Raw genomic sequence first — 72,089 nt, 5'->3', positions numbered from 1 at the left:
CCCAAACACCCCCTAAGAGGAAGATGAGATTAATTGTTTTTGTTCAAATTTGGAGAAGGTGTAAAGACAAGTGTGTCGAGGCACTGCCATATAGTGTATCGAAGGCGAAGGTGGAAAGTTTAGGTGTTGAGTTTACTCCATTGAAGGTAAGCCTAAAGGATACCATTGAAAGCCTTAAAGAGAAGAAATTTATGAACCTATAATTAAGTTCTTCACAAGTTTGTTTGAGAGAAATGGGAGAAATCCTAAATTGTGTGTGTAGTGTTAAATAAGCAATATTAATGTATAAAAGAATGTTAAGAAAAAACCTTTCCAATTCATTATACTTTGTGTGTTCTCAAATATGATCACAATTTATCACAATCAGTACCCTATTCACCCATAACAGGAGTTTTGTTTGTCTATCCATTAATGTTCGCTGGTATCCATTAGTATCCATTTACTTCTAACTAATAAAGTTCATTGGTGTCCGTTTGCGCTCATTTACAATATTATGAACATGAACAAGTTCAATTCCTTAATGAACGAACACGGACACGAATTTTCGTTTGTAGAGTGTCCGTTAACCGTTAGTTTGTCTGACAAAAGCTTAACGAAGAAATATCAACAAGGTCTCATCCGGTCCTGTACGGTTCAGTTCCTCTAAGGCTCTAAGTCCTACGCATTCTTCTCGTCTAAAATGGATATTAATCTAGTAATGTTTGTAATAGGATTGTTGGTTGTATTAAGAGTCGGTCGGAATTATCACATGTCGTCTTTACCGACCGAACTCACGTCAGTTCGCCGCTGCAACGCGCAAATTTTTTTCAATATGATAATTTGTTATATTAAGGCATTGATGAGTTCATTTTTGGTGTTGTTTCGGCACAGTAATCCAATACCAACCGAATTCGTGTCGGTTCGCCGTCGCAATGCGCACATTTTGTTTTATTAAATATGTTCAATTGTTGTATTTAGACATTGATGAATTAATTTTTTTGGTTTTGGTTTCGTAACCATATATCAACCGAATTAGCGTCGACACTACTAGAAAATGGTTGTTTTTGCTACAAACATTTTCTACCATTTTCCCACAACTCAAATTTTTTGACAAATTTTCCACACCTTTTCAACAATAATCAATTAAATAAAACGTCCTAAAATTTTACACAAGTTTCCTACAACACAGCGACATTAAATAGTATTGTCGCAATTTCTTTGAAAATATAAATCCATTTTCGAAAAACTACCGACATCTTTAATCATTTATAAATATTTTACCTTCAGAATAAAAAAACCAGCATACAAGTAAAATAACACACTTTTGTAGCAAAATGGTTAGAACAGTGGCAAATTTTGCCACAATTTGCTACAAATGTGTAATTTATTGGAACCCATACTTTTGTGGCAAAACTTGTAAAGTTTGTTGTAAGTTTCTGGCAACTGTGTTAATTATTGAATATTTAAACTAATTATAATGAAACCACACTTTTGTGGCAAAATGGTGGAAACGCTTGCAAATTTGGTTACAAATTTACTACAGATTAGTAAAATATTATAAGACCACACGTTCGTGGCAAATATGTGACAAATGTTGCATAGTTTGCTATAAGTTTTCGGAAACTGTATGTATGTATGTATGTATCCCGTATACGATAAGCCACAAACAAGAAATATGTATACCTATACACGACACGAAAAGTTAGCGTGTACTTGCATCTGATACTCGAACACATACCAGTTAATACCAGGTATACACGATAAGACACGAACTTGAAGGAGATCGGAGAAGGGTTCGGTTGTTCAATGGCCGGCGGCGCGACTGCAACTCTGAAGAGGTCGGACTACCGGAGAATCGAAGATGTGGAAAGGTATACCGGAAAATCGAAGGGTTACAAGATGTGGAGGGAAACCACTGGGCTACCGGAGATCCGGAGAGGGGGAATCGGATAAGGGTTTGTGCCTCATCTGCTTGATGATGGATTGGAATGATATGTGCCCGTGTTACATTGTTTGGTATCAAAATTCAGGGTTAACTATTTAGGGTATATAACATATTACAATATTATATATATTTATTTATAAAAAATCTAATCAGGTATTAACGAGTACTTAATAGGTAAATGGGTATTTGCTAAAGATTTTTGTAGGTTGTATACGTTATGACGAATGCTAAGGATAGCCTTAGTGGTGGTCATGGTGTTGGTAATGGTCTTAGTGGTGGGAAGACAAAGCAAGTTGGTCATGCTGGTAGTTGTCTTCATGGTGGGAAGACAAAGCAAGTTGGTCATGCTAGTAGTGGGCTTAGCAGAGGTGCTGGTTTTAGTAGTGGTCCCTGTGTTGGTAGTGATCGTGGTGTTGATGGTGGTCTTAGAAGAGGTGCTGGTGTTAGTAGTGGTCGCGGTGTTGATAGTGATCGTGGTGTTGTCGTGTTGATGGTGGTCTTGGCAGAGGTGCTGGTAATGCCGCTTTCAGGAGAGGAATCTCCCAGAATTCGAATCCAAAAAATGCTAAAGGGAATACAACTATGGATAAAACTATTGTATGGAGGCATGGGTCATATGTAAAGTTACGACCCCCAAAAGGACCCGTAAATACATTTTGTACTAGAGACAGAGCTGGAAGTCATAGTCTTGTGGGTTGGGGTGATTCAATGGCTGATTTAGATGGGTTGATAGATACCACTATGGCGTTACATGATGCATCAAAGGATATGCCTAATGATGATGATTTAGATAAGGATTTTGAGGATAGGGGCGATAATGATGAATATGATTTTGGTAGCGATGGTGATTATGACGGGAATGGTAGTGAAGGCGGTGGAGATGATGGTGGTGGTGGCGGTGGTGACAATGGTGGTGGCGACGGCGGTGGTGACAGTGGTGTTGCTGACGGAAGGGAATTGATACTACATCAAGGAAAAACGTATGTTTCTGTTACATGTTTAAGTTATATTGTTTATTTATGTTACAAATATACTCATCTGCTTATTTCATTATGGTAGGTTTGAAAATAGAATTAATTGAAGTATAGAAGGCATTTTAGATCAGTGTCTTGATGGAGATTGGATCACGTTCAAAATGGTCCCAGTTGTGAAACAGGAGAGCATGTTTAAACGCTTTAAGGTAATCGACCATACCAAAAGTTTTTAGTTTAATGGTTAACTGACCGAACCAAACTGAATTAACTGTCAATAATTGATTAACTGAAACCGTGCGGTTATGGGTTTCTTTATATACAAAACCGATTGGTTAGGGTCGGGTTTCGGGTTAAGCCGAATTACCCGATTAAAGGGTTTTGTTATTGAGATGGGCTTAAAAACTCCACTTGGTAGACAACTTTTGGGACCTAAATGTTTCGAAGCGCTTCATACCTTTTAAACCAAGTTTGTAAAATGGCAACTTAATTTTGTTGTGTTTTAGTGTAGCTAGTTTATATCATACTTTACATTTACTTTGATATAATAATACAACCTAAAACATGTAAAATTGTATATGGACGTTATTCATGGTGTGAATAAAAAGTGAAGATATTGCAATCACCGTTTTATATCTAAATCTAATATGTAAAACCTGAACTAGTAAAGAGCAACTTCACAACTCTAGTGTCATAGTAAAAACCGGGCATTCAAGAAATATTGAATCATGAGTAGGGATGTCATAACATGTCGGACACGACACGATAAAACACGATGACCTGTTGTACTAAACACGGACACGACACGATAAAAAATTGTGTCATTTTTTCCAAACACGAACACAAACCTGTTTAGTAACAGGTTAACCTGTTTAGTAACAAGTTAACCTGTTAAGACCTGTTAAAGGGCATGTTTAAAGATACAATGAATAATACATGTGTAATGAAAACAAAATTTTCAAAACGAGCATAAAAGTCTTAATTAATAGATAATCCATAACATATTTGAAACAAAAAACCACAAATCCATAACATACTAGAAACAAAAGACGAGAAATACATAACATACTTGAAACAAAAAACCATAGATGTAAAGCATAACATCCATAAAAAATATAATATAGAGTTTTGACGGGCATTAGTAAACTGTCGTTTTTAAGTATGACTTTAGGTTTAAGATTGTGTGTGTGTGTGTGTTTATATATATATATATATGGTTCATGCGAGAAGTGATTTTATAGCGAGAAGTTCGATAAGTCGATCTTAACCATTGATTATGAGTAATCAACGATGAAAATCATAAATGGCATACTTGTAATTACTAATACATTATTATAGCATATTTAAAGTAAAAAGGATATAATGGTCAAATGGTATGGACATAATTAAATCATTAACAGCCTCTTCATCAATTTTTCGTTTTTTTAGCCTTAGTCAATATAACATTAAATATGAAAATGTAGGAAAGGAATTATGTATTGTTCATTAAATGAATTATAATTTATATTTAGCACGTTCAGTTTTGTTTTTTTAGTAAACCAAATTGTTTGATGTGTATTATATATTTTTCGATGTGTAGGACATTTTTATTAATTTATAATTGTTTATTGTTGTATAGTATATAATATTGGATTTGTAGCATATTATATTTGTTGCAGAAGGTTATTTGTTATTGGGTATTACACATATTCATATATGTACTAGGTAGGTGGATTTCGAATTATGTATGGTTAATATATATCGTGTGTAGGTTCATTTTATGTATTGTGAATTTTGTCGGCACAATTGAATTTAAGAACTACTATCTAGAATAAGGTTTGAAAATTCAAATGACATGTATGTACTTTAATATAAACACAAAGTAATTATTATTTTGTATTATTAGTTTCGTATAAATATTGTGTACGTGCTATTTCAAATTGTGTACACGTATTTATTTTTTATTGTGTGTAGGTTAATTTATGTACTGTGTAGGTTCATATGTTTACTGTGTATATGGTATTTCGAATTGTGTGTGTATAATTTTTATCATGCGTAGGTTTATTTATGTATTGTGTAATTTTATCGGCATGACTGAATTTAAGAACTATAATATAGATAAATGTATGAAATTAAAATTACAAAAATAAAACAAGGTAATATGGATAAATTTAGGTAGAGGAGACGATGATATCAACTTGTGTTGGGTGGGTAAAGTACTTAAGTTTATATAATTATAGATTATATAATTATAGATGAAATAATAAAAATTAATGAATTGTAACTTACTATTAATTGTGATTAGTTACCAAAAAATAATAACTAGCATTTTACTAAAACACCCATATATTTAAATAATCTAAAAATAAAAAGAAAATTTATGATTGGTCTATTGACTTCTCGCACTTCTCTCTACAAGAATACTTCTGAAATGATCCTAATCCTATATTATATAGGATATATATATATACGTGTGTGTGTATTAAAATATATATCCACACATGTTACTAATAGGTTAACAGGTCTTTAACCTGTTAGGACACGAGTTAAAACATGTCTTAAACATGTTGACCTGTTTAAGAAACGAAACCCGTTAAAGCTCAAATCAAAACCTATTAAAAACTGTGTCGTGTCGTGTTAACAGGTCTGTGTCATAAATTGACAACCCTAATCACGAGCAACCTGATAACCCAAACCTTAATAGGGTCAGGTTACGGGTTTGATTAATTTTTTTCAAAACCCGACTAACCCGACCTGATTAACCCGAAACCCGATCGGGTTGACACGATGAACACCCCTACCCCGAGTTATGATTATTTGTTTTAATTATTGCATTTTTACCTCTCTTTTTTCATAGGAAATACCGATGGGATCCAGAACTGAGCAAATATATATGATATATTTATCAATGTGGGCGTCGATTCCGGGACAACATGAAAAGTTTGAGAAAAAATCCAAGAAGAAAGCTAGGGATGTAAGCGATGGAGATAATTTTGATATAATGTGCAAATATTCACCAAATGACTCAATGTCTATTGAGAAATGGCAACGCATGTGCGATGTAAAGGAGTTGATAAATTATTGTTTTTCCTTAAATTTTATTTCCTTTCATATATTTTACATATATTTTTACTATTACAGCAATGAAATACTGAACAATGGAAAAATAGGTCCAAATCCGGGAGAGCCAACCGCAAGAATGACTTGTGTCTTCATAGACGGGTCAATAGGAATTGATGAGCACTGTATCCGCATGGTAAATTGGCCATAACCATAATTTTTGTTAACTATTTTTATATTTAACACTTATTAAGTAGGTTACTCATTCTTATGTAGGAAAAAAGGGTGATAAGTAGGGGTGAGCAAGATAAAGGTCGGAACCTTGAACCCGGTTACCCGACTCGTAAAACCCTTAATTAGACCCGAATATATAATAAGGGTCGGGTTAAGGGTATTTAAATTTCACCTTAAAGGGTAAAAGGGTTTCAAGGGTCCGACCCTTTTTCAAACCCTTGACCTGTTTACTAGTTTTCTAGATAGATATACATCATATTGGTGATTAATTTGAAATATAGGAGATATTTGTATCTCATATATGATTCATCCGAAAATTTTCAACTACTAAGAAAAATAAAAAATAAAGGGTCATACTACTTATTGGAAACATATATATAAGGGTAAAGGGGTTGGACCCTTGAAACCTATATTTATACCTGACCCTTTTATTGTTTAGAGGGTAGGGTCTCGGGTCAACATTTTTTCCTAAAAGGGTAAAGGGTCCGGGTAGGGTATTAGGTAAAAGGGTAGGGTCTTACCCTTTGAACAGTCCTAGTGATAAGGTTGGATATAGGTCGTGGTTATCGAGACCCATGCCACCAAAGAGTGCAAAAAGAGATTGCGAGATGGGGAGATCATATAAAAAGATTTGGACAACCTAAAGTTTGTTACCCGACGTTCATATGTGAGTTATCTTTTATTATTTGTATATAATTATTGTATCAAATTTTAGTACAATATCAAACGTTCTTTTTTGATACATTGACGTGTGGGAGAGTTTGCATCCCGAGTGTAAGGGTCGCCAGTTGTTCGGGGTAGGATCTGCCGATCCACTTTTTGTGGTGATGGGGACACCATCCTCCTCAGCTTGCAGGTCATATGGTGATGCTCGACAATCACAAGAGGTATTATTATTATTATTATTATTTTAGTATTGTTTTGGCATTGTTGTTGTCAGTCTAGTCGGACCGGTTACAGGGGAGTGTGAATTGGGTATGTTAGTATGATTTCGGGTTATTCATGTTTTTTTGTACAGGTAACATCGGGTTGGGCACGTAAAATATTATGTTACTATTATACACTGTTAGTTGATTTTTATATGATATTTTAGACATTGGAATGATCTATTAGATTAACTCGTTAATTAATATGTGTGGATTAACATGCACAAATATGACTCTTAACATTTTTTAAGTTAATCATAAGAGATCATTTTGTTATGTATATGTGTTAGAATGTTAACAAAAGTAACATTCTTTAAAGTTTAATCATGAGAGTCCATTTTTGTAAGGCCCCGTTACCGGTAACCCTACTTTGGTGTTGGATTTACTCATAAACACAGTTCTACAAATCAGAGTTAATTAAAACTTTACGCGGAATATAAAACTTCAACCATAATATCTTACATAACCTTCAAATCTTGTTTTATAAAACATTCATAGTCATTTAAAACAAAACATAGTCTTTTAAAACATCACAACATTTCTTCGAGATGCCAGTATCTTCGATTCCATGCCATGTGTCTTCAATCACACGAGCTGCCTCAACCTATTTACCTGCGTGCATACTAAAAGTCAGCTACGCTGAGTGAGTTTTAGTTAATCACATAACTTACTTTACATACACATGTACGTGCCCGAAGGTACGCATTACATACTTAACCCGTCCATTATTCATCGTACACAATCATAACTAGCCTTACGTTATAAAGAGCATTCGCCCTACATAACTCGGATATTATTAGGGTCCGGTACCCTCCATCCTCGGATATTATTAGGGTCCGGTCACCCTTCATCCTCGGATATTATTAGGGTCCGGTCACCCTGTTGGTACATGATGTCAGTAATTCAGTATCTAGTGTTATACTTGTGTCTGTAATCGTGTTAGTTTGTTTTGGTTTGATTTAGATAGGTTGTCTCACAAGTTCGCCTGATATAAGCGAACTTGTGGACAAGCGAAGTTATTGACAACTTCGCCTAGTCTGTTAGGCGAAGTTGTCATAACAGATAAATACATATGTTACGGGTTGTATAGGAGAGTTTTTTCCAGTACGTGTAATTGTGATTGAACATCACGTGTTAAGTGTTGCAATACAACGTGTCTTTTGAGTATTGTAACGTGTGTTCGTGTTCGGTATTAACGTAGTTTACATCTTACGCTCGTATCGTCTTACGTAGGGATTCCACACCTACGTACTACGAGATACTTCCGTATAGATCCGGCTGGGAACCTACAATTGGTATCAGAGCTTTTGCTCGTGATTGTGTGGTTCGGGATTATCACACGAGTGTAGAAATCGTTCCGTTCGACTATTCGCGGGACGAGTTTACGTTGAAATACCGAGTTTTTGTGTCCTACCCATCTCCCACTATCAAATATAACCCATTACACCTTCGCATACCTCGCAATACATCAAATTAAAACCTGCAAAAACCTTGGGTTCATCAGGCGAAGTTGCCGTCACTGTTCGTAGGGTTTAGGCGAAGTTATAAGTTTAAGCGAAGTTATTAACCAAGCGAAGTTGATATCAGGCGAAGTTGTCATTGGAATCAAGCGAAGTTAAGCTTAAGCGAAGTTAAGAATAACTTCGCCTACTGATCATTGTTCAAATTAATAATTTTTTTTTTTTGTTTTGTGTGTTTTCAAGTCGTGTTTCTTTCAGCGATGACTTCGATAAATATTACGGAACTGGTGAAAATGGAAGTTGAGGCCGGTTCAGCAACTAAGGCTCCGAAAATGCTTAAGGGTACCGATTTCGTTGCTTGGAAAGATCGGTTTGAACAGTATGTTAAATATCAAGATGCTAAGATGTGGGTGTGCATACAAGATGGATACATTCCACCAACGGCATTGTTTGAGGGTCGTGATCAAATAAAGAAGTACAGTAAGATGGATGAGGAGGAGAGGAAAATGTATGAGGCAGAGAGTAAAGCTCATGCGGCGATCACCATGGCTCTTCCACAAGAGATTCTTCACACCTTCAGGAAATACAAGACCGCTAGAGAGCTATGGGAAGCGCTAGAAAATCGATATGAAGGTAATGTGGGGATACGTGCATCCAAAATTAAGCTACTAAAAACCCAATTCTCGGTGTTCAAATATTTGAAAAATGAATCACTTGATGATATCATCACAAGATACTATCACCTGATGACCAAACTCAGCAATTACTCCATTGTATACAAAGAAGAGGAGATAGTCGAGAAACTTCTTGATGCTCTTCCACCGAAATGGGAAATGTACACGATTTTGATGAGAGAAGATAAAGAGTTTGCCAATATCGATTTGGAAACAGCAGTCAATAAATTACGAACTTTTGAACTTAACATGGTTCGGAAAGAGACACCAACTGATCAGGTTCAGGATCCGGGAATGTATGGTGCGAAAGTTACTTCAAGTTCAAGTTCAAAGTCAGAATCCTCTGCTTATTACTCAAAGGGAGACTTAAACTCAAATTCAACTCAGGATGGTCATGTGACTCTCAACATGGATGGTGATGTATGTTTCGTAGCTGCAGGAAGTAATTCTTCAAAACCTTAAGCCACAACTGGTAACTTTTCATCAAATGTTCTAACCAACAACTACTCACAGATTCCCATGAGTGTTAAATCAGCTGAATAGCAGTTTGCTCTCTATGCATCTTTCATGCATCTTATGAGAATTACATCAAAGGTAAAATAGTCGATCCCACAACTTTGGATGAAGACTATGATCAAATTGATGCTGATGATCTAGAAGAGATGGACCTGCAGTGGCAGATGGCTATGATAGTAAGACGGGTTAAACGATTCATGAAGAAAACAGGTAGAAAGTTTGATAAGTCAAAGGTTCGATGTTATAACTGTCAACAGAATGGTCACTTTGCTAAGGAATGTACAAATGAAAGAGTCGAACGTAGTCAGAACAGGCCGGCACACCAGAATGGGGGAGGTAGTGAGAATAGGGCTATGGTATCTGGACACAATGGTGGGTACAACTGGAATCTACAGGTTGAGGAAGTCTTCGAACAGGCAAATTTGGTGAACATCGAAACTGCAGTAAGTGAGAAAGAGACGGGAGAAAATCAAGCTTATATGGCAGAAGTGAATGATCAGCTCTCTGAGGTAAGTTCTGAACTTCATTGTATGCAATGTGAAAATCTGTCTGAACAATTGAAAACAATAACTGATCAGTTTGTTAGTTTGGACGCTCAATTTAAAACGCTAAAAGAAGATCATCATTACACTAAAACTAGAGAAAACAATTACTCGGTAAAAATAAAAGCTAGTGAAAAAGATATTAGAAGTCTTAAAGCCAGTCTAGCTTAAAAATACAGGTAATTGATCTTAGTTATAAAGTGTTAGAAGAAAAAACCAAACTAATTGCTGAAAGGGATAAACAGATAGCTGATTACCAGGTAAAAGTGGTGGAATTAAACAGAAAAATTGAACAGTTTAGAAATTCCTCAGCAATGCTTGATCACATCGTTAGTGTTCAACGTTCCCCAGTTAACAAATGGGGAATTGGATTTTCTGAAGTTCCACCACCATATAACCATAACTATACGTATGATCCTAGTAATCAGAAATCTGTTGATGTTGAGATTAGTCAGACAGTTCCTGTCAAAGTTTCGATTAAAGAACCTGAAGTTAGTAAAAACGAAATATGTAAGCCTGTTTCGAATGTTAAGATTTCTGTTACTAGTTCTGTCTCATCAAATTCGGACAAGACATCCGAATCTAGTGAGATAAAAGAAGAAGTAGTGTTACTAAAACGTGGGGAGGAATATAAGCCAACTGAAAAGACCTCTCCCCTAAACCCGTTTGTCCCACCATATGTTAGACAAACGAATAGTAATGCAACCTCAACATCTGAAACAACTGTTGAGACGAAAGTTGAACACAGGAGTTGTTTCAGATGCAATCAAATAGGACACCTGATTGCAGATTGTCCTCTGAATCAGAGATTCAGAGGTATGAGGCCTTCGAAAACTGAGAATAAAGGGAATAGTAATTACTATAATAGTAAGAATACTTACTCACCAAAGTTCAGATATTGGACTAATCCAAGATTTCAAAGAAATCGATCTCAGTTTTTCCCAGTTAACAACCAAACCAACAATTATAACTCAGTTAATCCACTAAGGTTTGTATGGCCTCATAGTCAATTCTCAAGAAGGTATCCTTTCAGAACTTACAGAAATCACTCTCAAACTGCCTTTGGGCAATCAAAGTTCGGGATGCCATTTAACAGATTTAATCGACCCAAGACTAATAGGTCTTGGGTCCCCAGATTTTAATCTTTTCTTTAACTGTACAGGAACAGTTGAACAGGACTGTAAACAATCTGTGGGTTGTGGACAGTGGCTGTTCCCGGCACATGACAGGTAACAAGAATTTGTTACACGAATGAAAACCTGTTCAAGGAGGTAGGGTAAGTTTTGCTGGAGAGAGTGGTGGCAGAATTACTGGTATTGGAACTGTGACAAATGGTAAAATGAAGTTAGAGAAGGTGAATTTTGTTGAGGAGTTGAAGCATAATTTGTTGAGCGTGTCTCAGATTTGTGACAAAGAGTACACAGTGCACTTTACTAAAAACGAAGCAATTGTTCTGTACCCTGGTTTCAAGATACCAGAAGCATGGGTAGTGATGAAAGCTCCAAGAGAAAAGAACACATATGTAATGGATATGAGGTCAACTGAGATGGCAACAGAAGAGTCATGTCTTCTGACAAAGGCAACTGAATCTGAGTCCGAGTTATGGCATCGAAGAATGGAACATACACATCTTCGAAAAATGAACTACATTGTCAAGAATGGGCTTGTTCTTGGTGTTCCCTTGAAAAATTTTAACTTTGAAGACCAATGCTTATCGTGCAAGAAGGGAAAGCAACACAAAAAACCTCATCTCTCCAAGAAGGTTAATTCAATAGTCAGTACCCTAGACTTACTTCACATGGATCTCTTCGGTCCCGTGAGCGTAAAAAGTCTAGGTGGAACATCAACTGCTTGGTAATAACTGATGATTACTCTCGATACTCTTGGGTATACTTTATGAAGGCAAAAGATGAGACGGTTCAGTTGGTAATTAGCCTTATTACCAAGGTTGAAAATATTGTGGGGAGAAAGGTTAAGTACATCATGAGTGATAATGGGACAGAGTTCAAGAACTACCAGATGGAGCTGTTCTGCTTACAGAAAGGGATAGACCACCAGTACAGCGCCCCGTATACTCTGCAACAAAATGGAGTGGTTGAAAGGAAGAACATGACGTTAATTGAAGGAGCCAGAACTATGCTGGCTAATGCTAAACTTCCCGTGGTGTTCTGGGCTGAAGCTGTCGCCACAGCCTGTTATATCCTTAATCGTGTTTTAACCGTTAAAAGATTGAATAAAACTTGTTATGAACTTATGCATGGTCGAAAGCCAAACTTGAATGGTCTCGAACCATTCGGGTCCCCATGTACGATATTAAAGACAAACTCAAAATTTGGTGAGAAAGCCGACGAAGGTATTTTAGTCGGATATGTAGTTGGGACACCCAATAGAAGAGTCTTTAATTTATCGAACAGCAAGGTTGAAGTGGTATGTAACACCGACATCACGAGTTACAAACCACCAAAGCCTAGCACGGGACCCGCTGAAGCTTTTGACTATGATAAACTGTTCAAATCCTTTAATATGCCTTACTTGGATTTTGCAGAAGTTGATGAGAAAATTGCTTCACAGATTCTGTATGATGAGGAAGAAAATATTGTGCAACGTCCGCGATACGATGAGTGTCATCCTTCCTCGTCAAGAACCCCTGATATTCCTGCTGCCTCTACTGAGGAAGAATTCTACAATCCATTTCACTCTCAACACCAATCACCCATTGATGAACTCTCTTCGAACTTGGAAAACAATCTGAAAGTCAGTACGGTTCCGACTACTGGAGTTCACAAAAATCATCCTTTGGAGAATGTGATAGGTGATCTGTCTGATGGTGTACAAACAAGACGAAGCTTGAATGAGCACACCTGTGTTTACGCAAGCATTAAGGAAACGGGTATCATTAATGAATGCTTGTACACCTGCTTCATCAGCCAGATTGAACCAAAGAACTATCAAATGGCTCTCAAGGATAGCTCGTGGGTCGAAGCCATGCAAGAAGAGTTAGCTCAGTTCGAGAAGATGGAAGTATGGAAATTAGTTGCAAAACCAAAAGATGTACATGCTATTGGAACAAAGTGGGTCTTTAAGTGTAAGAGAGATGAGAAAGGGATAATCATAAGGAACAAGGCGAGGCTGGTAGTAAAAGGGTTTAATCAGCAAGAAGGAATCGACTACAATGAAGTGTTTGCTCCTGTGGCAAGATTGGAAGCAATTCGACTATTTTTGGCATTTGCTGCACACAATGAAATGAAGGTGTTCCAACTAGACGTGAAAAGTGCCTTTCTGAATGGTAAAGTCGATGAGGTAGTATACGTTGAGCAGCCTCCGGGTTTTCCTGACCCTGACTTTCCTGATCATGTGTACAAGCTGAGTAAAGCGCTATATGGACTACATCAGGCCCCTCGTGCCTGGTACGCAACCTTATCAGATTACTTACTTGAGAATGGGTTCGAAAGAGGAAAGATCGACAGCACGCTGTTTGTCAAGAGAGAAGGGCGAGATTTTCTACTAGTTCAAGTCTACGTGGACGACATCATATTTGCTGCATCAAAAGTCGTCATGTGTCAGGAGTTTGAAGAAGTCATGAAAAAGATGTTTGAAATGAGTGCAATGGGTGAATTAACTTTCTTTTTAGGATTGCAGGTTGATCAGAAGAAAGATGGGATGTTCATCCATCAAACTAAATATGTCCAAGACGTTCTCAAACGCTTCAAGATGGAGGACAGCACTCCATTTGATACTCCGGTTTGCGTCAATCACAAACTGGGTGCTGATTCGGACAGTGATGAAGACGTGGACCCCACCTAATATCGAGCAATCATAGGTTCTTTAATGTATTTAACTGCATCTAGACCTGATATTATGTTTGCAGTTTGTCTCTGTGCTCGATTTCAGGCAAGCCCAAAGGAATCTCACATAAAGGGAGTGAAGAGAATACTGCGGTATCTCAAAGGCAAGCCTAAGCTGGGACTGTGGTACACGAAAGGGGGAGACTTGGATTTGGTCGCTTACACAGATTCTGACTATGGAGGTTGCAATCAGAACAGGAAGTCGACAACCGGTGGATGTCAGTTTCTGGGAGGAAGATTGGTTTCGTGGCAGTGCAAGAAGCAGACCTCTGTAGCCATTTCCACCTGAGAAGCAGAGTACTTGGCAGCATCGAACTGCTGCTCCCAGGTTCTTTGGATACAACAGCAATTGCGCGATTACGGTCTGAATTTCACTCAAACTCCTATTTGCATTGATAACACTGCTGCAATCTCATTAACTAACAATCCCGTAAAACATAGCAAAACTAAACACATTGACATTCGTCATCATTTTATACGGGATTGTGCTGAGAAGAAATTAATAGTGCTCGAAAAGGTTGATTCGTTAGATAATTTCGCTGATCTTTTTACTAAAGCGTTTGAGCGAACTCGTTTTCAAAATCTTATTGAGTTTAATGGGATGATCAATCCTGAGTAACCGTGTTTCTCGTTTCTATTAAAAAAAACCATCACTATTGCTTAGAATTATGTCGGTTGCTTCAGTTTGAAGGACACATCTTCGGATATGTTTGGTCCTTACTTCTACTAGTAGATTATGAGGATAGCCATTGACCAGATGACTGAAAGTGACCGGGGCGGTTTATGATGGGTTTTGTTCTTTCGCTAAAAAATAGTCGTTCATACTTAGTTAGAAGGACACATACTCGTATGTGGTCGGTCCGGCTGATCCCTTGGATCTTCAGGATAGCCGTTTACCTGATGACTTTGACTTGATTGGGGCGATAGAATTTAAAATTTTTTTTTGGGAGATGATATAATTTTTCAAGTCTATAACTTCGTAAGAAGTTTCAATACAATGTTTCTAAGAAAATTGATCCAACCTTGGAAAGTGATACACAAACTAAGTCTGTGTGCTTAACTAGTGAAGTTATTAGGCCTAAAAGACTCTAGAACAGTCATTGTATGTTATGGTAGCTTTTTATGGTACGTAAAAGTTAAAGTGATACTAACTAAATCTTCTCGATTTAAAGGGAAGACTCATTAAGAGTTGTGTATGTCTCCATATACATCTTTCCGAATGATAGGCAGAAAAGCGATTACCCAGTCATACAGGAGCCCGTGAGTGTTCTGATGTCCGAGAAGATAGTGTGTCAAGTACCTGCAGTGATCCAGATTCGGGACTTGCAGTAGTCTACTGTTTGAAGCTATGTAAATCTTTATTAAAAAAAAAATGATTTTAAGCCTTCTGAAGCCTATTATGTTCTACTTATCAATCAAGAGGCAAGAAAGAGAGCGGGATGAAGACTCTAAATATCAGATGTACTTACGGTTTAAGCAGACACTCCGGGTCAAGGTCAACTCGGGGTGACTCGGGGAAAGTCAAATAAGCTTTGAGAATAGATGGGAGGCATCACAATCTCTGATGTGTTGTCCGTTTAAATTTTGAGCTTAATTGAACCTAATCCGTATCAAAGAAGCGATGAAAACCATACTAAGTTGTTTACCTGCTTACAACCTGTTTCTTTATGTCATAATGCCGCTGAACATGGATCTATGTGACAGCCACTTAATTAGTATGATTCCTGTTCGGATTTTTCTAAAACATGCTGGTCCCCGACAAGACTGAAATTTGATCCCGTTTACTTAATTTCTAAAATTTTCATTGCATATTTTGTTTTATGGTTGAAAACTTGGTTACTTGGTCTTTGATCGTAACATTTAATCTTTAAAGGAAGTTTTAAAAGACAAATGCATAATGTTCAAATTTATAAGGGTCTGTAGTGTAAATTTTAATACTAAGATAACTTGTTAACAGGCGAAGTTAAGGGGTAAGCGAAGTTAACCCTAACTTCGCCTGTATAATTTAAACCCTATATAAGGAGGTTTTCTGGTCAAACTCTTTATTCTTTTTTAAAAAACCCAGCGAAGTTATCTCTCAGCGAAGTTATCATATCAAACCCTCGGCGAAGTTACTACTCGATACAAACCTTGATATTACTTAATTTCAATCCGTGTTAAAGGTGTGTAGGGTCAGGTTGACTTATAATTCGTGTCAATGGTGTTAATCAAATGCCGTTTCGGTCCGATTTGTGACCTCCTTTCTTGCAAACCTTTAAACACCCGCTGACCAAACTCTTTCAAATGTGTTCGTACCTAATTTGATCGTCTAGATCGTTATTATAACATGCTTTTATGTGATCAACCAACAATTCACCATTTAAACCTTGTTTGGACGTCTGCAATTCGCCGTTTCAGATTCAGGCGAACTTATGTTTAGGCGAAGTTGTTCACAACTTCGCCTATGGCATAACTTCGCCTAATCAATTTTAAATTAATTATGTTGTCTGGATAGTCTCAGGCGAAGTTAGGATTAGACGAATTTATTCTCAGGCAAAGTTGTACTTAACTTCGCCATTTCCCTAACTTCGCCTGCACACCAGAAGTTATCATAACTTGGCTCTTGGTAATAGGCAAAGTTATGATCTGATTTGACATTGCCCTAACTTAGACCGTTGTTATGCAGATATGGCTGCTGTAGCGGGAGCCGGTGGTGCTGGTGGTGACGAAGGTGGTGATAACAACCGTTAATTCTTTTCGGGTCACAATATGTACATCACACCGGATCCGGATGCCAGTGGTATCGATGATTTTCGTGAGATCATCTCATTCCTTGTTCGCTCGCGCATCTTCCACGCTATTACTACAACTCTACCCATATCTTTACCGAACATTGAAGATTTCTGGAGGATGGTAGAATATGACTGTAGAGTTGAGCCCCCAGTCATGCGCGCCACAGTTAACAATCAGGAGGTGCAGTTCTCATCTGAGCAGATAAGGGTCGCCTAGCAGTTCGGGAATGAAACTAGAGATGATCCTACAGACTTTACTGCTCCATTCAGAGATGGTGCATTTTTACGAATGGGCTATTCTGGTCCATTGGGTGACACTCAGAGGCGCAAGGGATTTTTGTTGGATCAATGGCGTTTCCTCATGCATGTGATGATCATGTGTATGTCGGGTCGTAAGGCTGGTACGGACGGGATGGGTGCGTCGATGCAATCGGCAATGACAGCACTGACTTACAACAAGCGCTACAGCTTCAGTCAGATGGTGTTTTATGAAATAGACCGTCAGAGACGTGCGGTAGCTCGTGAAAGATTCTTGATGTATCCAAGATTCTTACAAATGATCTTCAATCATGTGGCTCCTACGCTACCTCAGCGCCGTCCAATTCGATATGTAGAGAGTGTCAGCAAGAGGATATTCGCACAATGCAGATCGTCGAGTGCTCGAAGTAAACCAGAGCTTCGTCCTCGGCTTACTCCGTTATTTGGGTATTTGATAAACCTGGCGTATGTTGCTCCTTGTGGAGACGAGTTTCGGGATCTGGCACCACAATAGGCAGTTGTTTCTCAACCACAACCTGTGGTACAGCAAGCATTTCCTGCTGCTCCTGTTGTGGCACCGGAGGAACAAGTAGACCTTGAAGCTGCTTTTGGTGGCCAAGGATTCTTTGATATGGAACGAGTTGATCCTGAGGCAGAGGTTCAGGTCTCAGTAGCAGAGGTTTCTGGTGTTGATGTGTCGACGGTAGCTACGTCTGTAGCTGATTCTGAAAGAACCGACTCTGACTCCTCAGCTGATGATGTTGCTGAAGCAAGACAGATACTGGTCGCCCAAGAAAGGATTCATGGAAAAAGAAAGAAAGATGCATATGACAGTGAATCTGATTTTGAGGAGGAGTTAGATCGGTTGATTCGTCGATCTAAAAGGGTTAGAACTGGTGAAGGATCGGGAGCTGGTGAAAGCTCGAGGGTGGTTCGTTTCTCTCCACCCGCCTTATCTGGTATGACTATGGTCCCTGCATCGATGACTGTGACAGGACCGATCACCTCGGATGTTCCCGTGATAACTACATCATCTTCCTTTGGCATTCCACCCACTACTTTTCAGTTTTCGACTCCAGAAATTGTTTCCTTGCCACCTCCTACACTTACTCCATCAGAGGTTGTTGCAAGATTCGTTGAGTCGACACTGGTTGCCACTGTAGGGTTATCTGTTACAATACCACCTGCGGTTACTTTTCAGCCTGTTTCTGATGTTCCGGCTACCTTGGGAATTCCTCCACCGTATGCTCAAGACACTTCTCATATGAGGTTTGATTTTGATGCAACTTTATCAGACTCAGACATGATAGAAGCTCTTGAAAGGGTCGTGGCAGAACAGTCAAGAATCAACCTGATCCAGACTCACGCTATCCAGCGCCTTGTTGCAGAAAATCAAATTCAGTCGTCCCTCCTGATTGAGCACGGTAAACTTTTTGATGCTTTACAACAGTTCTTAGCATCTTAGAGGGAGACGAGCTGCAAGGGCGATGAGTTGAGGACGAAGAAGAGTAACGATAGAGACGATAATCCCAATGCATCAAAAGGTGCAGGTGGTGAGTTGCCAAGAACTGAACAAACTCTTGGGACTTCCACATCTCAGGGGGAGTCAGCTGGTGCAACAGGTGGATCAGGGGGTGATGATGTGGTGGTAGTGGATGATGAGGAGATGTTGGATGATGATACTATGGGTGACGACGATGTGTTACCGGTTGAAGAGATTGAGAAAATAAGAGCTGAGATTGTGATTGATAGTGAGGTTGAAGAGGGAGAGATTGTGGAGGATAATGTTGAGCATGAAATTCCAGAAGTTGATAAGTCAAATGTGGGTCAAGATATGGGAAGCGATGAGACTGAATGGGAAGAGCAGCCGAGATGGAAAAAAGGCTACGCTCAATGGTTCGTAAAGACAAAGAAACTAGCGGTTCCAACTATGTTTAAAAAGAGTTATAATATCAAAGGGTATGCTGAATCGAAGAAGGGGATTATATGCTGGTTATATGATGAGCAGTTGAGGCTATTTGTGATTAAACGTTTTGACGGAGTTCAGTACTTCAAAAGGTTGTTGAGATCATTGAATACCTTGCCGGAGTGTGAGGTGAAGGATTTAGCCAAGTTGGGGTTGATAAACAGGAGTGATGATAATATGGCTAGGATTATTGGAAAAATCGTGTGGAAAGAAAGTATAAAAGAGAAAAAGTTCGAGTTGTTAAAGCCGCAGAAAGGGAAGTTTGTTGAAGACAAAGACAGAGGAATGCGAGCTGATGGCAAACCTTGGATGATAATGAAATATAAGCCTATCCGGTGTTTGAAAGAAGTATTGATGAAACTAATGCCGAAGGATGTCTTGAAGAGTCTGAAATGGTGGTATGTCGACAGTCAAACAGCTGAAGCGGTTATGGAGGATGAAGATGAACAAGAGGTGCTGAGAGTGTATGACCCAATGCACTTGGTGAATTTGTCTCAAGCTGACTTGCAGGTGCTGAATGAGAAAAAGATATTCTATATTCCTGCATGGAAAGAAGAAGCCAAGAAATACCAGAGAGTTGTCTCTGTATGTGTAAGACAGGGAGTTCATGCTTGAAGACGGGAGATACAAGATTTTGGGATTACCAGACACGTGATTAAAGATAGAGATATGAAGCTACTGCCAAGGGGGAGTCTGTTGGTACATGATGTCAGTAGTTCAGTATCTAGTGTTATACTTGTGTCTGTAATCGTGTTAGTTTGTTTTGGTTTGATTTAGATAGGTTGTCTCACAAGTTCGCCTGATATAACCGAACTTGTGGACAAGCGAAGTTATTGACAACTTCGCCTAGTCTGTTAGGCGAAGTTGTCATAACAGATAAATACATATGTTACGGGTTGTATAGGAGAGTTTTTTCCAGTACGTGTAATTGTGATTAAACATCACGTGTTAAGTGTTGCAATACAACGTGTCTTTTGAGTATTGTAACGTGTGTTCGTGTTCGGTATTAACGTAGTTTACATCTTACGCTCGTATCGTCTTACGTAGGGATTCCGCACCTACGTACTACGAGATGCATCCGTGTAGATCCGGCTGGGAACCTACACACCCTTCATCCTCGGATATTATTAGGGTCCGGTCACCCTTCATCCTAGGATATTATTAGGGTCCGGTCACCCTTCATCCTCGGATATTATTAGGGTCCGGTCACCCTTCATTCAATATCTCCATAACATACTTTTCATATACATAATCGTAAGTTTCATACATACATCATTCAATCTTCATCATAGGACATACATACAACATCAAACCATTACCTGGGAGTACATGCAATTCCGAAGATCATTCATGTACCGACAAGAAAGCATTCATACATTTCACATAATACATATATGGCATACACTTATCACTTAGGATAAGTGTATTAACTAATCACATCGAGTATGCACACAGCCCCGAAAACATAACAAGGAATGGGGCTAGAAACTCACCTGAAGTCGGTTACGTTCACCGTTAATAGTTATTCCTTTCTTCAGTTGGGCACGGCTAACTGTATAACAATTACACGTATCAGTTAACTATTACTACTTGCATCGTATTTCTATCTTTGTATGGCCCACAACGAACGGAGGTCCGGGGGGCAGCGGGGTTCTAGGGGCGGCAGCCCCTAGCAGGGTCCAAGGGGCAGAGCCTCTGCCAGGTCAGCTTGGAAAAATTTTATTTCCATTAACTGTCTTAACACATTTTCCACTAGGATTTAAATTTATTTCCTAATTCGTTAACTCATTCCTTATAACAATTTAAGTCTGATTCGTAATCCGATTCGTTACCGAACTTAACTTAAGCGAACTTAGGGTTCAGCGAACTTAAGGTTCAGCGAACTTATGGCTCGGCGAACTTAGAGTCCAGCGAACATAGGGTTCAGCGAACTTAAGTAAGCAAACTTGTATTAGGCGAATTCACAGCTTGGCAAACTTATAACTAGCGAAGTTAGCCATAGACGAACTTGTGTCTAGCGAAGTTAGCCATGGGCGAACTTACATGTAACGAAGTTAACCCCAGGCAAACATGCATACGCGCGAACTTATTTTCAGGCGAACATAAGGATAGGCGAAGTTATCAACAGTAGCGTCGGGTTTTGATTTTAACTTCATTAACATCCATGTTCAACCCTTAACTCTTGGAGATGATGCTAATCAATCTCGCAAACATTCCCATGGCCGTTTTTGAATAAGATTCGGCCCGAAAATGCGTAAATGTTGGACCTTTAAGTTAAAACGTTCAATATTAGTTTAAGGGTTCATTTACTCGAGCCGTTTCCATTTTTGGGTTCATAACACTCAGGTTTATTATCAAGTTTACAACTTTATGTTTCGTTTAAACCCGATCCATTCTCGTTCTAAGTTTCAAGGTTAAACGTTAATAAAAACGTAAACTTTAAGGTGAAAGACATACCTTTACGTGTTCGTTTGATCTTGGTTAGCTTGTTTAGGAACTCTAGATCTTGTATAAGACTCGAATAACAATGATCTAATCACAGCCGACGTTTACTCGCTCTCGGATCTCGCTCGTCTCTCTCTCGGCCGTATATGGGGTGTAGGATGTGTGTGTTTTTGAGTGTGTAGAGAAATATGGAAAGATGGAATGATAGTTAGGGTTTTAGGATGGTTTAAGGGGATATTATATCTCTTAAAGCCCATGGACCTAAGGCCCATTCCTTTTAATCCATCTTAATTAATCCAAGTCCATGATCTTTTCCATATTAGATGCTAGTTAATATTATTTAACACACAACAATTTAACGCAACTTTCTTTATTTACTATTAGAGTATTTAGGATGTTACAAGTCTTCCTTCCTTAAAGTGGTTTCGTCCCCGAAACCTAACTATTACTTAAACAAGTTAGGGTAAAACTTGCGCATCTCATCCTCAGCTTCCCAAGTAGCATCTGATCCCTTGCGGTGTTTCCATATCACTTTCACCAAGGGAATAACCTTATGGCGAAGCTGCTTATCCTTGCGGTCAACGATCTTTACCGGTTGCTCGATGTAGTTCAGCTGTTCATCAACCTCGATGTCCTTTAATGGCACGTGAGACGTGTCATCAGCTAGACACTTCCTCAAGTGAGAAACATGGAAGGTTGAGTGAATCCCTTCTAACTCATCAGGCAAACCCAGCTTATAAGTCACCTCACCAACGCGGTCTATTATCTTAAACGGTCCAATATACCTCGGACTCAACTTCCCCCTCTTCCTAAAACGAATGATTCCCTTCCAAGGCGAGACCTTGAGCATCACATTGTCACCAACGTTGAACTCAATCGGTCGTCGCCGCTTATCAGCATACGACTTCTGTCTGTCTTGATCGGCTTTCATTCTTGCTTTGATCTGATCGAACTTTGAAGATGTTTCTTGAACCACTTCTAAACTTCCCATCTCCTTCTGACCAATCTCTCCCCAACATACCGGGGTTCTACATCGTCTACCGTAAAGCATCGCAAACGGTGGCATACCAATACTTGAATGGTAGCTGTTGTTATAGGAGAACTCTGCTAGATGCAGGTGATCGTCCCAACTTCCACCAAAGTCTAAAACACAAGCACGTAGCATATGCTCAAGGGTTTGGATCGTCCTTTCCGACTGCCTATCTGTTTGAGGATGATACGATGTACTGATATTCAATCTCGTTCCCATAGCTTCATGGAACTTCTTCCAAAACCTCGAAGTAAACCGAGTATCTCTATCGGACACGATCGATAACGGCACTCCATGTTTGGATACAACCTCTTTTATGAACAAGATTGCTAACGTTTCTGAAGAGATAGCCTCTCGTATAGGAAGAAAGTGAGCAATCTTGGTCAAACTGTCCACAATCACCCAGATGGTATCATGATGCTTAGCTGTACGAGGTAGCTTAGTTATGAAATCCATGGTGATGTGTTCCCATTTCCACTCAGGTATCTCAAGCGGTTTCATTTTCCCATAAGGCTTCTGATGTTCGGCTTTGACTTGTAAACAGGTTAAGCACTTACCAACATAATCCACCACATCATTCTTCATTCCTGGCCACCAGTAGTCTCTTTTCAGGTCTTGGTACATTTTGTTGGATCCTGGATGAATCGAGTATCTTGACTTATGAGCTTCATCTAAGATTCGACCTCTAAGATCTCCATGGCGTGGGATCCACATGCGGTCAAATCTAGTCTTAACGCCATGAGTGTTTCCGTCAACTCATCTTGCTGGCCGTAAATTCTTTCCTTTTTCACTAACCCTTCATCAGCTAGTACTTCTGTCTGCACTTTGACGATTTCTTCAAAAAGGCTTGAGTTCATAATCAGCTGGTAGGACTTCACTGTTGCAATGACCTCCTCATTCTTACGACTTAGCGCATCAGCGACCACATTAGCTTTACCGAGGTAATACTTTATGTCGCAGTAATAATCTTTTATCAGCTCTAACCACCTTCTCTGCCTCATATTCAGTTCTTTCTGCTCAAAGAAGTACTTCAAGCTCTTATGGTCGGTGTAGATAGTACACTTAGTACCATACAAGTAGTGTCTCCAAATATTGAGAGCATGTACAACTGCCGCTAGTTCCAAATCATGCGTCGGATAAGTACTCTCATGGACCTTCAACTGTCTAGATGCATATGATATCACTTTTCCACGTTGCATCAACACGCAACCTAATCCTTGATGCGAGGCATCAGCACAAACAATTAAATCCTCGTCACCATCGGGCAGAGCAAGGATTGGTGCTTGTGTGAGTCTTTTATTTAACTCTTCAAATGATTCTTCTTGGAACTTTCCCCAACCGAAAACTACCGACTTTCGGGTCATACCGGTCAACGGTGTGGCTATCTTGGAGAAACCTTCGATGAATCTCCTATAGTAGCCAGCTAACCCTAAGAAGCTTCGTATATCAGTCGGATTCTGCGGAGTCTTCCGATTTGTTATCGCTTCAATCTTTGCGTGGTCTACCATGATCCCTTCCGGATTAATCACGTGTCCTAGGAATTGCACTTCTCGCAACCAGAACGCGCACTTCGAAAATTTAGCATATAACTTCTCCTTCTTCAGAGTCTCCAATACCTCCCTCAAATGATCGGCATGATCAGTCTCATTCTTTGAATAAATCAATATGTCATCAATAAAGACGATTACCAATTTATCCAACATAGGCCGACATACCCTATCCATCATGTCCATAAATGCTGCGAGAGCATTCGTTAGACCGAATTACATCACGAGGAACTCGTAATGTCCGTACCGCGTCCGAAACGCTGTTTTAGGGACGTCTGCCTCTTTCACCTTCATCTGATGATAGCCTGATCTGAGATCTATCCGTGAGAACCAACTTGAACCTTGCAGTTGGTCAAACAGATCATCAATCCTTGGCAAAGGATACCTATTCTTCACCGTCAGCTTATTCAGCTCGCGGTAATCTATGCACATTCTCATGCTCCCATCCTTCTTCTTTACGAACAACACCGTGCGCCCCACAGGGAAACACTTGGTCTTATGAAACCTTTGTCGAGGAGTTCCTGTAGTTGGGACATCAGTTCTTTCATCTCAGACGGTGCTAGACGGTAAGGCACTTTCGCGACGGGTTGGGCTCCTGGTACTAAATCTGTCTGAAATTCTATCTCTCGCTCCGGTGGCAACCCCGGAAGATCCTCTGGGAATACTTCTGGGTAGTCGCACACGATAGGAACATCTTCCATTTCTTTTGTCTCGGCCGTAGCGTTGACAATATACGCCAGGTAGGCACCGCACCCTCGCCTTAACAAACCCTCGGCTTTTATCATCGAAATGACATTAAGCCCAGAACTTTCCTTATCACCATAAACCGTCACCTCACTACCATCCAAAGACTTTAACCTTATTATCCTACTCTTACATACTATCTGAGCTTCAAACTCAGATAACCAATCCATCCCCAAACTACATCGAACCCTCCCAAGGTCATAACGTACAAGGTAACAGGGAACTCATGTCCCTCCAACTCTATCTTACAGTCCTTAACCATTTTCATTATTTTAACCGAAGTGTCACTAGCGGTTTCCACCCTAAAAGTTTCAGACACTCAGCAACATTTCATTTTATCTAGTTTACTAAATGGTGTGGCTACAAAACTTCTATTCGCACCCGAATCAAATAATACTGAAGCGGAAATACCGTTTACTACAAACATACCAGTGACGACATCCGGAATCTTCTTGGCTTGTTCTTGGGTCAGCATGTAGGCTCTTGTTCTTGGCCTAGCCTGATCAGCATCTTTCTTTCCACTACCTCCAGCTCCACCATCGGTACACTCCCTCGCCAAATGACCCGTCTTACCACATTTGCAGCATACGGGTTTTGCGTCGCATTCGTTAGCATAGTGCCCCACCTTCCCACACTTATAACAGGCATTTGTTCCCAGCCTACACTCTCCTCCATGAGCCTTTCCACACTTGTGACACACATCCGAACCAGTACCCCACTTGCACTCACCACCGTGCACCTTTCCACATGTCTTGCATGTCTTCCTCTCCCACACCTTCTGCTTCTTGTCCTTAGAGTTCCATAACTGGGTACCGGGTCGTTTGACATTGACCCACTTCTTATCTTTCTTTTCTTCTTCCACCACAATATCTTCCGCAGCCAGGTCTGCATAAACCATCTCTGCGAGTTCGACAGCAGAGTCAAAGGTAGCAGGTTTACTCGTCCTGACTAGCATGCGGACTTTTTGTGGCAATCCTCTCACATAACACTTGATTCTTTTAGCCTTAGTGTTGACCATATCGGGTACCAACCTAAACATGCGGATGAACTCGGTGGTATACTCACGATGTGTCATTACTCCAGCTTTCAAGTTCAGGAACTTCATCTCCGCTCTCTTAACCTCGGCATCAGCGCATAATTTCTTCATAACCAATTCCTTCAGATCATCCCATCTCATCGCCTTAATCTCATCCCGAGTCTTTATCTGCTCCACACTTTCCCACCAATACATGGCTTCATCTTCAAACGATTGGGTGGCATAACCAACAGCTTGATCGGGATGACACTCGCTGATGCTGATAATCTTGTCCATGGTGGTTATCCATTGAAGAGTAGCGTTTGCGTCTCCCAAGCCAGTCAGCTTCGGCGGGTCACATCCTTTGAAGGACTTATTGTTACACCCGCCTCGGCCCCTCTTCCTGTTAGTAGCTTTCACAGATTTAACTCCACTCGATGCCTCCCTCTCTTCTTCCTCATCTCTCCTACCATCGCCTCCTTCTCCTCCAGCAGTTCTTTCACGACTTCCAGCAGACCCTCCAGGAGTAATATTTTCCACAGCAGTGGCTACAGCTTGAACGATAGCTGCTTGGATCACGGGATCTAGTTGAAATCCTTCATTGTTGTTTAGGTTTCCTCTCGCTGCACTCCCCTCATCTCCGGTGTTGAAAGCTGTCTCAACCGAAGGTTGCTGGACACGGCGAGGCCTGCCACATCGTCCAGTTCGACCTCCAGCTCTCATAATTCCTCCAGCTCCCACATTATCTCCCGTTCCAGCCATCGTATTCAAAAAGGGGGAAAACACAAACATCATCACCCAAGGAACTATTTAGTACAAGGATAGTAAGGCTAACAGGTAATAACAGTGGCCAACTGTGATTAGCTGATCACGTTACTTTCCGTGTCCTATACACTTCCCTTTATGAGTCTATTTGTGTTGGTTCTACTTAAACAGTTAGTCAATCAAAACAATCAATTAATCCTATCTCTATCGTTCACATATCTTTTCTTTATCATTTAACATACATCATTTAATCATACATCTTACCTTTGCTGAGCTTGCTTGAGCGACACATGGCATTCTTCAAACCAGCATCTTCTTTCTTTTCTTACTTAAATCTCATTCTCTGTTCGAGTCTAAGCATGTAGGATGCTTAAATCTCTCGAACTTTGCTCTGATACCAACTTGTAAGGCCCCGTTACCGGAAACCCTACTTTGGTGTTGGATTTACTCATAAACACAGTTCTACAAATCAGAGTTAATTAAAACCTTACGCAAAATATAAAACTTCAACCATAATATCTTACATAACCTTCAAATCTTGTTTTATAAAACATTCATAGTCATTTAAAACAAAACATAGTCTTTTAAAACATCACAACATTTCTTCGAGATGCCAGTATCTTCGATTCCATGCCATGTGTCTTCAATCACGCGAGCTGCCTTAACCTATTTGCCTGCGTGCATACTAAAAATCAGTTACGCTGAGTGAGTTCTAGTTAATCACATAACTTACTTTACATACACATGTACGTGCCCGAAGGTACGCATTACATACTTAACCCGTCCATCATTCATCGTACACAATCAAAACTAGCCTTACGTTATAAAGATCATTCGCCCTACATACCTCGGTATTATTAGGGTCTGGTATCCTCCATCCCTGGATATTATTAGGGTCCGGTCACCCTTCATCCTCGGATATTATTAGGGTCCGGTCACCCTTCATCCTCGGATATTATAAGGGTCCGGTCACCCTTCATCCTCGGATATTATTAGGGTCCGGTCACCCTTCATTCTATATCTCCGTAGCATACTTTTCTATATACAATCGTAAGTTTCATACATACATACATCATTCAATCTTCATCATAGGACATACATACAACATCAAACCATTACCTGGCAGTACATGCAATTCCGAAGATCGTTCATGTAACGACAATAAAGCATTCATACATTTCACATAATACATATATGGCATACACTTATCACTTAGGATAAGTATATTAACTAATCACATCGAGTATGCACACAGCCCCGAAAACATAACAAGGAATGGGGCTAGAAACTCACCTGAAGTCGGTTACGTTCACCGTTAATAGTTATTCCTTTCTTCAGTTGGGCACGGCTAACTCTATAACAATTACACGTATCAATTAACTATTACTACTTGCATCGTATTTCTATCTTTGTATGGCCCACAACGAACGGAGGTCCGGGGGCAGCGGGGTTCTAGGGGTGGCAACCCCTAGCAGGGTCCAAGGGGCAGAGCCTCTGCCAGGTCAGCTTGGAAAAATTTTATTTCCATTAACTGTCTTAACACATTTTCCACTGGGATTTAAATTTATTTCCTAATTCGTTAACTCATTCCTTATAACGATTTAAGTTTGATTCGTAATCCGATTCGTTACCGAACTTAACTTAAGCGAACTTAGTGTTCAGCGAACTTAAGGTTCGGCGAACTTATGGCTCGGCAAACTTAGAGTCCAGCGAACATAGGGTTCAGCGAACTTAAGTAAGCGAACTTGTATTAGGCGAAGTTCACAGCTTGGCGAACTTATAACTAGCGAAGTTAGCCATAGACGAACTTGTGTCTAGCGATGTTAGCCATGGGCGAACTTACATGTAACGAAGTTAACCCCAGGCGAACTTGCATACGCGCGAACTTATTTTCAGGCGAACATAAGGATAGGCGAAGTTATCAACAGTAGCGGCGGGTTTTGATTTTAACTTCATTAACATCCATGTTCAACCCGTAAGTCTTGGAGATGATGCTAATCAATCTCGCGAACATTCCCAAAGCCGTTTTTGAATAAGATTCGGCCCGAAAACGCGTAAATGTTGGACCTTTAAGTTAAAACGTTCAATACTAGTTTAAGGGTTCATTTAATCGAGCCGTTTCCATTTTCGGGTTCATAACACTCAGGTTTATTATCAAGTTTACAACTTTATGTTTCATTTAAACCCGATCCATTCTCGTTCTAAATTTCAAGGTTAAACGTTAATAAAAACGTAAACTTAAAGGTGAAAGACATACCTTTACGTGTTCGTTTGATCTTGGTTAGTTTGTTTAGGAACTCTAGATCTTGTATAAGACTCGAATAACAATGATCTAATCACAACCGACGCTTACTCGCTCTCGGATCTCGCTCGTCTCTCTCTCGGCCGTATATGGGGTGTAGGATGTGTGTGTTTTTGAGTGTGTAGAGAAATATGGAAAGATGGAATGATAGTTAGGGTTTTAGGATGGTTTAAGGGGATATTTTATCCCTTAAAGCCCATGGACCTAAGGCCCATTCCTTTTTATCCATCTTAATTAATCCAAGTCCATGATCTTTTCCATATCAGATGCTAGTTAATATTATTTAACACATGACAATTTAACGCAACTTTCTTAATTTATTATTAGAATATTTAGGGTGTTACAAGTCTTCCCTCCTTAAAGAGGTTTCGTCCCCGAAACCTAACTATTACTTAAACAAGTTAGGGTAAAACTTGTGCATCTCATCCTCAGCTTCCCAAGTAGCATCTGATCCCTTGCGGTGTTTCCATATCACTTTCACCAAGGGTATAACCTTATGGCGAAGCTGCTTATCCTTGCGGTCAATGATCTTTACCGGTTGCTCGATGTAGTTCAGCTGTTCATCAACCTCGATGTCCATTAATGGCACGTGAGACGTGTCATCAGCTAGACACTTCCTCAAGTGAGAAACATGGAAGGTTGAGTAAATCTCTTCTAACTCATCAGGCAAACCCAGCTTATAAGCCACCTCACCAACGCGGTCTATAATCTTAAACGGTCCAATATACCTCGGACTCAACTTCCCCCTCTTCCTAAAACGAATGACTCCCTTCCAAGGCGAGACCTTGAGCATCACATTGTCACCAACGTTGAACTCAATCGGTCGTCGCCGCTTATCAGCATACGACTTCTGTCTGTCTTGAGCGGCTTTCATTCTTGCTTTGATCTGATCGAACTTTGAAGATGTTTCTTGAACCACTTCTAAACTTCTCATCTCCTTCTGACCAATCTCTCCCCAACATACCGGGGTTCTACATCATCTACCGTAAAGCATCTCAAACGGTGGCATACCAATACTTGAATGGTAGCTGTTGTTATAGGAGAACTCTGCTAGATGCAGGTGATCGTCCCAACTTCCACCAAAAGTTTGATATCAAAATTTATGTCATGACAATTTTACTTCAGACAATGCATCCCAAGTGAAGCTTAGTAACCAAATATATATACTTCACTTTTGATGTCTAAAAGAATTACATAATTAGTTATTGGTGACTTACAATGTAATACTGTAGTGTTGTAGTGGTGCATAGAGTTGATCACTTGAAGACCAAAGAAATATCAACATCCTTATAAAAGTATGTCTAATTAATTTAAAATAATGTTAATAAAAAAAACATCATAGTTATATATGTATATAGATTGGGTTTGCATAAAGAAATATGAAAATGAGCATATCACAAGTACCATTAAAAAATAACTTACAAAAAACTGGTTAATTGCGTGAAATAAAAGGCGGTTTGGTTCAAGAATTTTATCAAAAGCAGGCGGTGTGCGTCTTCAAAACTCACCTTTATACAACACAATAAGAACCTGCGATTAAGACCATAAACAAATATAACAAAATCCAACTTTGATATGTACAACTGACGTTTGAATGAATAATTTAACTAGAAAAATCTAACCATCAATAACCATCACTGTAGCCTATTCGAGAAGCATCACCATCGCAGTCCCTCTTTCCAGTGTGGTTCCTCATGCTCGCCCACATCCATAGTGGTCGTATAGAAGTAGGAGATCGGGAACTGAACTGGAGTGGTGGGCATGAATTATCGGAACTTAATGAACTTTGTGACAAACCCAGTCACAAAATCGAGAACTATAATGAACTTCCAAATTCATATCGATTACATAAGATGGGCAAAATCAAAAACCCTAAAACCGATTTGGGAAAATCAAAAAAAAATTAGGTTTACCCAAAATTAAGCAATGAGGGAAACACGCAGACGAGGAAGTAAATTGGGGAAGAAAAGATGATGAAGTTACCTTTTTGGAGAGGTAAACAACTAAATGTTCTTTAAAATTGCTCCTAAAGTAGTGAATGAAGTTGATATAGTGGGATTTTAAAGAGGGTTCAGGTTATGAGATTATAAATGAAAACTGATCGATCTAGAGTTATAATCTAAACTGATCTATCTAATGGGTTAGGGTTATGGACTGAGTAAGGAATAAGAAATCATAGTTATAGACGCGGTTTTTAAAAACCGTTGCTAAAGTTATAATCTAAATCTTTAGGCGCGGTTATAAACCTTCAAACGCAATTTGTTGGCACTTGATTAACAATTTTAATGAGAAGACGTTTTTAGACGCGATTTTGGAATAGCACCGCGTCAAAAAAAGAAACCCAGTCGCGTCAAAAGTTCGGTTTTCTACTAGTGTAAATATTGTGGCAAAATTGTCGCGTTTTTAGTGACAACTAGAATATGTAGTAAATTTGAAGCAAAATTTGTCGGCCGTAATGGAATTTGCCTTTTTTTCACAAATCAGGTTTGTCGGAAAATTGTGGCTATGAGTCATTTGCCACAATTTTGCTACAAATACTGATGTCGCAAACTGACTGTTTTTTAGTCGCAACTCGCAATTGCAACGTGTTGGTTTTACCAACCGACTACACTTCGTTTGAAATATATTTTTTTTATCATAAGCTTGAATGCCAATAATGTTCTATGCATTTCCGTTTTTGAGTTTATTGTTGTTATCGTTACGAACTTAACGAATACCGACTAAATTCGCATCGTACCACTTTCACAACACAAGTTTTTACCTAGTTATAATTAAAAATGTTAAATATGTATGTTATGATTGATAGAAATCATTTTAATTTGGATTTAGTATTTTTTTTTTTTAACTTTTCTTTATTGTATGCTCATGACAGCTGGCCGGTCATAAATAGTTTCTTTCTTCTAAAAGGTGACCACTGAGTAAGATATATTTGTAACTATCACTAAATCAAATGCAAATGTTTTATAATATTGTGTAGATGATAATGACACAAAACCTAAAACACTTAATAAAATATAATTTGATATATAAAATAAACTCATACAGTGTGATATCAACATTACGCAATATACTTAACTCATTAGATGAATTTTAATTCTCTTTGTTACTCTACTCTCCCATGTTTTTTGAATGACTACTCTCCCATGTTAACGATATATTTTTGAATGACGTTAGTTTGGTAACAACGGTAACTCTCACAAAGAGTCAAAGCATTTACCAACCTCTCCTTACACAAGTTTGATGTTAGAATAGTAGTGTCCTCTCCCTATTATTGGCATATACTCATTGAATTCGAACATGGGATCCTAGAACTATTGTGTTCTCCAATGTTAATTAACGATATTGTGTTCTCCAATGCTAATGATATAGTAGAGACTTAATCATAGGACTGCTTTAATAGCAAAGTTAACTACAACGTAATTAATCAAACTAGAGAATCGGACATCTCAACCTACCGACTTATTCCGACCTATTGCAGTACATGACTCATACTTAAAAGACTATAATTCAAATGCTTAAAATAGTAACAACAATAAAAATACGTCACAAATTTTAATCATCTTATGACGTACTCCCCATGGTTCAAATGCCACAACTTGAATACCAAATCAGAAATATATATTGATACAAGCCAGAAAGTGTGGATACACGTACACTTGTCTAAAACTATTGTAATTCTTGGAGGCGCCAATTAAATGGGGTTCAAGGGACTACGCCTCTAATTTGTTGGGGTTCGGTGGCAAGAGTTATTTTTTTTCATTTATTGTATCGGGGAAGGTTAACATACAAATGAAATTAACGTGTTAAACGTGAGAATCAATTAAGTAGAGTAATTATATATACAAGTAGAGTAATTATGTAACTGCATCATAGAGTAATTACGTAATTACTCTATGATGTAATTACATAATTACTCTTTTTGTATATATAATTACTCTACTTGATTCTCACGTTTAGCACGTTAATATCATTTGTATTTGATCCAAACCCTCTCTCTCTCTCTCTATATATATATATATATATATTCAGCGGTTTTTATAAATATATATTCTTAAATAAAAAAAGGTGACCAATGGAGTTTTAATACTTTTTCAAACATAAAGGTATGACGGCCTCGCAAACAATAATAATAGGGATATCCGTAATTACTCAAAGTTGTAATTAGTAGTTTACTCTAATTCTTTCTTGTATATATTCGATCACACCGGAATCTAGGAGTTTCAGACAGATGAGTGGAGAAAGGAAGGTGGTTTGTGTAACCGGAGCTTCAGGGTACATAGCTTCATGGCTCGTTAAACTCTTGCTCGATCGTGGTTACACCGTTCATGCTACCGTTCGCTCCCTCAGTCAGTCTCTCCCTCTGCTTTCATATCCAATTAGTCTCAAACTACTATTTTAATTTGTTTGTTAAAATAAAATTGTTGGTTAACCCAAGCCATTAAGATCATTATGATTATCTGAACTCGAGTTAAGATTCTTTAATCAAAATTCGTTTGTTCGTAATTGAAAAGTCTCCTTTCTTGATTTCGCATAATTGTGAAAGATTAATTATGACTCTAAAATTTCTGACTTGTTCAAGAACAGTGTTGACTTGAAAGAAACGACTTTGAACTCAAAAGTAAAGGTGTGTGATAATAGTATGTAAGTTATATAATCTTTTTACCAGCAAAACGAACTTTTATTCCATAACAACAAATGCGTAAGCTACATATATATATATATATATATATATATATATATATATATAATCGATTTATTTTGGTTTAATACCATAATAACACTAATATTCGGATGAAAAAGGTTCCTCAACCTGATGTTGAAATGTTAGAAGTCTTAAATTTATCAGAAGAAAAAACACAAAAAGGTCATTATTTAAATTTGTTCTGCATTTCAATTAAGTCTAGGGACATTGATAAATTAAATTTGGGTTAATGATTATATTATGGAATTTAATATACCATAAGTATATATAGTGACTTTATTGTGCAAAATAAAATAGCTAGTGCGTTTCATATATCTTTTTGTTTAAATTCTTATAATGGCTATTGATTTCATTTATTTATGTTGCAGATGATCCAACCAAGACACAGCATCTACTTGCTCTTGATGGAGCTAAGGAAAGATTGTCTTTGTTTGTAGCTAACTTAAGTGTAGAAGGATCTTTCGATTCTGCAGTTAACGGCTGTGTTTGTGTCTTTCACACAGCATCTCCTGTTCTGATTACAGTTGATGACCCACAGGTGAACGTTTTAATCTTCCTTTTGTCTAACTTCTTGAATTATTTGCCAAAACCTTTTTTATTTCAGGCGCAATTGATAGATCCTGCAGTGAAGGGGACACTCAATGTTCTGAAATCGGCTGCAAAAGTTCAATCTATCAAGAGAGTGGTCTTGACTTCTTCAATGACTGCAGTAATGTTTGGCTCGAGACTTCCAGAACATGGCGATGTGATGGACGAAACCTGGTTCTCAGATCCATTAGTTTGTGAGCAAAAAAAGGTATAGATTCATCTCAAATCGATCGTCTACAAAATGTAGTAACTAACGAATATTTTGTAATTTACAGCTGTGGTATCCGCTTTCAAAGATCCTTGCTGAGAATGCTGCCGTTAAGTTTGCAAAAGAGAATGGTTTGGAGATGGTGGTTATAAATCCAGGATTTGTGATCGGTCCCCTCTTACAGCCAACTCTCAACCATACTTCTAAGGGCATTATTAGCCTTACAAGAACGGTAGTTTGTTAATTGTTGATAACAACTAACATTTATATGCATGAATCGATGTTTAGTTGTGTAAATGATTGGATTTTATTATTTCCAGATAAAGAAGTCATTTCAGGTGGAATTTATAGACTTGTGGATGTGAGAGATGTTGCTACCGCGCATGTTTTAGCTTTTGAGAACCCGGAAGCTAATGGTAGATACTGCACGGTTGCCAAAGTTGTTCCGTCTTTAGAGATTATAAAGATTGTAGATAAGTTGTACCCGAGTATTGGCCTTTCTGAAAGGTAACACATATCCACGTCGTAATATACAACTCAAAATCTGAATTACATATTTTCTTTGAGTGTTGATATGTATAGAGATGGGGAGTGTGATGAGCCTCTAACCTACAATGTATCGAGGGAAAAAGCGGAAAGTCTAGGTGTTAAGTTTAATCCATTGGAGGTGAGCATCAAGGATACTGTCGAAAGCCTCAAGGAGAAGCACTTCCTCAGCTTCTAGCTAGAACACCAGATTAAATGCATTCATGGGTTTGTTTTATAGCAGGTCTACAATGAATCTAAACTAGTTGACCCGCGCTTTGTGTTGCTAATTTGTAAAATTTAATAAGTTCACTATGAGCTTCTAAAACACTAATTGATGTTCATGGGTTTGTATGATAACAAAGAATTGGAATTTTGGATTCATTGTTTATGTGTAATATTGGTGATATGCAATTGAGACTTGTAAAGTACTTTCATGCTAGCTTAATGAAAACCAACTCATAAGTCATAAGTGATCAGCAGAAATGGTTCATGTGCATCCTTATTATACATAATAACAACGGAAAGCTTTTAATGACCAGCATTTTTTTAACTCATTTATCATTAATCTTGGCTTTAAATAAATGATAATAGTTACTAGCTTGTTGAAATGACCTTTGTTGTTTTTACCTTTTAACTTCAACGTCCGTATTATAAAAACAAAGGTAACATCTTGAAGATCATGATATCAAAGCGTGTGACGACATGGTGATTGAGTTAATGATGTATGGTCTCACTTAGCGTTAAGCTAATGATGATTAGACTAATGTATTCAAATCTAAAACTACCCAAACAGGAACAGAGTTAAATACTACGTACGTTTTTAGATGATCGATCAATGTGTCTTAGTTTCAACTCATTATAGTGTTTCAAATCAAACGGTTTTCCCAGCTCACTTTGGATGTTTACTACTAATATTGTGATGAAATTCAAATGTATTTGAAATCAATGTAGTTATTTTATTAAACGCTTTCATATGTGTTTGAGATGAAAAAGTGGGAACCGTTTTTGAAAATAATGCTATAATATACAAATAAATGGTTTATGTAAAATACGAGGCATGTTACAGTAATGCTTGAAGTTGAGAGTGGTGTTGGGTTCGTAGGCCTTATTGGCCCGATTTATTATTTGAAGTTCAAAGGGCAGATGGGTGAGGGTGGCCAGGCTTGTTTGGATTTCTTGTTGAATAAGATGCAAACCCTAAATTAATCTTATATATTTGACGTTATGTACTTGTAATTATTTGTCACTCAATAAAGAATATATAGTTGCCACCTGTGGACGTAGGTCAGTTTAGACCGAACTATGTTAAATCCTCGTGTTCGTTATTGCTTTCTTGTTAGTGTTTGGTTCATGTGTGTGTTTAATCCTAACAAGTGGTATTAGAGCTTAGGTTCGGATCACACGAAGAACACGGGAACCAGCCGAGTCGCCGCGAGTCTCCGCCAAACCTTCTGCCGCCGCCACCCTACTGCTTTAGGGTTCCGCCGCCGTTACTTTTTTCTGATCGTCGTTAGGGTTTACCGTCTTGTTTCGCCGCTAACCCAACCCGGCGACCTGCGATTTGTTAGTTGTTGGTTCTATTCCGAAAGTCGTTCACCGCATCACCACCTTTTAGTGTCAGTTTACCCGTTCGGACGTTCGAAGCGTGAAGATTGCGATTAGGTTTATTTGTGTCGATTGCTATTGACGACACTTATTGCCGTGAAAAAAAACCGTGAGTCGTAGAGATCGTTTGCAACAAACAATAAAGAATGGAGTTGTATTATCCTTTTATTTTGGAGTTTGCAACAAGTTGTTTGTTTTGTTCACCGCACCAAAGTTAAAAGGAGTTTTCTTTTTTAACTTGCTTGGTGCTTGACCAAGAGGCATTCTTTCTTTAACCAAGGGGTAGAATTAAATATTTTGGCACCTTAGCCAATTTATTTGGGGCTTGAGATTCTATTTTGCAAGGTATGAGCCAAGAACACTTGAATTAAGATCCTATTTGTTTTATGAGCCGTTGTCAATCAGAAGAAGCGTTAACAAAACGCAGAACCATTGCTAACGGCATTTGTTAGGTTTTATCGTTTCATTTTAAAGTTTTAGTTTCTGATTTGTAGTTCGTTATTCCGCTGCAGTTTAAATAGGCTGATTTTTTAACAGAGTTCAGTAGAACAACCGTTAAGTTCAGGCCCGTACCATTGTTGTGTCTATCTCTGTTTTTTATCCAGTTTTTTCGTCTAGTTGTTGTTATGGCAGAAGATGGAAAGGTTTCGATACAGAAGTTTGATGGACAGAAATTTGGTTGGTGGAAGATGCAAATTGAAGCACTACTTTTTCAGAAAGATTTGGATGTAGTGTTTGAGGATGAAAAACCAGAAAAGTTGTCATAAGCAGATTGGAAGAAGTTAGACAAGAAAGCTAGGGCTTGTATTGCATTGTCGTTGTGGGAAGATGTGGCGTTTAATGTCATGAAAGAAACCATGGCCCGTGGTATGATGGAGGCATTATCCTACATGTATGAGAAGCCATAGGAAACAAGTAAGGTCTATCTTATTCGAGAACTAGTGACTACAAGAATGAAAGAGGGTAGGTTTATATTAATAATCTTAATTCGATCTTGTCCCGCTTAGTGTCAGTCGACATTAAGTTTGATGATGAAGTTCAAGGTCTATTGTTATTATCTTCCTTGCCCGACAGTTGGTCGCAAACAGTGACTGCGGTTTGTAGTTCGTCTACAAAAATTACTTTTGATGGGACTCTGGATTTGATTCTTAGAGAAGATTAAAGGCGCAGAAGTTCAGGTGAATCATCAACTAATATATTAGTTACAGAAGGTAGAGGTAGGGGTAGGGGTAAACAACGAGGAAGTGGGAGCAAGAAGAGGAGCTAGTCTAGGACTCGTAAAGATATTGAATGTTGGGGTTTTAAAGAGAAGGGACACTTTAGGAATCAGTGTCCCAATGGTAAGAAAGGGATGAACGTTACCGAAGACGACACAGATAACGGGGTCACTAGTGATGAGGCTTTGATTTGCGGTGTTGAGAGTAACGTTGATTCTTGGGTGATGGATTCTGGTGCATCGTTTCATGCCACTCACTGTAGAGAAACGATGAAGAATCTAAAGTTTGGGGATTTTGGAAAGGTTCGACTAGCGAACGGTGATATTCTAGAGGTTACGCGTATGGGAGATGTTGATTTGATAACTTCAGCCGGTATTTTTTGGACTTTGAAAGACGTAAGGGTTATTCCAAGTTTGAAGAAACGTTTGTTTCAGTCGGGCAGTTGGATGACCAGGGTTGCGATGTAAAGTTCGGGAATGGGCAGTGGAAAGTAGTCAAAGGGAATCTCGTGGTTGCTCGTGTCAAGAAAATAGGTTCATTGTATATGGTCGATATGTCACCGAAAGGAGTGGATCCAGTTTTGGTAAAAGACAATCCGGTTCACAGAATCTCGTGGGCAGAAGAAAGTTCGTTTTGCAAGTAACAAACTCAGAGCCAAAGTGAAGATTCCCGATGAACGAGCTAGGAAGGTTAAATTAGTCAGAGGACATCATGACAGTGGGAGCACAGGTCGTGTTTCAGTTACAGTTCCAGGTCGACAATGGGTTAAGAAAACGAGTATTCCAACTATAAAAGTCTCTCTAATGAAATACTTTCTGAATATGGAGAGTGTTTATTCTCGGAATATCTCAGGATCCGATAGTACATTACAGTGGGAGCCGGTAGGGACAGAGAACGAGTCAGGGACAGTTTCAGCCGTGACTGATGTGTTAGGGATCCGGGGAGCTTCAACGGGCCTTCAGGTTAAGTGATGAGAAGGCGGTGGCAACTAGAAGATGTTTAATGTTCGGATTACAGAAGTAGAATCAGGAGTGTAGACGAGAGTACTCAAGGCCTCCGAGTGGGATATTGTTGGGTTCGTAGGCCTTGTTGGCCCGGTTTATTATTTGAAGTCCAAAGGGCAGACATGTGTAGGGTGGCCAGACCGAAGCCCGACCCGGGTTGGATTTCTTGTTGAATAAGATGCAAACCCTAGATTAATCTTATATATTTGACGTTATGTACTTGTAATCCTTTGTCACTCAATAAATAATATCTAGTTGCCACCCGTGGACGTAGGTCAGTTTAGACCGAACCACGTTAAATCCTCGTGTTCATTATTGCTTTCGTGTTAGTGTTCGGTTCGTGTGTGTGTTTAATCCTAACAAGTGGAAGTGCGAGTAGAGCGAGAGGAGTTGTAAAGAACAACTCTTATGGAACAACATGTAGGCTTGTGTTTCAACTCTTGATCCAGATAGTTTTCTAAATCGTGTTGTCTCACTTTCAAATTTAATTAAGGATTTCAAGTATACAAAAACAATAATCAAATAAATAATACAGAAAGAACTATAAAAATGAGTGTAAACTCATGTTAAAAAGACCAAAAGAATTATTTCATATAGAAGTTGAACCATCACAATGTCTCGGTTGATTATTGACTTTGGTGGTTATGGCTGTCAAAGCTCAGCCTCAACAAAACGTCAAGCAGGAACTAGTTACCAATGTAAGACGAGTTGCAACAAACACTCAATTTCCCAATTCTCAAAATTCCATTGATTAATTAGTATTGATCTTTGCTTTTCGTGGGTACACCCAACTTTTGTTGGCGATAGTAATTACCACATGTGAACAACTCTCAACCTTATCCAAGGGGATATGAGCTTGATCCATAACGATAATTGTTGGTTTTTGTTGGAAATCAGAAGCAACACATGAATTAGGATGTACGCAACAAATAAGAACAACATTTTGTATTAAAGTGATATATTATTGATGGAACTGATGATTGTTTACATGAGAATTGCCCTATATATACTAAAGCGTCACTTCTAATTAACGCTAACATTCTAAATGGTTTTATTTAATAACCGTCACAAACCCTAAATGTCTTAAAGGGCCTAATTCTATTATTTACAGTTCTGGCCCTTCTACTTAATACACAATGTTATTAATTACATGATTAGCCTACTTTATGATTAAATTCGAATACTCCCCTTAATCATAAAGTGTTCTTTGAACTTCATGCTTCAAATCTTCTCTTCGCCTTTCAAACGAGATTGCTCCGGGACCAGCTTCTCCTTCGTTGACATTGACTTCAATCTTTCTTCCTAGCATTGTTCCATGACACCATTCCAATGTCTCTAAATAGAGTTTGTAAATTGTTCTTACTTCAATGTACACATTTTCTTCAAATCCAACTTTCATTGCTATTTATTTCCATCCATTCTGTATAATGATTTCTTCATATCCACCATAGAGTTGCACCAACATAAACAAATCAAAGAGATTGATTTCTTCCTCGTTACTTAAGTAAGGGGGTATCGGTCGACTGAAATACGAGTCTATATACATGTTGTGGAACCAGTAGAGTAACTCATAAAATCCTTCTCTAAACTTATAACCAAATCTTTTAATTAAGACATGAGTCTGCAACATATCTAAAAATGTCATACATTCATCAAATGATGTCACAATTGGGGTAAAACTCATTTCTCCTGTTATCTCTTTCTGCCATGATAACTTTTGTTTCAAAATAACTTACCAAATCTTCATCAGTGTATATTCCCCCATTTGGTATTTCTTTTATAAGACACATACCAGCATCTACTATTATATCAAAGTCATTTTTCTTCAATTGTTTCAAACTTAACATGTTTTTTTTTTTCTAGGCTTAGAATATAAAACACAATTGGAACACTTATCTCTGTTCCATTCCTTTAACAAACAAAAATTTGTTTCTAACCGGGTTTTAGTTCCGTAACTCAGCTCAAAAGTTTTAAAACTGCCATGTTTCCTATCATATGATTCTGATAGGAAGTTTTAAATACCAACTTCTATCATATGTTTCAAATTGGGTTCCATGAACCATAAACTCATTTTCTTCATTTACATTGAAATATTTTAGGGGAATTCAAATGCAAAGTGACCCGTACGTTTATATCTATGGCATTTAACGAGTGACTTTCCTGTTTGTTTTGACGGTTCTGCCATGTTTACTTCTTCCGGGTATTTCAAATTTTCTGACCGTGCATGGCTCGTTACAAAATGAATTACTTATCGGTTCTTGCATCTTCTTTGCTTTTGCCTTCATTCTTCTTCGCGGATTCTTTGCTTGGGTTTTCGTTAATCTGTGCCCATCTTTAAACTTTAACCTATCATCTTCCAATTTTAGACCTCCCAATTCCCTTTGAATTTCAATGACGTGGCTATTCGATGTTATCGAACCGAATTTCGTAGTGGTGTTAGCGCTACCACACATGGTCCCATCTTGATCTTCTAAGGCGCGAATTCTGCATGAAACTCCTGGCCAACATCGACACTTTCATGACTAACATCAGGGACGCTCCTTCATCCATTCTTCCTGAGATCTTGATCTTATGATCTCGACTTCAATCCCCGCTCTCTGATCGGGATTCATTCTTTCACTTCTCCTTTCTTCTTAATGTAACTGACGCAGGACTCTTTAACCGTGGGCCTAATACCACTTGTTGGAAATCAGAAGCAACACATGAATTGGGATGTATGCAACGTATATGTGTAGTAAGAAGAACAACATTTTGTATGAAAGTGAGATATTATTGATGGAACTGATGATTGTTTACATGAGAATTGCCCTATATGTACTGAAGCGTCACTTCTAATTAACGCTAACATTCTAAACGGTTTTATTCAATAACCATCACAAACCCTAAATGTCTTAACGGGCCTAATTCTATTATTTACAGTTCTGGCCGTTCTACTTAATACACAATGATAATAATTACATAATTAACCTACTTTATGATTGAATTTCAATAATTTTAAGTAATGGTCATATGCATGAATCGAGTTTATATGCTTTATAAGATGTTAATTTTTATAAATCCAGGAAAAGAATTGTTTCCGAATGAAATTTATAGACTTGCTGACGAGAGAGATGTTGTACATATTTTAGTTTTTAAGAACATGAAAGCTAATGGTAGATACTGCATCTGCATGGGTGGCAACATGATTTGAACTTTATATCAAAACGTTATTAAATATAAGCATGTCGCAGCAGTATATATATTTAGGAATTTTTTACAACGTTAATTTTAAACATTATAAAGAGAAAAGATGTGATTAAAAATAGAGTATAAACCTCAATGCCCTTTTCAAATCTTGCAACCACCCCACTTTGAAACGAGTCTTCAATCATTAATGTGTATAATTATTTAACTAATCCCTTAAAAATATATATAAAAGTGAGTTAGGCTAAATGTACCCTCTTAGTATACTTGTCATACCATCTCCCCTATACTTTCAGTTCCTTTGACAATTTTATTTGACATATTACTACCCTAAAATAGTTTTAGTCATTTTCAAGTCTCCTTTAAAATATCAAATCAAATACTATAAAGTTATTTTTTTTTTCATTTTCTATTTTTTTTTGTGTTTATTGTTCTTTATCAAAATAATAATATTTATTATCATTATAAAATGTATTTAAAAATAATGATATAACGCCTTTATAAAAATGACATAACGTTTGTTTATATTTATCTTATCATATGCCTCACACCCGAAAAAAAGATCATTTAAATATTTTTTGATATGTTTGAATGCATGAAATTAATGTCACATGAGAAAAAAACCAACTTTTTAATCAAGTCTTATGTGGTTTAATCTATTTTATTGATTAAATAAAATGTGTTTATTTTTTAAAGTAATTAGCTATCTCTAAAAATTATTTTAAAAAAAAAAATCACCCTAAAAGTATTATTACTTATAGGAAAAAAATGGTTTTCCCTTTTTAATTTAAAAAAATGTTTTTTACGTAAACAATTTTTGTTATTTAAAAAAACAAAAAAAAAGTTATAATATGCAAAAAAAAAGGAAAAGAAAATCTATTTAAATACTAATAAAAAACTTTCTTTTAATTATTAATAATAATAAAAGATGACAAAATGACAAAGAATAAATATAAAGGTTTAAATGGTATTAATATGAAACTTGAGGTAGGGGTACGTTTAGTAAAAATGAAGGAAATGAGGGTACATTTAGTAACACCCATAAAAGTTATAGTTAAATGGGAACAACATATAATCATACCTGAACCCAAAGAGGGAAACATTTTTGCCGCAACTTGAAGTTGTTAAGCCACGAGTCTTTGATGCTTTTATGGTAGTAAAAAGTGAGAGACGTATTATAATTGGATATTTAAGGGGTGTTTGGGATTCCTTATTTTGCCTCCTTATAACTTTTCATTAAGTTAAAAAGTTACAAAAGTGTGATTTATGAAACTTTTCCAGTTTTCTTCTCACAATATAAGCAATCTCAAATACCTTATTACTTTTCAAAAAATTTATAAGTTATAAGTTGATAACAATAAGCAATCCCAAACACCCCTTAAATTTAAGGGTTATTGAATTTAGATATTTTCAACTTTCTCTCGTTAGTCGGGAACATTCTCAACTAACGAAATATTTCTCACAACTTCAAACTTTAATTCCTTATTCATTCCCATTATACACGCATTCTCTCTTTTCAAGCTCTTAAATTCCTTTGAAGTTTAATACACAGTAAACTCTTCGTGTGTGTTTTGGGGGCTGAACCAACATAATAATAACTAGTTTAGACACACCAGTGTAATTAGCGATGCATCAACATTTAAAAAAAATAATAATAAAAATCGTCATCATTCTTCATTCATAACTTCTTATTTTTAAAATCTTGCAACCACCCCACTCTTGTCTTAAAAGATTAAAATTTCTGTTGAGATAACTCATACACTTAACATAAAAAAAATCACTTTTGTATTTGGTAATATTTGTGTCTTTATACATATAATCACCACATGGAAGGCTATGAGCTATAATCACCATTCATTAATATAATGTCTATAATTAACTAATCCTTTAAATAATATGTATCAAGATTATAGTCAAATAAGAACAGTGCAACATAATATATTTTCTATCAAATGGATTAATCCCCTCCAACATTATATATTATATGTTATCTACGTTACTAACTCCATGTTTCAGAAACATGAGTGGAGAAGGGAAGGTGGTTTGTGTTACCGGAGCTTCAGGGTACATAGCGTCATGGCTCGTTAAGCTCTTGCTTGATCGTGGCTACACCGTTCATGCTACTGTCCGCTCCCTCGGTCCGTCCCTTAATCCAACTTTTGAGTTTCGTCTAAAACATACTAATTCAATTAAAACGCGTTGCAGATGATCCAAAAAAGACAGAACATCTGCTTGCCTTTGATGAAACTAAGGAAAGACTATTATTATTTGAAGCTAACTTGAGTGTGGAAGGATCTTTTGATTCTGCAATCAACGGCTGCGTTTGTGTCTTTCACACAGCATCCCCTGTGATTCTAACTTCACTTGATGACCCAAAGGTCACTGACCCACAGGTCACTTTTTTATCCTTTTGCTCTCTATGTTTCAAAGTCGGTGTGATTCTAACTTCATACGATTCGTATGTTTCAAAATGTTTATTTATTTATTTGATCAGATGGAATTGCTAGATCCTGCAGTGAAGGGGACACTAAATGTTCTTAAATCAGTTGTGAAAGTTAAATCAGTGAAGAGAGTAATATTGACTTCTTCAATGGCTGCAGTTATGTTTAGTGACAGGCTTGCAGAGTCTGCTGGTGGTGTAGTGGATGAAACATGGTTTTCAGATACAGTCATTTGTGAGGGGAGAAAGGTATACATTACTAGATAATAATACTTGGTAGCATGTTAATGATCTGTTTGACTATTTGAGCAATTTTCCATTCTCCCATTGATTCTAATGAAGATAGGAAACTTGTTTCTTATCTAATACTGGTATCCTTACACTAATACTGGTTGGAAAGTCAAGCGCAGCCAACTAAACGGCAAACGAAAATAGTTGGTCATAACTCATATGTTGGTGATCAGCCGGTGAAGTTTGCGTTGCCAGGCCTTTAGTGATACCTTAGCTGGCGATGAATCTGTCAATGTTTTTTTTGTTGGCGATTTTAGTGTCATCAAGTCTTTTGGGTAATTGTGATTTAATCAAAGATCAAATGAAATTAAATTTTTAAATATTTAAAGAAAGTGTTAATACTTGTTAGGGTTTTAAATATCTTAGAAATTAAGTGTTACATTCTTTATATCGGCACCTAATATACTTCTCCTATTAACCATGTTATATTCGGCCGGCTCCGAGAAGACGAAATTATTTTGGGGCTTAAGTAAAAGAAACATTTTATTGGGTTTAAACAATTTAATTTTAAATGGGCTTACTTGGTTATAATTTGAATTGTGTAAAAAACTTTTGTATAAAAATAAACCTAAAAATATCTCAAATAAGACTAGAACCCACAACCTCTTGGTTAGATGTCATATAATACATATAATTGTTTAAAAAAAAATCGGGCCTAGCGGGATGTCGGGCCTGTGACCGTCGACTATCCTGCCACCCCTTATGGCCGGCTCTGTCCGCATCTTCCAAAATTTGAATCATCGGCCTCTTATATAGAGGAGAGACGTGTAATCATTTTAGTGGGCAGAAATTATAATAAACTAAAAATCGACGGCCATTTTTATGAAGTCATGATCAAACAGATTTGGTGGTTTTTCTCAATGGGCTGTTTGGTTCATTCAGATCTGAATGAGTCAGATCTGAATGAGCATCTGTCCCATTCAGCAACAACAGTAAGTCTGAATGATTCAGACATAATTTTAATTGTTCAGATGTTTTTCTGTTTAGAACCAAACAGTCTGAAGTCTGAATGAATAAGATGTTTACATCTGAATGATTCCATTCAGATGTAAACAAACAGCTCCAAGATTAACGAAGAATTGTGTACTCTTTTTACTTTTTAGATGTATTATCACCTTGCAAAGACCTTGGCTGAAGATGCTGCTGTGAAATTTTCAAAAGAGAATGGTCTAGATTTGGTGGTCATAAATCCTGGCTATGTAATTGGTCCTCTCTTACAACCAACTCTCAACTTTACTTAGGGTTTTATGAACTTTATAGAAAAAGGTAATTGATTTTTTATAATTAAAATTTATTTCAAAAAACATGATTCTTCATTAAAGTTGTTGAATTTATATATAGGAAAGGAAGTATTTCCAGATAGAATCTACATACTTGTTGATGTGAGAGATTCCGTTGTCGCGCATATACTAGCACTTGAGAAACCGGAAGCTAATGGTAGGTATTGCATGGTTGGGTATTTGATTCGAGCACAGGAGATCATGATGATCTTAGACAAACTCTAGCCTGATCGTGGCTATTCTCTAAGGTAATTACTAATTAGTATTGTTGGCCTATCTAAGAGAAGTTGGGATTACTTTTTTTTTTTTGTTAAAATTTGGGTATAAAGACAATTGTGTCGAGGCGATACCATATAGTATATCGAAGGCAAAGGCAGAAAGTCTAGGTGTTGAGTTCACTCCATTTGAAGTAAGCCTCAAGGATACTATTGAAAGCTTGAAAGAGAAGAAATTTATGAACATATAAGTTCTTTAAATGTTTATATAAGAAAGCAAGAGAAAGGAAACTTGAATAATGAATTGTATGTTGATCAATAAGCAATCATGCATAATGGAATGTAAAATAAAATTGTATATTTCCTGCATTTTCTTAGTGGGTCTGGCTTGGTCTCTTAACGAGTGAACTATCTAAGCATCCACATGTTTATAACAGTAATAGGTTTAATAACATAAAGGTCTCATGTAACCAAAAGAAAAATGGTAACATGTCCAAAAGATACCCACAACAGTTTACCTGGAAATGGATGCCGAAATTTTCATTCCATTAACCCATAAAGAATAGTGGGACTTTCATTAAGGAAATAATAATAATAATAATAATAATAATAACAATAATTATATATCTTAAATATATATAAACGAAAGCTTCCTAAGTTCTCTCAAGCAATCAGATTGCTTTATTCTTAAATGAAGGCTTCTCATGTATTTGACTCAAATTCATGGGTATGGGTCTCACCAAACCCAGATAGCCCTTAAACGGGTTATAACATCTCATTATATTAAAAATTAATCTTATCAAATATTTGATATGAAAATTCTATAAACTAGGAATATACTAAAAATTAATATCCATCTTTTTAAAAAAGATATAATTTATAATTAAGAAACAATTTATAGTAAAATAAATAAATAAGCGGGTCATGGGTCTCGCTAAACCCAGATAACTTTTCAACCGGTATAACACCTCATTTATTTATGAAACTCTTTTATCATTAAATCGTAAGTATATTATTAATTTTCTTACAATAAATAAAATTAATATTCAAAAAAATATATAAATATTATAAACGAATAATGTAAAACAACATATGAGGATGTAAATAAATTACAATACATGTTGTGTGAAAAAAAGGAAAAATAAAAGGAAAAGAAAAACTATAAAACTAAGAATTTTAATCTTAAATATATATATAAACGAAACCTTTAAAAACTCTATGATTGCTTCTTACATTTTCTCAAGCCATCAGATTGTTTTATTTGTAAATGAAGACTTCTCTTGTATTTAACCCGAATTCATGGGTATATGTCTCACCAAACCCAGATAACCTTAAAAGGGTTATAACATCTCATTATATTAAAATTTAATCTCACAAGATATTTGATATAAAAATCCTATAAAATAGAGATATACTAAAAATTAATATCCAATTTTTTTAAGAAAAATATATTATTTATTATAAGAGGCAACTTTGTAGTAAAAAAGAAAAAAAATAAGCGGGTCATGGGTCTCACCAAAGCCATAGCTTTTAAACGGGTAATAACATCTCATTTATTTGTGAGCCCCTTTCATCATCAAACCCTAAATAAATTATTAAGTTTTGTACAATAAATATAATTAAAATCTAAAAAAATATAAATATTAGACACGGAAAAGAAACACAACCCCCGTAATACGAGGGATAAAAACTAGTATATTAATAATAGAACTTATTTGTTCTAATTTAGTTGAGTCCGTCCATTGTTTTTGTAGATTAGTTGGATAAATAGGGTTTTGGGACTGTTTTGCTACTGAGGTAAGAAAAAATATCACGAAAAAAAAACATGTGTATGATGATATGTGAAACATGTTTATGCGAACACACAACAATACATTGTACTATATATTACACTATATATTAAAGGAAACCTAAAGAGATACTGTAGCAATCTACAGTGTGTAAGGGCGTTTTGGGAATTCCACAATAATTATGGGGGTATACATGGGATTTTGATGTGTTTGCGTGTGGAGACCTTCTACCGCTCACCATGGAGGTTTCTCTTTCTCTGATGAGGACCGAAAATTAATCAACGCCATCTGCAAACGAAGAGGAGCAACTCACATGGGTTGATGTTATTTAAGTCGCTGGCAGCAATAAGAGCAACTAGGCAAAGAGGGAATGGCTCTTGTTTATCAAGTATAGAAAAAAAAATGTTACAAGGTGTATGTTATTTAACCCTTTTATTTATAAAAAATAATATGATTTTTTATAAAAGAATCTAAACTATCTCTTAATTTTTTTTTTTTTTTTAAAGCTAAAAACGCCAAAAGATGTCACATCCAATATGTAGAAACATAGATATTACATCAATATATCAGGTAGGCGGGCAACAAGCTGCGCCGCCACCCCTTTCTGAATTGCAAACCCTAACCTGCTAAAGACATACCCCTGCCCCTTTGGAGTCGACACATTGCTATGCACAACCTGTTGGACCCTGGTTAGAAAACGGATAGCTTCCGGTGCCAAGGAGCCAAATGTATCAAAAGCCAGAGGGACAAAAACATGTTGGTTGTCTTCGCAGGCTTTAGCATGTTTCTCCACCTTCTTCGTTTCAGCCCTTTTCATTGCTTGCCCAGCTACAAACCCATTATCCCTCAAACCAGCTAAGGGAGATACCCCTGTGAGGTCAACACAAGCGTGTTTTCCCCCGGCCCAACCAAAGACGAGCAAATCTGCCGGTCGTAGAGTGGATCTCCCTTCCGTGGGGTCTGTAAGGAAGTTTACGGGGGCTTCCTTTTTAGTTGATATCCCAGCTCGCCTTAAGATGTCCCAAAGAACGTCCCGCACCCAATCATGTCGGTATTTGAACCCAGGCATCTCCTTGCAATGAACCGCATGCTCTCCGAATTTATCCAGGCAGGCCTTACGGCAGATCGGACATGTTTCGTCTTCTGGGTACATTGGGACCATCAAACGGTACTTAAGAATGACCCTATACTCGACCGCAGACATGCTTTGGCCCAAGCCATCAATCGGGATAACGGTCAGAAAATCTTGGGCATGAGGACCTTGTAAGCATTCAAAAACCGCCTTCTGTCGAGGGGACAATCCAAAAACTTCTCCCAGGCTCTGAGCGATTTTTCCAAAAAGGGCATTCGCCAAAGTTTTTTGAGGCTTTGGTGGGGCGGTGTCCATATTAGAGAAACCGCCAATGTCAAAGTCTGGGAGAGCGCCATTTAGGCGTTCCAGGGCCTGCACGTAGTCTGGGTCCAGGTCGACAACTCCGCTATTCCTTAAGATGTGATTCTGTACCTTCCAAGACTGAGCCCTCGACGCTACAAAAGCGTAAACCCCAACATCATGAGCCGAAAGAAGGCCTAAACCCCCTAAGCGCATCGGTAAAGATGCAAGTCGCCACTGAAGATCACCAAAGAACGGGCCTCCACATACAACTATGTCTTCGATGGCTTCTCGTAGCCCCTTATCAAAACAGGATACCGCATCATCCATCATATGGGGGTGGCATGTTCGTAACCCAAAAAGCAACTTAGCAACCCCCATGCAAGACCTAAGCAGGAGGAATTCGCTCTGGGGATCCCTAAGGCAAGGTAAGAGTTTCATAAGATCAACCGCACGAGATGCTCTCCGCCTCGCCAACTCCTTAATAAAGTAGGGATCTCGACTAACAGCCCCTCCAAGGAGCTTTACCCCTCTCTCTGGTCTACCAATCCCACTAGGGAAGAGCCCATCTTTGACTTTCACCCCATTACACTCTGGCCAAAAAACCTCGGTTTTCTTAATATTAAGTTGCAGCCCCAATGATGGCCCTTCCGAGTTGATAATGTCTAGGGCTTTAGCGACTTCGTTGGCACCACCAATAATAGTCCCATCATCCAAGTACCAAGCATGAAATGGGAGGTTACAGTCATTTTGTACCCGGAGAACAAGAGGGTGTAATGCTAAGGCAAAGAGATTAATTAAAAAAAAGAAGCACTCTCCAAAAAGATTAAAACAAGTATAGAAAAAAAACATTTTTTTAAAATAAGAAAAACAACGCTTTTTAGATAAGAAAAAAAAAATGTTTTTCTAAGTAAGAAAAAATTATGTTTTTTAAAGGCTTTTAAATATACATAAAAGAGTAAATAGAAAAAAAATTATGAAATATAAATAGAAAAAAATGCTTTTATAAAAACAATAATAACAATAATAAAAATAAAAGATAACAAAATAAAAAAATAAATAATGTAAACTCACGTTACTTTCATCCAACCCCGAACTCCAGTTTGAGACAAATGAGTGGACAAGGAAAGGTGGTTTGTGTTACAGGGGCTTCAGGGTACATAGCTTCATGGCTCGTTAAGCTCTTGCTTGATCGTGGCTACACTGTTCATGCCACCGTTCGATCTCTAGGTAACTCTATCAATCTTTTTTATTTATGGCTTTTAATTAATCTGCTTTCATTTCCAAATTATTTTCAAATAAAAAATGTTCATCCATAAATATTAAGTTATTCACATAATCTTGTTTATGGGTATTAAATTATTCACTATTCTGCTTGTTAATTAATATGACTTTTAGGTTAAATTGACTGATCCCCAATTCGGTATAGATATTAGTTATGTGACTTTGTTGTATATAATTTATGTTAAAAGATTAAAAACAGTGTACACTGTTTTAAAAAATGTCACCCATGAAGAATTATGGTACTAAATTTTCGGACATGTTCAAAAGTCAACGACTTTGACCTCAAAAGTCAAAGTGGATGTCTTCCATTTTCTAGTGTGTTTTATATAATTAAATCGCCTGAATAACAAAGCAAGTTACAGTAGGGGTGTTAATCGGGTTGAGTATTCGGATTTCGAGATTTGGGTTATTCGGGTTTTTTATGTTTGAAGCTCTAAACAAAACCAGACTTGGTTCGGTTTAATCGGTTTTCGGGTATGTTCGGGTCAGTGGCGAAGCGTGGACAAGAACACTGGGGCTGGACTCAAAATGTATTTAAAAATTTATAAACGGTGTGTGTGGGGGTGGGGGGGTGGGGGGGGGTCAGTCGAAAACGGGTAAATTTACACTACGCATATACGCGTACAAATTTCCGGCTGAAAAACAGGTAAATTTACACTACTGCGCAAAAGAACCTCTGGCCCTCACTATGCTTCGCCAATGGTTCGGTTAAGAGTTCTTTGGGTACTGGTGAACTCGGGTCGGTTAAAATAGACGGGCCTAATATAACCTGAATTATTGATTTTCTATTTATTTTTGTTTACTTTCTTTTGAAAAATTTTGTAGATGATCCAAACAAGACAGAACATCTACTTGCTCTGGATGGAGCTAAGGAAAGACTATCTTTGTTTGAAGCTAACTTAACTGAAGATGGATCTTTCGATTTTGCGCTTAATGGCTGCGTTTGTCTCTTTCACACAGCATCTCCTGTCTTACTTTCAGTTGATGATCCACAGGTCAACTTTTTTTTATTTTTCTCTTAATCCTACAAAAGTTGGAATAACATGTTGAAGTAATCGCAGAAATATAAGTTTTTTTTTGGTTATTTTCCATCAGGCACAACTAATAGATCCTGCAGTTAAGGGGACACTTAACGTTCTTAAATCAGCTACAAAAGTTCAATCTCTCAAGAGAGTGGTGTTGACATCTTCAATGTCTGCAGTAACGTTTGGGCCGAGACTCCCGGAGTCTGGAGTTGTGGTGGATGAAACCTGGTTTTCAGATCCTTTATTCTGTGAGCAGAAGAAGGTATACTATATATCCGTCGCAAATCAGCTACAAAAATGTTGTAATTAATCGAACATTTTGTGTTTTTTTTTCAGTTGTGGTATCAGCTTTCAAAGACCTTGGCTGAGGATGCTGCTGTTAAGTTTGCAAAAGAGAACGGTTTGGAGTTGGTGGCTATAAATCCCGGATATGTGATCGGTCCCGTCTTACAACCAACTCTCAACCTTACTTCTGAGGGCATTATGGAGTTGATAAAAACCGGTAATAATTGATTACAGCTAATTCTCATATTAATATGCATGATTCATGAATCGAGGTTTACGTTGTGTGGGATGTTTATTTTTATGTATATCAAGGAAAAGAATCGTTTGGAATTTATAGACTTGTTGATGTGAGAGATGTTGCTACTGCACATATTTTAGCTTTTGAGAATCCGGAAGCTAATGGTAGATACTGCATGGTTGGCCAAGTGGTTCGAACTTTAGAGATCATGAAGATTGTAGATAAAATGTACCCGAGTCTCGGCCATATTGAAAGGTAACACAGAGACAATAGGATCATAAAAATATTAATATTAGTCAAATTCATGAAGTATGCAACATGTTGATAGGTATAAAGACGGTGAGTGTGTTGAGCCTCTGCCTTACAGTGTATCAAAGGCAAAAGCGGAAAGTCTAGGCGTTGAGTTTACTCCGTTGGAGGTAAGTATCAAGGATACCATTGAAAGCCTCAAGGAGAAGAAGTTATTAAGCATATAGAAGACCATATGATGTGCATGTATGGACTTTGCTTCAAGAAAAATTAGTGTTTTCTTGGTTCTTTTTCAAATTTGTTTCTGTTTGTGGTTTTTGGTGGGAATGTTATTATGGGCAATGATAGATGCCGTGTACCAACTACCGAGGTGTTGGAAAGTAGCAAGAGTTGAAGTCCTGTGGGGGGGGGGGGGCATAAGGCCCGTAGATTTTGGACTAAGACTATAGGGTATGTGAGTTGGTCGTCTAAAAAAAAGTAAAACGTGTTTGTGATCTCCTCTTTATTTCCGTCAGATATACTATTTTTGCTAAATTTGGGTTTTTTAATTCGTTTATTTGTCAATTGGTTTATCTTGAAAAAATTTTACCATAACCGTTGTTGAAAACGGATTTTGCAGTTTCCAACCTAAAACTGGTTCGAAATGAACACAAAATATACTCTTTTTTTTAAAACGGCGAAGTTTTATAAAAAACGAAAGCAACCACTAGCATTCTAGCAAGAAGCTAAAAAAACGAACAATCGAACAAAAAGATTAAAACAGGACCTGTTTCTGTCCCACATGTGCACTACTAAATCATATTTTTATTAAAAGTCAAAATAACATAATCTTATAATATGCTTTTCTGGTATGTTTTCAATCAAATGCTACAGACCACCAACTTATCCATCAACTCCCAACTGATTCAGAAAAGATGAGTGGACAAGGAAAGGTGGTTTGTGTAACAGGGGCTTCTGGTTACATAGCTTCATGGCTCGTTAAACTCTTGCTTGACCGTGGTTACACCGTTCATGCTACCGTCCGATCACTCAGTATGTCCTTTCCCTCTTGATTCCACATAATTGTGTTGATTTAGTATAAATTTCAGTCTGAAACTGAAGGAGGGGTGTAGTTTGACATCTAGCTCAAATTAGAATCGTCGTTTTTTCAAGCTTGGGCTCGACTTATTTATTATTTATTTATTAATTTCTTTAAGTTTTTAATTATTTTAACATATTTTGAGAAACACCTTAAATGAGCCTAAGCTCGGCTCAAGCTTGTGTAGCACCTTAAATGAGCCAAGCCTCCGCTGGAGCTCAGTTGTCTATGTGGTATTAATACATAAAAATCCGAAAGAGGTAAAATTTAAAAATACATACGGTTCGTTACGGCTTGACGAGCGTAAACGAGCTTCACATACAAGGCTCAAGCTCAGGCTCGATACCTAAACAAGCTTATTTGAGGCTTGGAAATGGCTCGGAACGTTTCAAGATTTTTAGCGATCCAATCTCGAGCTGCTTGACTCGTTTATAATTCAAGTTGTATGATCAATCAAACTTTTGCATGTCCTATTTCTGTTTGTTTAATTTCTTTTAAATATGTTTGCAGATGATCCAAAAAAGACAGAACATCTTCTTGCTCTCGATGGAGCTAAGGAAAGACTATCTTTGTTTGAAGCTAACTTAGGTGTCGAAGGATTTTTTGATGCTGCAGTTAACGGCTGCGTTTGTGTCTTTCACACCGCGTCTCCTGTTCTAATTTCAGTTGATGACCCAAAGGCGCAACTGATCGATCCTGCAGTTAAAGGAACACTTAATGTTCTTAAATCAGCTACAAAAGTTCAATCTCTCAAGAGAGTGGTGTTGACTTCTTCAATGGCTGCAGTTATGTTTGGTGTCAAAGTTCCTGATGGTGGTGTAGTGGATGAAACCTGGTTTTCAGATCCGGTCGTTTGTGAGCAGACAAAGGTACAGTTTCATTTCAAATCAGCTACGAAATGCCGTAATTAATCTAATGTTTTGTGTTTTTTTTAGTTGTGGTATCATCTTTCGAAGACCCTGGCCGAGGACGCTGCAGTTAAATTTGCAAAAGAGAACGGGTTGGAGTTGGTAGCTATAAATCCTGGATTTGTGATCGGTCCCATCTTACAGCCAACTCTCAACCTTACTTCTGAGGCCATTTTGGGATTGATTAAAGATGGTAATTTATTGCTTACAGCTAATGTTTATATGCATGAATTGAGGTTTATGTTGTGTGTAAGATGTTATTTTTTTTATTTCAGGAAAAGAAGTGTTTCCCGACGGAGTTTTTAGAATTGTTGATGTGAGAGATGTTGCTGCTGCACATATTTTAGCTTTTGAGAACCCGGAAGCTAATGGCAGATACTGCATGGTTGGTAAAGTGGCTCGGTCTTTAGAGATTATAAAGATTGTAGATAAACTGTACCCGAGTCTTGGACATTCTGAAAGATAAACACATAAACAACATTTTGACTGTTTGACCATGTTGACTTTTCTATGTAAAGTAACTTCTTTTAAATGTTGATAGGTATAAAGATGGGGAGTCTGTTGAGCCTGTACCTTACAATGTATCAAGGGCAAAGGCGGAAAGTCTTGGCGTTAAGTTTACTCCCTTGGAGGTAAGCATCAAGGACGCGGTTGAAAGCCTCAAGGAGAAGAACTTACTAAGCTTTTAAAACACTAAATGATGTTCATTGTTTATGTGTAATAATATTGAGAATGAAAACATGCATTTTAGAATTGCATCGTGTTTCTCGCAATATAATAATGATGACCAACCCGGACAGTTTATGACTTTTATGTGCGCCTTTATAAATATCAAGCTTTCTTCACTTTATGACTGCCGGATACATGGAAGTAACGAACGATAAACTTATAGATTTGAATGATGCGTGCCCTGTATATAAGAATCCATCTCCATCGAAACCAAAAACTTTTTTTCGACCCCAAACCAAAAAGTAGAAATACCGAAGTTCCGATTTTTAAAAAAAATTTTTATTGTGTTTAATGAATGTATTTAGTATGTATTCTTGCCACTTTCAATAAAAAATAAAATTGAAGATAATAAACAAAATTTAGCAGCCATGCCTTATAAAGCCATTATATTTTATTTGACAAGAAAAATCAAATTTATTTAACATTTGTAAATGATAACAATCCAACCACCAAAAACAAGACATGTGTACCATACTAAAATCACTAAAATGAAGATATGGAATAACAGAACTCTACCCAAAATCAGAAACAGACCAATCAAAATCACTAGTGTTTGCATGCATTTTAGTCAAAATCTTAACAGAAAAAATATCATTCAATTTTTGTTGCATATCACCAGACAAGTTATCAACCAACTCTAAATTGTTTGAGAAAGATGAGTGGAGAAGGGAAGGTGGCTTGCGTTACCGGGGCTTCAGGGTACATAGCTTCATGGCTCGTTAAACTCTTGCTTGACCGTGGTTACACCGTTCATGCTACTGTCCGCTCACTCGGTCAGTCTAAATCATCTAATTTTGGCTTTCAATGGTATATTGGATTTTAATAATCTCAATGTTATTGATCGATAATAATCACAACTTAGAATATTCCCGCTGGTGGTCCGGACTTTTAAAAAATTTACTCTCATTGTATCTCCGTTAAAAAACTTAACGGCGTTAAGCTTTATCATAATTTCAAACCGACTTTTGATTGGAATGAGGATACGAGTCGATTGATGCAGTGGCGGAACTTGAACATATCCATAGGGGGCCCGAAAACCTTAGATTAAACATAAGCTCAAACACATTAAAAAAATTAAAAATCCAACTTTTTTACACCATATAAAGATTATATATCCAAGAAAAAAAAACAGTTTTTAAAAATAAACGAAAAAAAAAAACCATATGACATTTGTTGCGGGATAAAACTTCCCAATATTAAGGCTTATTCATTAAACTAGTCTATATACATCATACTCAAACTAATGAAATAATTAATAATGAAGTAAATGAATAAACAATAATACAAATTGAAAATCAAACTTTGGAGCCACTCATTTTATCATTTTTTTTATATGGAAAGGGGTTAGTTGGATAATTGTGTCGGTGTGTATGTTCAACCTTTTTGTTTACACCTATCCATTTTATTGTTTTCAAGAATATAATGTCATTTTTTTCTTCCTATCTTTCTATTCATATATAGTAGAAAAAAACACACCGAAACTTCCAAATTAAAATAACTGAAGTTGTAAAACCCATTTATAAACCCAAAGTCAGGGGGCCACAGCCCCTCTCCGCCTCATATATGTTCCGCCCATGGATTGATGTAAAGCTTATCTCAAAACGGTGCTCCAAACGACGAAAGTATGCTTCAATTTGGGTGCTTGGACTTCCGGTTAACAAAAATTAAGCCGTTTGGAGCATTGATTTAAGATAAGTTTTGTATCAACCGACTCGTATCCTTCTTAAGATCAAAAGCCTTAAAACATAAGTTTGAAATGCGGATAAAACTTAACGCCGTTTACTTTTTGTAACGAAGGTCCAATGATAGTCTTTTTTTAAAAAAAAAAAAGTTCGGACCACCGGCGGGAATATTCTCAGCCGGGATTATTATTAGCTAATGTCATTAAGTTGGGAATATTAAAATCCAATTTGCCTACCTAAATTATTCTCAACTATGTTCAGCTGATTCCCAAGTTGGAATTGATATGATCCAATCTCAAAGCTGCTTGTCTCGTTTATGAATTAAGCTGTTGATCAATCCAACTTTTGCATGTTCTATTTCTTTTTGTTTACTTCTTTTAAATATGTTTGCAGTTGATCCAAAAAAGACAGAACATCTTCTAGCTCTTGATGGAGCTAAGGAAAGACTATCTTTGTTTGAACCTAACTTAAGTGTCGAAGGATCTTTTGATGCTGCAGTCAATGGCTGCGTTTGTCTCTTTCACACAGCGTCTCCTGTTCTATTTTCAGTTGATGACCCACAGGCGCAATTAATCGATCCTGCAGTTAAGGGGACACTCAATGTTCTTAAATCGGCTGCAAAAGTTCAATCTCTCAAGAGAGTGGTCTTGACATATTCACTGGCTGCAGTTATGTTTGGATCAACACTTCCAGAACATGGTGGTGTGATGGACGAAACCTGGTTTTCAGATCCGGTTATTTGTGAGCAAAGAAAGGTACGGTATGTCGGTATGATTCATTTCAGTCAGCTACAAATTGTTGTCACTAATCAATAATTGTATATTTTCCAGTTATGGTATTGTCTTTCAAAGACTCTAGCTGAGGACGCTGCTGTTAAGTTTGCAAAAGATAATGGTTAGGATTTGGTGGTTATAAATCCTGGATACGTAGTCGGTCCCATCCTACAACCAACTCTCAACCTTACTTCTGAGACCATTTTGAGCTTGTTAAAATACGGTAATTGTTGATTAGAATTAATTAATGTTCATATGCATGAATCGAGTTTATGTTGTTTAAGATGTTAATTTTTATACGTCCAGGAAAAGAATTGTTTCCGGATGGAATGTATAGACTTGTTGATGTGAGAGATGTTGCCGCTGCACACATTTTAGCTTTTGAGAACCCGGAAGCTAATGGTAGATACTGCATGGTTGGCAAAGTGGCTCGATATTTGGAGATTATGAAGATTGTGGATGAATTGTACCCTAGTCTTGGTCATTCTGAAAGGTAACAAACAAGATTGCATTATATATTCCATGTGGAAATTTGCAACTCAAAATCCGGATTACTTATTTTTGTTGATAGGTGTAAGGATGGTGAGTGTGTTGAATCCCTACCTTACGACGTATCAAGGGTAAAAGCGGAAAGACTAGGTGTTAAGTTTACTCCTTTGGAAGTAAGCATCAAGGATACTATTGAAAGCCTCAAGGAGAAGAACTTACTAAGCGTTTAGAACGCCTGATGAAATACATGCATGGATTTGTTGGAGACAAAAATGGGTTCGATTCGATTGTGGTCAAATGAGTAAAGTTTGTTTTACTGTTTGTATAAAGAGTTAAAGACCAAGTTCTTTTTGAGCTTCAAGAACAATTTACTGAGCTTCGATTTGCATGAGTTTGTTTGGCCGTTATTCTCAAAAAACTGGTTGTATATATCCGAAGAAGATGGAGAATCCATATAGAGTTTTGTGAAGTTTTTTAAAATTTGGGAGAGAATTTTATAAATAAATAAGATTTTTTGTTGGGCAGTAAATAGATTTTTTTTTTTTGCGGGGGGTGGGGGGTCCAGCATTTAAAACGTGCAAGTCACAACGCTTACTACGGCGGGTCTTATAATAAGTACATATTAAATGATTGGACCCAACAATGCCCATACACATCCACATCTCAATTTAAATGACCCATGGCTTTTGTTTTTTTATATTATGGAAAAAACAACAAACAATGCATGTCTATCACAAACTTATCCATGTACTAACTTCCAAGTCCAAGTTTCTGACAATGAGTGGAGAAGGGAAGGCAGTTTGTGTCACAGGAGCTTCCGGCTACGTAGCTTCATGGCTCGTTAAGCTCTTGCTCGATCGTGGCTACACCGTTCATGCTACCGTCCGGTCACTTTGTCAGTTTAGACTCTCCTTTCAACCTTCTTTAATATCCAAATTATTCTAAAGTTACTGTTTTATTCTCTTTATTATCTCAACTCTGGTCTGTTCAATGTTCATTGGTTAATTATTAATAGATGATGTTTACATCGGGACAATTACAGACTAACGGCAGATAGACGGGCAACAAGCTGCGCCGCTACCCCCTTCTGAATAGCAAACCCTACCCTACTAAATACAACGTTCCCTTTAGCATGGGCGGAGTTACTGCTGACCACCTGCTGGACCCGCTTAAGGAACTGAACCGCGTCAGGGCCAAGAGCGCCAAAGGTGTCAAAAGCAAACGGTATGAACACGTGCTGTTCAATTTATGAGTTGGTTGTACAATTTTTTATAACAGCAGTGAACAAAATTTTAAAATGTATATCTTTGATCCTATATATTATTTTAGTTTTAAATACAAGGGCATTTTGGTCATTTATCAAAAATAGTCGAAGTTATCATCCACCCAGTTTAAGGACCAACGGTGTTACCTTTATATATTCGAACTATTTGTCTAAACTCTAAAGGTGTAATTTTATAAGTTGGAGACCAAAACCAAAATCAGTATATACCAAGAAACCATCCCTCATTTTTCAAATATGTTTCAGGTGATCCAAGCAAGACCGAACACTTGCTTGCTCTTGACGGAGCTAAAGAAAGACTATCTTTATATGAAGCTAACTTGAGTGTACAAGGATCTTTTGATGCTGCAGTTAATGGCTGCCTATGTGTCTTTCATACGGCATCACCTGTTCTAGCTTTAGTTAATGATCCACAGGCACAATTAATAGATCCTGCAGTTAAGGGGACACTTAATGTTCTCAAATCAGCTGCAAAAGTTCGATCTCTCAAGAAAGTAGTCTTGACTTCTTCAATGGCTGCAGTAGTTTTCGGGTCAACAATTCCAGAGCATGGTGATGTGATTGACGAAACCTGGTTTTCGGATCCGGATATTTGTGAGCAAAGAAAGGTATAGATTATGTTTTAATCACCTAAAAAATGTTGTAACTAATCGAAGATTGTGTCTTTTTCAGATGTGGTATTCTCTTTCAAAGACCCTGGCTGAGGATGCTGCTGTTAACTTTGCAAAAGATAATGGTTTGGATTTGGTGGTTATAAATCCCGGATATGTTATCGGTCCCATTTTACAACCAACTCTCAACCTTACTTCTGACGGCATTTTGAGCATGTTGAAAGACGGTAATTGTTGATTACGCCTAATGTTCATATGCATAAATCGATCTAATGTTGTATAAGATGTTAATGTTTATATATCTAGGAAAAGACATGTTTCCGGGTGGGATGTATCTACTTGTTGATGTGAGAGATGTTGCTAAAGCACATATATTAGCTTTTGAGAACCCGGGAGCTAATGGTAGATACTGTATGGTTGGCAAAGCGGCTCCGCATATGGAGATTATGAAGATTGTAGATAAACTATACCCTAGTCTTGGTCATTCTGAAAGGTAATACAAATAACATTTTATTATTCCAAGTGGCGATATGCAACTCAATATCCAGATTACTTATTTGTTGATAGGCGTAAAGATGGCGAGTGTGTTGAACCTCTACCTTACTATGTATCAAGGGCCAAAGCGGAAAGTCTAGGCGTTAAGTTTACTCCATTGGAAGTAAGCATCAAGGATACTGTTGAAAGCCTCAAGGAGAAGAACTTACTAAGCTTTTAGAACACCTGATGAAATGCATGCATGGGTTTGTTTGGAGACAATAATGGGTTCGATTCAATTACGGTCGAAGGAGTAAAGTTTGTTGTGCTGTTTGTATAAATTAACAAGTTCTTTGTGAGCTTCTAAATGATGTTGATGATTTTGTTTGAAAGCAATGGTTTAGATTCGTTGTTTATATATAATATTATGACAATAAAAACATGCAATTGACAGTGTTTGATGCATAATAATGGAAACAGATAGTCCATGTACACCTTCATATGCATAAAGCTTTCATCATTTTGTGGCAATTTTCAAGTTTCAACCATCCATAGCTTTGGAACTCTATCCTGACTACCTGATGCAACTTTCTACCCGTATGGACTCCAATCCACAACTAAAACCTTAACAAACTGGGGGAAAAAACAAAATACAAATGATACTTATAATCACTATCTTGAATTCATTCTTGTTAGTTAAATTTATAAGTTATTAGAATGATATATATCAAGATGAAGAGAAAACAAGAATAAATTGTGCAAGATTGTTAATCCAGACAACAACTGGTATTAGAACATCAAGTAGCTCTTGAAGAAATATAGATGAAGATAAAACAAGAATATTGTTGAAACTAACTATATATATTGATATGATGAATATGCTCTTGATGCTAGATCAACCTATATATGCTAGATCAACCAACTAGGTATATCCGATACCCGCGGGTATGCCCGATACCCGACGGGTAATGGGCCGGGTATGGGACACGATTTTACAAACGGGTATGGGATTACCGATACCGGGTCCGAACCCGACCCGTTGCCATCCCTAATCAAAATGTATCAGATGGGTCAAACTAAAAAAAATGATTGAAACGGGTCAAAACGGGTTGAAATTTCTCGGTTTTTTTTATGGAACGAGAAAAACGGAGTAAACTTTTTGGTATTTTTACTTTTTATGTTTTTGATTTATATTTCGATTTATATTTTTTTAATTATTTTTTTTGAATTTTTTGGTGAGGGGTTATAAAGTAGGTATTGAAATCTCAACTTATTTTGACCCATTTCAAAACCCCTCATCAAAAAATTCAAAAAAAAATAATTAAAAAATTATAACTCAAAATATAAATAAAAAACGTAAAAAGTAAAAATACCAAAACGTTTCCTCCGTTTTTCTCGTTCCAAAAAAAAAAACCTGAGAAATGTCAACCCGTTTCAATCATTTTCTTTTTTTAGTTTGACCAATTCTGACCCATCTTATACATTTTGATACAACTCATTCAACCCATGGGTCAAGATTACCACCCCTAGTAATTAGTGACCAAACAATTGAATAGAATAAGAACAATAACACAAGATGATACACAAACTGAATATTATATGTATTTAAAAAGCAGTTTGGATTGTGAGAGAGAATTCACTGTAGCTAAATGTATCATTTTTAATGCGCAGTGTACAAACATGTAAGCTGGATGTGTTTGTTTTAACCCACGTGTCGTCATATCTCACCTTCCCATCACCGGCTTCCATCTTTCTTTGCTCATCTTCTCACTTTCTCTTCCTCTTCCTCATCTGACATTTTCTTTACTATATGATCTATTGTTAGCTAACAATCTGTCGATAGCGTCTCATCGTGTTCATATCTAGAAACTTATGTTCGAAGGTGAGATCCGATTATAGCACATGCTAATGAGGGGAAAATCAACGACGAAGATGATGATGAGCTCTGATGAAGATCGGATTGAGGGCAATTGATGATTTTGTTTGGGTTTTTCTTCAAATATCATTTATAATGGTGGTTTCATTTACTTTCAGCTTCTTTAGGGGAAGAGTGTCTACGATTGAGACCAGATACGGTTTTGAAGCTACGAAAATTTTGTTATTGAAAAGCTATTTGATTTGTAGTTTGTTGCGTTTTCCGGGATCGTACTTTCGGTACTGAAGAGGTAGGTCCCCGCAAAGCCCAGTTGGACCCGCAAGACTCACCTTGAAGAGGTACGTCTGCGCAAAGACCAACTGGATCCGCAGGACCCACCATGCTCAGAGAGATGAAGACCTTACACGCAGTAAGCCAGCTGTCCCCGCAGGAAAGCCTCCCTTGGTACAGTACCCTGCCTGTCCCCACAGCTGTGGGTACAAGCCAAGAAGGAAGGCTACCCGCACTAACAGTAAGGCTACACACATAAGGCACTAACTCTTATACTTCAGCAATGTCACCTGAAGAAGGAATGAGCAGGGCGGGAATATTCCCGCCCAAAAGAGCCAGTCCGTACGCTTCTAGAAGATCTTTTGTACTATACCTACCAAGGTATGGACAAATAGACAAGATCTGACAAAAGCAACCCATGAACCAATCACAGGGTAACAGCTCACTGACAATAGTACGAGGAGGAGCACGCTCCAGTACAAAATGTCACTATCAGCCGCTGCCTACCCACCAACTCCCATCGTGGCACGAATGTAGCCCATAGTTGGTGGAAAAGGAATATTATATACAGCTGGCCGTACCTGCTTGGAAACCTACCTTCGGCTATAAATACTCCAACACCTTGGAACGGTATCATCATCTTCTCTCTAGCTATTTCTCTCTATATACACTTATATTCAGAGCAACCTAGTCTGATTCTCACGCCGGAGGGTGGTCACAAGGAGGAACCCCCCCCCCTTCTCAGTGACGAGCTTACGGTGTCTGTTTTGCAGGTTGAGAAGAATAACCATCTTTGCCGGACCTAACCCTCGTGGGAAACATCTACTTAACCCAAAGATTATCCTTAATCTATCGGGGTAATTTAGTGTTTCTTCATTGGCGCCATCCGTGCATTAAGCTAGAACTCTTCTTTTTCTCAGTTTTTTCAAACTTCTGGAAAGATGGTTAAGGTTACTCCGATGCCAAAGCCACCGGGTAACCAAGAAACTCTGGTAACCACAACCCCAGCTACTGGGGGGAACACCGGTGAATACACGATTGTTACGAACACTACCCCGGTTACCCAAGCCGGGGCAAGTGCAATAAACAATCCTCTCCTGGGATTCATTGATACCCAGTTGGAGAAACAACAGATGAGACTTCCCCGACAAACGCCAGAACAAGTTAAAGCTTGGGCGGAAGCACGTCAGAAAGAATTCCAAGCCGAGTTGTACGAACGTTTACGTTCACTCCAACAGGCCAATGACCAATTCGGAAGCACTCGACAACAGCTCAACATGAGCAATGATTGCGAGTATGTGGATGAAGATTGGGAAGAATCTGACAGTGACGCAAACCCACGTCATAAGGCGAAAGGGAAGCGTAAAGAAAAAGACTTCCACTCGAGAAGAAATTTCGAAGAAACTTTCGAACCAAAGAACACGGGGGGTAACCCACGTGACTTCTCCAAAACTTTCAGACCAACTGTTGCAAATGCGGGAACGTCCAAATTTGCAAGGGACATTGCGGAAGCAATCGCTCCAAAGAGTGCCAAACAGATGTCCAACATAGGCACTTACGATGGCATATCTGACCCGGACGATCACATGAACATATTTATAGCGGGGGCAACCGTCAGTAATTGGACGGAACCCACATGGTGTTACATGTTCCAAATGACGCTCGTCGGGGCAGCCAGAGCATGGTTTGATCGGCTACCGGTCCACCACATTTACGATTGGGCAGACTTCCAGCACAAGTTCAGCCAGCACTTCAGTCAACAAAGAAAATATACTGAAGAGCAATGGACGATCCTCAACTGCATCCGAGAGGAAGACGAATCTTTGCTAGACTTCATCACTCGCTTCAACTCAAAAAAGCTAAGTCTGGGCACCATTAGCGAAGATCTTGTTCGCGCCGCTTTCATCCAGGGCGCTGAGTACCCAGAGCTCATCCGCACGTTGACAGGTAAAGACGGCATGCCATCCACGTGGGATGCCATCATGACGGCAGCTAAACGCTTTGCCGAAACGGAAAAGCAACTGGGTAGAAATCTTCCCCAGAGCACAAACCTCTACACTCAGAGAACAAGAGAAAATAACGTCCGTACCGCCCGACATAACAAAAAGAGGAAGCTTGGTATTTGGCAGTCAAGGGTTAACTTTGACACCTCATCCAGCTCTCGCCCTCTCTTAGGTGGAAGGGACAACATGCAGTCGTCGAACCGGAATCCCAGATGGACGCCACTCACCAAAAGCGTCACCGAGATATTTGCCACCGAGAAACTCCCATGGTCAAAGGCTCCAATAATCCGACAGCGTCATAACGCTGATCAGAGCAAATCCTGTGACTTCCACGGGACAAAAGGCCACACCACTGAAGAATGCACATCCTTGAAGGATGTCGTCGAAACATTCGTCAAAGATGGGAAACTCACGCACCTCGTGGCGTCAATCAGAAACGGAGGGAGGAAAGACAATCGGTACAAGGGCAATGGACGGAAGCCCGTCGACATCAGCATTCACATGGTTCACAGCAACATCAGAGAAAGAAAACGACGAACAACAGAGCCAAGTGCGTGGAAGGAAGCAGAAGTGCGCTTCCCGCGTGTGCCAGGGGGCCTAACAAAGAAGGCCCCATAGTCATCAAAAGCCAGCTGGGGCACTACATCACCTCCCGCACCCTTACTGATAATGGCGCTTCATCAACGGTCATGTATAGGCAGTTCTTCGACAAGCTAGACGACGAAGACAAAGAACGCCTAGAAACAGTTTACGCCTCGATGGAAGGGTTTGACGGCAGCACAAACACCCCCTTGGGAATCCTATCTTTCCCCGTCACTCTCACGGATGGGAAGTACTCCCGCACAGAAGACGTGAACTTCGTTGTAATGAGGAAGCCACACCACACATACGACATTCTCTTCGGGAGAGATGTGATGGCAAGATTTAATGTCGCGGTGTCTTCGGTCCATGGGATGATGGGATGACCAACAGCCGAGGGTGTTGCTATGATCACGGGCATTCCCCAGGTATGCATCGCATCTGTCTCATCTAAACCCAAACCAAAAATGGCTAAACCAACCACCTCTGAGCCAGAAGAATGGGCCTTCAATGGCAAATACCCTGACTAGGCCGTTACCATTGGCCCAACGATCACTAATCTGACACGCACCTTACTCAAACGCTTGTTGCAAAAAAATACCGACATCTTCGCGTGGACACCAGCTGACATGACTGGTGTACCTCGAAGTAAGGCGGAGCATAAGCTCAAGTGTGACCCGGCGTTTGCGCCGGTCATACAAAAGCGTCGCGTAATGGGTGCTGAGCAGGCTAACGCGTGTAGAACCCAAGTCAAGGAACTCCTTGACGCAGGCATCGTACGCGTTAGTAAATATCAAACATGGGTTGCAATTCCCGTCATGGTACCAAAATCCAACAAACAATGGCGCATGTGCATAGATTTCAAAGACTTAAACAAAGCATGCCCTAAGGATTGTTACCCGTTACCCGAAATTGACCTTTAGGTAGATTCATTAGCACCGTTTCGCCTTAAATGCTTCCTTGATGTGTATAAAGGGTACCATCAAATCCACATGGCTGTTGACGATCAGGATAAAACCGCATTTCAGACGCCCGATGGCACATTTTGTTACCAAATGATGCCATTCGGACTAAAGAACGCCGGATCCACATACCAACGCCTGATGGACAAAGAGTTTCATACCCAAATCGGGAGGAACTTGGAAGTTTACAAGGATGACTTGGTCATCAAAAGCCTCGAGCCAGAGGCGATGTTGAAAGACATCGAAGAAACTTTCAACACGCTCAGAAAGATAAACATGAAGCTCAACCCGAGCAAGTGTTCCTTTGGGATGGAAGATGGGAAGTTCTTAGGAGTCATCGTTACCAAAGATGGCTTCAGAGCGAACCCTGACAAGGTTGAAGCCATTATGAAAATGGAATCACCTACTACCATCAAACAGGCTCAGACACTGAATGGACGACTAGTCGCACTCAACCGCTTTTTGGCAAACCATGCGGATAGGTCGTTCCCATTCGTGTCAACATTGAGAAATTGTTTGAAGAAAACGCACTTCCGCAGGACACCAGAAGCGGAAGCAGCTTTTCAAGAGATTCGGTCACGCTTGGTCGAACTCCCAACACTCACAGCACCAGAAGTGGGGGAGAAATTAATTCTCTACCTCTCCGCCACAGACAGAGCAACCAGGGCAGTCCTACTAGTAGAACGAAAGGGCATCCAGATGCCCATCTACTATGTAAGCCGCGTCTTAACAGACGTGGAAACCCGGTACTCCACCCTGGAAAAATTAGTCTTAGCGCTTGTACAGGCTTCACGCAGGCTAAGACGATATTTCCAAGGCCACCCAATCACCATTCTCACCAACTTCAAACTTGAAAACGTTCTTGGCAAACCCGAGTTGTCAGGGCGCCTAGCCAAATAGGCAATTGAGTTGGGAGAATACGCGATAAAGTACACGCCAAGACCAGCCATAAAAGGCCAGGTCTTGGCCGACTTTATTGCAGAAGTCCCCGCTTCGCGGGAGAAAGAGTGCCAGGAAGAGGCTCAACCCTCTCCAGCACAAGACATTAACGATGTCTGGCGACTCTATACTGATGGAGCAGCCAACAACGAAGGTTCAGGCGCAGGGTTGAAACTAACTAACCCAGCAGGCCAAGAGTACACTTACGCTATTCGGCTGGATTTCCCAAGTACGAATAACGAAGCGGAGTACGAAGCATTCTTGGCCGGATTAAGAATTGCGCGTAAGATGGGGGTGAAAAACTTGGAAGCCCACGTGGATTCCATGCTAGTAGCCAACCAGATAAACGGGACGTACACGACCGTGAACGACACAATGGCCCTGTACCTCGCACAAGCAAAAACCCTTATGCGCAATTTCAACGCTTGCAAAGTTGTGCACATCAAGAGAAGCGAAAACAAATATACGGATGCGTTAAGCAAGCTTGCATCGTTAGCCTTCACCCACTTGGGAAAGGACATCCGCGTTGAACTTCTTGGAGCATCATCAGTCCCGCACAAGGAAATTTGTGTCATCCAAACCGGCACGGAAACATGGATGACGCCAATCATAAATTACCTTGCGACGGGTGTATTACCAGAGTCAAAGACACAGGCAAGAAAGATACGTTGTAAATCACTGAACTATCAACTTGTTGATGACATACTTTACAGGCGTAATTTTCTTGGCCCACTCCTCAGATGCGTTGACGACCAAGATGCCGACTACCTCCTAAGGGAAGGAAGTACACGAAGGCATCTGTGGAGTACACGCAGGTCCACGCGCAGTTGTAGATAAGCTAAACAACGCAGGATACTTTTGGCCGGGGATGCACACGGATGCGCTGGCCTACATCAGAAAATGTAGGTCCTGCCAGCTTTACGCACCCAACACGTATCGCCCGAAGAACGAACTTGTTCCAGTCACTTCTTCATGGTCATTCCAGAAGTGGGCCATCGATGTTACAGGCCCATTTCCCACAGCAGCAGGGAACGTTCAGTTCCTAGTGGTAGCCATCGACTACTTCACCAAGTGGATAGAAGCAAAACCCATAGCCCAAACAACCGCAAAACATATCAACAAAATTTATTTGGGAATTTATTATTTGTCGTTTTGGACTTCCACAGAATTTGGTGAGCGATAACGGCACCAACTTGGCTGAAAGAGCTTCAAATCACCCACACCTTTACCTCAGTGGCACACCCGCAGGGTAATGGTGAGGTGGAAAGAGCAAACAAGAGCATCGTCGACGGCATAAAGAAAAGACTCATGGAGCATAGATCCGGCTGGGTGGACGAAGTTCCACATGTCCTTTGGGCAAACATAACGCTGAAAAAAGCAAGCACGGGCGAAACCCCGTTCAGCCTCACCTATGGCACTGAAGCCATGGTTCCAATCGAGATTGGTCTACCCTCACCAAGAGTCATAACTCAACCAGAAGACAATGATGCGGAAAGACGGTTAGACCTTATGCTAACTGAAGAGCGCAGAGACTTAGCCACAGCGCGTGAAGAGAACTACTAGCGACAAATGCAAAAGTACTACAACACGCGGGTGAAACTCTGCAACTTCAATGTCGGAGACTACATACTGCGTAACAACGAGGCTTCGAACCAGGAGCGCCCAGGAAAGCTGGCCCCGGTCTGGGAAGGGCCATACATTATTAAAGAAGTTCTGGGAAAGGGCGCATACCGGCTCGAAAGGCTCGATGGCACCCCCATCCCAAGAACATGGAATGGAGCTCAATTACGCAGATGCTACATGTAGATCAATTCCAAACTTGTAACGAACAGGCTTAGAGCCACTTCTAATGGAAATGATTCTACTTATCACATTGATGTTGATAGCTTTACCTTTATACTTATGAACTGATCACACTGATATGCCGATGTTCACCGCATAAATAAGTGAGGGAGGAAGTAAGTCGTTGCATGTGGAAAGCGGCACAACCCGCATAAACACAAAAACAGTAAAAATTTCTAAGGGAAGATGAGGAAAACCTTCACGCAGGTCAGATATAGATGAAGTTTGGTCTTCCTACTAAGTGAAAGTGACGGTCCTACCCGCACAATCATGATAGAGGAAACAGAACATTAACCTATTATCTGACACGCGTCGAAAGGTTAACTTATTCAAAAAACTTAGAAAATTGCTAAGTTAAACTAAAATATGCATGAGCAAATCATATAATGTTTACAAGGCAAGGCATTAACCAAACATTTATATTCACGATAGAAGCTGTTCAAACATTACAAAATGGCTAAGGTATCTACCCGCCTACAAAAAGTACAAATCTATCCTAACGGCTTGGAGGAATCAAGATTCAGGCTTCGGGACCACTCCCTCCAAACCCACTTGAACCCGCACCATCAGTTGGTTCCGGCTGTTCAAGGAAAGCTTTGAGAACAGCTAGCCCGTCATCAGCAGCAGCAACTTCATTCACCTTCTCCACGACCGGATGAGAGAAAGCAGCATACTGGTTCACAGCTTGGTCGTAGGCAGCCTCAGTATCAACATCATATAGAGGAAATTTGGAAGCCGAGATGCCTTTCTCTGCAAATCCTAAGCCAAGTAGGAAACCAACTTTCTCTCCATCCTCATGAGAAGCGTTGAGGGCTGCGCTCATGGCATCATCATAGGATGTGTTCGCAAAAATCCGATGCACAACCTACAAAAAAAAAAAAAAGAAAACTTTTCTAAGTATAAAGAAAAAAAAAAGCAAAAAGCAAAGAATAATTGAGCTATGCGTACCTGCGGCAACGCTTCTCGTAGAAGCCAATCCTTATTGGACAGAGCCTTTTGAAGGGTAGCGTGAGCTTGATCGCGTGCGCGTTCGGCCTCATTCTTGTTTAAGTTGGCAAGCAACACTTCCTTGGCAGCAGCCTCCTCAACGCTTTTTAGCTTGCGCTCAGTGCGATCAAGCACACCCTTCTGATCCAAAAGCTCCTGTAGCTTCTTGGCGTCCTCCAAAGCCAAAGCCTCATGAGCCTGCTGAAGCTTCTCCAGTTTAGCTTTCAGTTCTTCATTTTCAGCGCGTAGAGGCTCAGCAACAGCTTCAGCTTTTGAGGCCCTTTCAGTCGCATTGTGCGCAGTTTCCTTGGCCAACCTAAGCTGTTCGTTAACAGCTTGAGTAGCCTTGGAACGGGCCTCATGCCTAGCTTGCATTTCGGCCTCAAGGTCCTTGAAGGCCTTTTCTCTCTCAACAGCGGTGGCGGCAAGCGTTTTGTTTTCTTCCCTCAGCGATCGCACCTGAGCCCCCTCCAAGCTACGCGCAGTCCTTAACTTATCGTTTTCACGACAAAGTAATTCGACACGCGGCTGCATCCGGGCAAGTAGAATTCGGAGCTCAGTGGACAACCGGCTTTCCTAGTAACTAACCATTGCCTCCCCCAATGCACCACTTGGAGCGGCATGGCGCGCACAGTCGACGCAGTCTGCAGCCGTCCTGAGAGTCGTTCCTCGGCGGATATTCCACCTTGGGACATAGACCTCATTGGAATCTGAAACTGCAACAACAAAAAACAGTTAAGAAAAAATGACTAAGGATGGATAACAGGCCAAAGTTACCCCACGCACCTGTAGGGTCGATAACAGGCCGATAGCCGCTAAACCCATCACCCGAACCTAAAGGATATCCATCCAAGAGGTCAAGGAGATGGGAAGGAGGCAAAGATTGGACTCCCTCATCAACAGAGGTAAGTCTAGAGGTCCCAACTCTAAACATACCTGAAGAACCGGCCAAGGACGAAGTAGTCGTTGACGCCGAATGTGACACCGTAGAAGCCACAGAGGTAGAGACCATCGGAGATGAACTCATCTGATATGAACTCATAACCGTGGCAGCCGCTGCAGATGAGCTCACGGAAAAAGTCACCGCCGGTCCGGTGAAAGACGTGGTAAAAATGGCACTGACGGCTGGCGAAGTTGAACTGCTCAACGCAGCAACGAAAGTAGACGCCATCGTCGGCCCAGCAGCCATGACAGACGACGTCATCACCGGAACAGTTCCTTCAACGGTAGAAGCAACGGAAATAGGCGCAGCCGCCTGGGTCATCGCCTCGGATAGGTTGACCAAACCTATCGTCGTGGGTCCTGAACCGCTTCCTCCCGCACCACTATCTTCAAAAACAGATAAGTCCACTCCTGCATAAAGAAAAACCAAAGATATAAAAAACAAAGGCGGAAGGAAATGCGGAAAAGGTACACAAAAAGTATACTTACTGGTTTTCTTGATCTTGAAAGCCCTGACAGGCGGAGATGGACCCGATGAAACTGGCCTCTTCACGCCAGTTACCTTCGCAACGCTTGGCGGCTCGGAAGTGACAGCCGTTGTCTCAACCTCTGAGACAATGGTCTCGTCACCACCACCAAGGTTCCTCTCCGCCTCCTCACTCTCAGTCTCGGAATCAGACTGATCCCCCAAGTCAACGAAGGGAGCAACCTTTGGTTTGCCCTTCACGCTAGCCGCCTTCTTTTTCCTTACGATAAAAGGCCCATCTGCGGATCCCTCATCAGAAGATGACAAGATCAGAGGAATTCCAGCAAAGTGAGCATGAAGAGGATGAGGATTAAAGAACTCCTTACCTGGCCGAGTGGCGCTTAAAATCTCGTGGCCTGGCGGGTAGACCTCTACGAATCTATCCGCAGTCTTCTCCAAAATGGGCAACTCGTTCTCATCAAGATCATAAGTACCCAACCGCGCGGGACCACCAGTCTCCCGCGGGTGCAAGAGCGACGGTAAGTCGTTCCCCTCTGAAATAAAAATGATAACAATGTTAGAAGGAAATCCTAAACCAACACAAAAGACGGAGCATACCATAAGGAATATAGTTCAAACCGTATTCAAGAACGATGGGTATTTGTGGCATCCCAGACCCGGCATCCTTCCACACGCGGCTCAGCCCAAGCATGACCATC

At 38.9% G+C, this 72,089-nt stretch overlaps 4 protein-coding genes and 3 pseudogenes across 6 annotated transcripts in view; all 7 read left to right on the top strand.

Moving 5' to 3' along the window:
- LOC143610176 (phenylacetaldehyde reductase-like) overlaps positions 1-436 on the top strand; it is a 3,995-nt gene extending 3,559 nt beyond the window's left edge. Inside the window, exon 5 of the mRNA XM_077084725.1 lies at positions 59-436. Coding sequence (XP_076940840.1) covers positions 59-203 — 145 coding nt within the window. The 3' untranslated portion in view covers positions 204-436. The remainder of the gene's footprint in view (positions 1-58) is intronic.
- A 32,669-nt stretch (positions 437-33,105) lies between these two features.
- LOC143610173 (phenylacetaldehyde reductase-like) lies at positions 33,106-36,047 on the top strand (annotated as a pseudogene). Its single transcript, XR_013149544.1, has 5 exons — positions 33,106-33,320; positions 34,045-34,214; positions 34,281-34,472; positions 34,540-34,711; positions 34,793-36,047. The product of XR_013149544.1 is annotated as a phenylacetaldehyde reductase-like (transcript).
- Positions 36,048-44,503: 8,456 nt separating this feature from the next.
- LOC143610185 (phenylacetaldehyde reductase pseudogene) lies at positions 44,504-45,981 on the top strand (annotated as a pseudogene).
- A 4,522-nt stretch (positions 45,982-50,503) lies between these two features.
- On the top strand, positions 50,504-52,725 carry LOC143610175 (phenylacetaldehyde reductase-like). The gene is made up of 6 exons (XM_077084724.1): positions 50,504-50,627; positions 51,507-51,676; positions 51,777-51,968; positions 52,043-52,208; positions 52,304-52,484; positions 52,558-52,725. The coding sequence occupies exons 1-6, from the start codon at positions 50,510-50,512 to the stop codon at positions 52,703-52,705; spliced, it is 975 nt and encodes a 324-aa protein (XP_076940839.1). The 5' UTR covers positions 50,504-50,509; the 3' UTR covers positions 52,706-52,725.
- Positions 52,726-53,326: 601 nt separating this feature from the next.
- On the top strand, positions 53,327-55,314 carry LOC143610172 (phenylacetaldehyde reductase-like). Its single transcript, XM_077084722.1, has 5 exons — positions 53,327-53,510; positions 54,067-54,425; positions 54,492-54,657; positions 54,740-54,926; positions 55,006-55,314. Exons 1-5 carry the CDS (start codon positions 53,393-53,395, stop codon positions 55,151-55,153), a joined length of 978 nt encoding a protein of 325 aa, XP_076940837.1. The 5' UTR covers positions 53,327-53,392; the 3' UTR covers positions 55,154-55,314.
- A 250-nt stretch (positions 55,315-55,564) lies between these two features.
- On the top strand, positions 55,565-58,399 carry LOC143610170 (phenylacetaldehyde reductase-like; annotated as a pseudogene). The gene is made up of 5 exons (XR_013149543.1): positions 55,565-55,966; positions 57,269-57,630; positions 57,706-57,871; positions 57,955-58,141; positions 58,220-58,399. The product of XR_013149543.1 is annotated as a phenylacetaldehyde reductase-like (transcript).
- Positions 58,400-58,910: 511 nt separating this feature from the next.
- LOC143610174 (phenylacetaldehyde reductase-like) lies at positions 58,911-60,971 on the top strand. The gene is made up of 5 exons (XM_077084723.1): positions 58,911-59,032; positions 59,666-60,027; positions 60,092-60,257; positions 60,337-60,523; positions 60,598-60,971. Exons 1-5 carry the CDS (start codon positions 58,915-58,917, stop codon positions 60,743-60,745), a joined length of 981 nt encoding a protein of 326 aa, XP_076940838.1. The 5' UTR covers positions 58,911-58,914; the 3' UTR covers positions 60,746-60,971.
- The last annotated feature ends 11,118 nt before the right edge of the window (positions 60,972-72,089 follow it).

The sequence above is a fragment of the Bidens hawaiensis genome, unplaced genomic scaffold (genome assembly GCF_021521415.1).
Source record: "Bidens hawaiensis isolate Kalapana, Puna unplaced genomic scaffold, B.hawaiensis_p1.1 tig00024830_1, whole genome shotgun sequence".
NCBI classification, from domain to species: Eukaryota; Viridiplantae; Streptophyta; class Magnoliopsida; order Asterales; family Asteraceae; genus Bidens; species Bidens hawaiensis.
This window is presented reverse-complemented; position numbering and strand designations above follow the sequence as displayed.

Coding starts and splice junctions, on each gene's coding strand:
- LOC143610175 (XM_077084724.1), top strand. CDS start 50,510: ATGAGTGGACAAGGAAAGGTGGTTTGTGTTACAGGGGCTTCAGGGTAC. Junction 50,628..51,506: donor TGCCACCGTTCGATCTCTAG/GTAACTCTATCA, acceptor AAAATTTTGTAG/ATGATCCAAACAAGACAGAA. Junction 51,677..51,776: donor TTTCAGTTGATGATCCACAG/GTCAACTTTTTT, acceptor ATTTTCCATCAG/GCACAACTAATAGATCCTGC.
- LOC143610172 (XM_077084722.1), top strand. CDS start 53,393: ATGAGTGGACAAGGAAAGGTGGTTTGTGTAACAGGGGCTTCTGGTTAC. Junction 54,426..54,491: donor TCGTTTGTGAGCAGACAAAG/GTACAGTTTCAT, acceptor TGTTTTTTTTAG/TTGTGGTATCATCTTTCGAA. Junction 54,658..54,739: donor TTTGGGATTGATTAAAGATG/GTAATTTATTGC, acceptor TTTTTATTTCAG/GAAAAGAAGTGTTTCCCGAC.
- LOC143610174 (XM_077084723.1), top strand. CDS start 58,915: ATGAGTGGAGAAGGGAAGGCAGTTTGTGTCACAGGAGCTTCCGGCTAC. Junction 60,258..60,336: donor TTTGAGCATGTTGAAAGACG/GTAATTGTTGAT, acceptor TTATATATCTAG/GAAAAGACATGTTTCCGGGT. Junction 60,524..60,597: donor AGTCTTGGTCATTCTGAAAG/GTAATACAAATA, acceptor ATTTGTTGATAG/GCGTAAAGATGGCGAGTGTG.